This window comes from Ovis aries, chromosome 1 (genome assembly GCF_016772045.2).
Source record: "Ovis aries strain OAR_USU_Benz2616 breed Rambouillet chromosome 1, ARS-UI_Ramb_v3.0, whole genome shotgun sequence".
Taxonomy (NCBI): domain Eukaryota; kingdom Metazoa; phylum Chordata; class Mammalia; order Artiodactyla; family Bovidae; genus Ovis; species Ovis aries.
The window spans coordinates 103,201,707-103,273,795 of NC_056054.1; the positions used below are offsets into that span (position 1 = coordinate 103,201,707).

Sequence of the window (72,089 nt, forward strand, 5' to 3'; positions counted from 1 at the left end):
GCCAAACTATTCATCAAATATGAATAAAATAATATATTTTCCACAAATACAAAAGTCTAATCTTATGTTTTCTGATGTAGCTTCTTGAGGTTTTGCTCCGACAAAAGTAATGACCCAAGATGAGAAAGATCTAAAAGCAAAAGCTTTTGAAGTAATTGATGGTAATTAAGAGAATGAAACCTTAGGGTAGCATGTGAAGATGTACGTGCTTCTGGGAACCCTAGAAAATGTGTGAACATGTTCACTAGCAGGCATGAAGATAATGTCATAGTGTTCCTATATGTCCAATAGGAAACGACTTAAAGCTCAACCAAGAGTACAACAAAGAGAGAAGTTAAGTATTACATAGGATGCAATTATATGCAAAATACACTAATGAAGAAACTAAAACTATAGTGTCGACTTAAAGAAGAGAGACAAGAAGATGGTATGCAGTATAATTCCTTTTATATGAAGCTTAAAAATGAGTAATTTAGCTATAATATTTTGAGATATTTCTTCATATAAAGGGAATTATGCTGCATACCACCTTTTTGTTATGCTATATAACACTTTATTTCTCTCTTTGGTACTCTTGGTTGACCTTTATCATTTCCTATTTGGATATTTAGGAACATATGACATTTTCTTCATGTCTGCTAGTGAACATATTCACATGTTTTCTCTTGTTTCTCCTCTAGCAAATCATTCAGCATCACAGAAATCCAAGTCTATGCCCCAACTACTAATGCTGAAGAAGATGAAGTTGATTCTATGAAGATAGAATGAAGATTCTATGAAGACCTACAAAACCTCCTAGAACGAATACACACACACACACACACACACACACACACACACACACACACAATGTCCTTTCATCATAGGAGATTGGAATGCATAAGTAGGAAGTCAAGAGATACCTGGAGTAAGAGACAAGCTTGGCCTTGAATACAAAATGGAGCAGGGCAAAGGCTAAGAGAACTTCACCAAGAGAACACATTGGTCATCCTAAATACCCTCTTCAAACAACACAAGAGATGACTCTACACATGGACATCACCAGAAGGTCAAAACCGAAATCAGATTGATTATATTCTATACAGTCAAAGATAGAGAAATCTATACAGTCAGAAAAAACAAGACTGGGAGCTCACTGTGGCTCAGCTTCAGTTCAATTCAGTCACTCAGTCATGTCCAACTCTTTGTGACCCCATGAACCGCAGCATGCCAGGCCTCCCTGTCCATCACCAAACTGAAGTTTACTCAAACTCATGTCCATTGAGTTGGTGATGGCATCCAACCATCTTATCCTCTGTCATCCTCTTCTCCTCCTGCCCTCAATCTTTCCCAGCATCAGGGTCTTTTCAAATGAGTCAGTTCTTCGCATCAGGTGTCCAAAGTATTGGAGTTTCAGCTTCAACATCAGTCCTTCCAAATAACACTCAGAACTGATCTCCTTTAGAATGGACTCGTTGGATCTCCTTGCAGTCCAAGGCACTCTCAAGAGTCTTCTCTAACATCACAGTTCAAAAGCATCAATTCTTCAGAGCTCAGCTTTCTTTATAGTTCAACTCTCACATTCATACATGACTACTGGAAAAAGCATAGCCTTGACTAGATGGACCTTTGTTGACAAAATAATATCTGTTTTTTAATATGCTGTCTAGGTTAGTCATAACTTTCTTCTTTTAATTTCATGGCTGCAATCACCATCTGCAGTGATTTTGGAGCCCCCCAAAAATAAAGTCAGCCACTACTTCCACTGTGTCCCCATCTATTTGCCATGAACTGATGGGACTGGATGCCATGATCTTAGTTTTCTAAATGTTGAATTTTAAGCCAGCTTTTTGACTCTGCTCTTTCACTTTCATCAAGAGGCTCTTTAGTTCTTCACTTTTTACCATAAGGGTGGTGTCATCTGCATATCTGAGGTTATTGATATTTCTCCCAGCAGTCTTGGGTTATCAGCTCCTTATTGCAAAATTCAGAATTTAATTGAAGAAAGTAGGGAAACCACTAAGCCATTCAGGTATGACAAATCTAATCTCTTATGATTATACAGTGGAGGTGACAAATAGATTCAAGGGACCAGAACTGGTAAACAGAATGCCTGAAGTACTATGGACGCAGGTACACAACAGTAAATGGTGACCAAAACCAGACCCAAGAAAAAGAAATGCAAGAAAGCAAAGTGATCGTCTGAGGGTGCCTTACAAACAGCTGAGGAAAGAGGAGAAGTGAAAAGCAAAGGAGAAAAGGAACAATACACCCAACTGAATGCAGAGATTCAGAGAATAGCAAGGAGAGATAAGAAAGTCTTCTTATGTGAACAATGCAAAGAAATAGAGGAAAGCAACAGAATAGAAAAGACTAGAGATCTCTTTAAGAAAATTGAGATACCAAGGGAGCACTACATCAAGATAGGCACAATAAAGGACAAAAATGGCAGGGAACTAATGGAAAAAGAAGAGATTTAGGAGAGATGATAAAAATACACAGAAGAGCTGTACAGTAAAGCCCTTCTGGCCCAGATAACTTCAATGGTGTGATCACACACCTAGAGCCACATCCTGAAATATGTAGTCAAGTGGGCCTTAGGAAGCATTGCTATGAACAAAACTAATGGAGGTGATGGAATTCCAGCAGAGCTATTTCAAATCCTAAAAGATGATGCTGTTAAAGTACTGCAATCAATATGCCAGCAAAATACAGCAGTGGCCACAGAACTGGAATAAAAACTGACTTTTTTATTCCAATCTCAAAGAAAGGAAATGCCAAATGACGGTCAAATTACTGTACAATTGCACTCATTTCACATGCTAGCAACATCATACATACATTCAAGCTAGGCTTCAGCAGTACATGAACTGAGAACTTCCAGATGTACAAGCTGGATTTAGAAAGGGCAGAGACACCAGAGATCAAATTGCCAACATCCAATGGATCATCAAAAAGCAAGAGACTTCCAGAAAAAACATCTACTTCTGCTTCATTGACTATGCTAAAGCTTTAGACTGTGTGGATCACAACAAACTGTGGACTATTCTTGAAGAGATGGGAATACCAGAGCACCTTACCTGCCTCCTGAGGAACCTCTGTGCAGGACAAGAAGTAACAGTTAGAACAGCACATGGAACAACAGATTGATTCAAAATTGTATATCAAGGCTGTATATTGTCACTCTGCTTATTTAACGTATATGCAGAGTGTGTGTTAGTTGCTCAGTCGTGCCCGACTCTGCGACCCCATGGACTGCAATCCACCAGGTTCCTCTGGCCATGAGATTTTCCAGGCAAGGATAAACTGGAGTGGGTTGCCATTTCCTTCTCCAGGGGATCTTCCCAACCCAGGGATCGAACCCAGGTCTCCTGCACTGCAGGCAGATTCTTTACCAACTGAGCTACAAGGGAAGCCCCATATGCAGAGTACATCATATGAAATGCTGGCCTGGATGACTCACAGGCTGGAATCAAGATTGCCAGGAGAAATATCAACAACTGCAGATATACAAATGTTACCACTTTAAAGGCAGAAAGTGAAGAGGAACTAAATAACCTCTTGATGAAGGTGAAAGAAGAGAGTGGAAAAGCTGGCTTAAAACTCAAATTTCAAAAAAGAAAAATCATGGCATATGGCCCCATCACTTCATGGCAAATAGATAGAGAAAAAATGAAAACAGTGTCAGATTTCATTTTCTTGAGCTCCAAAATCACTGCAGACAGTAACTGCAGTCACAAAATTAAAAGACCACTGCTTCTTGGAAGAAAAGCTATGACAAACCTAGACAGTATGTGGAAAAGCAGAGACATCACTTTGCCAACAATGGGCCATCTAGCCAAAGCTATAGTTTTTCCAGTAGTCAAGTACAGATGTGAGAGTTGGATCATAAAGAAGGCTGAGTGCTGATGAAATGATGCTTTCAATCAAACAATTGTGGTGTTGGAGAAGACTCTTGAGAATCCCTTGGACAGCAAGGAGATCAAACCAATCAATCCTAAAGGAAATCAATCCTGAATATTCATTGGAAGGACTGATGCTAAAGTCAAAGCTCCAATCTTTTGACTGCTTGATGTGAATTTTTGACTCATTGGAAAATATCCTGATTTTGGGAAAGATTGAAGGCAGGAGGAGAAGTGGCAATAGAGGATGAGATAGGTGGATGACATCACTGGCTCAATGGATGTGAATTTGAACAAACTTTGGTAGATGGCAAAGGGCAGGGAAGCCTAGGGTGCTACAGGTCATGGGGTCAAAGAGTCAGACATGACTTAACGACTGAACAACAATAACAACGGGTGATGGAAATTAATATAGTTTGTGGGGCCCTAAATGGGAAACCTTAAAAAGAAGGGCTAGCTTTGTGGTTTAGAGCTAAGATGGCGCCTGGTGGAAGAGATGAGGGCGCGGCCTAAGTTGTTTGTCAAAACTTTTGATTGGCTCTCTTAATTTCCGTGCATGTGGACAGCGCATGATCACCGTAGACTCCTGTTATAATGATGGCACATGACGATTTGACCCTTAATGTAATTGGTGCAACTATGGAAAGTCCCTTGCAACCCCACCCCCACCCCTGCACTTGCCTTTATAAGTTGGGAGCTTGCGGCAATAAAGCGGAACTGCTTAGACGGAACCCCTGTAGCGTCTGATTGTCTCTTGCTCGCCGAGGGGCTGGGTTGGCGGACAGCAGGCTCACCTCTCCTTGGGACCCCTCGGCTTTGCTGAAGGAAGTTCCACTGCCTCTCTCTTTCTGCGGAGCAGCCCCCGCAGTAGTTGAAGATTTCAAAATCTTCCTTTTCCTGAAGGTGGAAAAACTGTTAATAATAGGCCCTATTTTCATATAGTCACTCCCACAAAATAAATTTTCATTATGCAAAGGAGTTTTAATTTATTCTTCAGTTCTTTTCAACTTTATTTGAATATCCTTATAAAAAGACATATGTACTCCAAATTAAAAGGAATTATATGTGATAGTTGAGAATTACATAGATATAAAATTTGAAGCCTTTGATCTCCAGCACAGTATGACCATCAAACTGTGTATAAATTATCAAAATTTTTACTAAACCTTTGAGATCTAACTTCTGTGACCCCATTGGAGACAGTGTCTCCTTGATTACTGTTCTCTCTGCGGTTACTTTCCTCTGCCTTAGCACTCGCCATCTCCTCTCATCATCAGTGTACCACAGACACACTCAAAGCTCACTCTTCTCTTCACCGAGGTCTTTGCCCCAAAAACCACTTCAAAAGAGCTTTTCTACATAATTGTCTCTAACTTATAGCCATTCTTGACTATTATTTGTCTTATGTGTAAGTGTGTGTGTGCAAAATCCCCTCAAGAATTTAGATGAAAGAGGATTTGGTCACCCTCCTCATGCCCCTAGTACACAAGAGACTGCCTAGAATCTGTTCATAATTAGGAAACATTCATGAATAAACTGAGTTGAATGTGTTTGTTCTAATTTTTTACAGATAAGGAAACTGAGGCTGAGAGAATTTAATTCTTTTCAGGGTCTTCAAGGTAAACAAAGATAGAAATGAGTTTGAAATAAATAAAAGAATTCTTTGATGAACCCAGTCCAAAATACATATTTCAGGCAAAATTGAACTCAGTGATGGAAAAGTCTAACTCTGATAAGCCAATGGGAATAAAAAGGAACTCTCAGAAGAATACTTGTAGTTGACAGAAGAGATTAAAAACAAAAATATGCAAAAAAGAGAAAGAAAGAAGTATGGGCTCAAGTATGGATGTGCTTTATTGGAGAAGCAAAGGAATAGACACACTAAGTGCTCATGGGGTGGAGATCACAACGCAGATTACAGACCGGCGCATGCCAAGAGCGATCAGGCGATGATCCTGCTGCCCTTCTTCCAACAGCATGGTGTCAGCGTCAGCAACCAAGCCTTTTCTCTGTCAGCTGTGAGTCCAGGAGGGAGGTTAAGGAAGATGCAATCCATCACATGGCTTGAAGCGAGGAAAATAGAAGAGCCTGGATCTTATTGTCCCAAAGTCCAGATGAAATCTGGTCTGTTACTTGCATTTGGATGGACTCATGATCGCCGGGTGGGCATGGTGACCCATGGGGGCATTTCTGCTGGCTCACTGGAGGTGGGCCATACACAGGTGGACATGGATGAGGTGGACATGGCTCCACACCTTTTGGAGGTGGGCAAGGCTCATGGCACTTCAGTGGGCACACTATTGGAGGTGGATGGCAGGGCTTTCACTGATGGTTTTATTGATATGATGTGGATGTGGATGCTGATGGGGGTGAGGATGCAGATGGTAAGACATCCTTCCTGGGTCTCAAGGAATCTGAAATACAAACAGACAACATTCCTCATAACAGAGTCCTATTGTTAGAATAAGTAGTCGTGCCAACAATTGTCCCATATCTAAGGACTCCTATTGATCCCTAATATAGTCTTTATGGATTTTTGTAGGTGCTTCACCCTTTTTCTTTGGCATCTCTTACTCTCAGACCTTCAATCTTTTCTTGTTAATCTCTCATTCTATCACTTTCTAAAGACAAAATTACTTACACAGTTGTTGTGTGAGTACAAACATACACTAAAGAAGAAGAATCTAGATAATAAGATTATAACAAATCCTCATACAAATCTCTACTTGTTTTTCCCATGGGTTCCTAGTTTCTGGTCTAACTGATATAACTGCTGTCTTGCAAGGAGAAATGCAAAGGCCCAAACTCAGCACTCAGTGGGGCTGACTGCTGAGAAGAGTGTGTTTGCAACTAATGTGGGGTGTGTTATAGCACAGCGTCTCCTCTCCTTTACTCTCCCTGAATTCTCTCATCACATTAAAAGTCACAATCAAGACTTCAAGACCAAGTATCCAAATTTACCCCTAAATCTTATTGTCTTCTCTTCCCCATAGAGAGCACTAATTGGTTAAAATACAGTCACTTCTACCCTCAGATGAAACTCTGCCAGCCACGTGCCTAAAAGGCCTCTAAGTGTTGTACTCACCAGAGGCTCCAAAGAAGACCTACGACTGAGTGTCACGAAGATAACAGCACTGTGATGGAGATTCCTTTTATTTTTTTTATTTTTTATTTTTGTTTTTACTTTATTTTACTTTACAATACTGTATTGGTTTTGCCATACGTTGACATGAATCCACCATGGGTGTATACAAGCTCCCAATCCTGAATCCCCCTCCCACCTCCCACCCCATATCATCTCTCTGGATCATCCCCATGCACCAGCCCCAAGCATCCTGTATCCTGTATCGAACATAGATAGACTGGCACTTCGTTTCTTACATGATAGTATACATGTTTTAAGGACCAAGCAGCTCCACCTAGGGGAACAGCCCAGGACAGGCAGGGTGCACTTTTTTCCCCACCCCAAATATCATGTGCTTCCAACTCAAAAGTAACTGGCTACACTCATGCTGATATCACATAGCTCCCTTGTCCATGATCTTCCTCACCCTTCACTGAGGAAGTATAGTTATTCACACAATACTTTGTCTCACACTCCCCTGCCATGTCATGCACCACTTAGGAAATTGAGGAATTCTTTGAGAATGGTGTTGCTCCTCTAATGAGAGGTGGTGCTTCCCTCACTGCCCAGCTCCCCAAGCATCTGGCATGTACGTTATACTACCCCATTCTGTTTCACCTGCCAGTACCCAGCTTGTTTCCACTGATGACAGAGACTAGGATTTACTAACCACACATATCTTAATATAGTTTCATAAGTCCTACTTTTGTCTGGCTTTTCTTGAAAATTAAATGACTTAAACACAGCCATAAAGTCTATCTTGATTTTCCAGTGCTACCAATCCCACGCTGAGTGTGTTTTGACCTGAATCCATACATGGGCTTGAGCCGGACAACACGATCCTTCAGTTTTCTAGGTCATAAATCTCAGGCTCTGGCCCCTTGGTGAAGCTCTAAGTTTTCAGATTTATACACTGATCTAGGCTCTGTAGCCCTATGACCATGATTCACAGTGGTCTACTAGAAACTCAAATTCTTCTCCTTTCATTATCTTTAAAATTGCGTCCATCATAAAAATTTGAAAGTTACTCAAAAATTAAACTATCATATATGTCAACCATTCCACATTTGCAACATAGTTCCCCAAGAAAACTTAAATCAAGATCTGAAAGAGATATTAACATTTTCAAGTTCACTTCAGCAGTACCCACAGTATTCAAAATATGGAAACAACCTCAACGTTCATTAGAGATGAACATATAAATAAATGCAGTATATATGATCACTGGATTATTGCTCCACATTAAAAAGAAGGAAATCCTGCCATATGAGAAACATGGGACAATCTGAAAGATGTTATGCCAAGAGAAATAAGCCACATAGACAGATAAATACTGCAAGAATCCCCTTATATGAGGTGTCAAAAACAAGCTCATGGAAGTAAAGAATAGAATAGTAGTTGCCAGTAACTAGGAGGAAAGGAAAACAGGGTTTTGCTAATCAATAGGTATAAGATTTCAGCCCTGCATGGTGATCAGTTCTATAGATCTGCTTACAACATCATGCTTGTATATAACAACACTGCATTATATACTTAAAATACTGTTAAGAAAATACACCTCACGTTGTGTTCTTAATACAATAAAATTTTAAAAAGATAAACTGATAGCCACTATGGAGAACAGTATGGAGGTTCCTTAAAACACTAAGAATAAAACTACCATATGACCCAGCAATCCCACTACTGAGCATATGCCCTGAAAAAGCCATAATTCAAAAAACACATGTATCCCAGTGTTCATTGCAGCACTATTTACAGTAGGCAAGACATGGAAGCTACCTAAATGTCCATTGACAGATGAAAGAATAAAAAACTAGTGGTACATGTATGTAGTGGAATATTACTCAGCCATAAAAAGAAGCAAATCTGAGTCACTTGAACTGAAATGGACAACCCTAGAGCCTATTACACAGAGTGAAGTAAGACAGAAAAAAACAAGTATCACATATTAACACACATATATGGAATCTAGAAAAAATAGTACCGATGGACAGTATTTGCATGGCAAGAATAAAAATGCAGACATAGAAAATAATATGTGAACCAGAAGGGGAAGGAGAGGCTGGGATGAACTGAGAGTGCCTTGCCCTGTATGGAAGGCTGATCGGGAGTTCCTATAGAGCACAGGGAGCTCAGGCTGGTGCTCTGTGATAACCTAGAGTGGTGCAGTGGAAGATGGGGGTGGGGGCAGGGCTCTAGGAAGAGGGCTCAAATGTGCACTTAAAGCTGATCCATGTTGTTGTAGGGCAGAAACCAACAGAATGTTGTGAAACAATTAGCCTCCAATTATAAATAAATTCTTCAAAAGTAAAGAAATGTGAGCTCTAAAGGTAAAGAAATAAGAATTATGAATAACTACTCACAATAGCTAGTCAATAATGTGAAATGTGCCCCAAAATGTGATAAAGACTATCATTATGTGGAGTAAGGACTCCTTCACTAACATCCTTGCCCTGCTCCACTTTCTTCTAACTGGCATCACTGTTAACTAGAGTGTGTCATCTGAAGGCACCACCAGAGTTCACATCATTTTACTGGTAAGAAAGGCCCTCCCCACTGCCTGAGGGAGGAGCTCATGACTTGTGCTCTTTCTTGGAATATACTGTGTAGCGTCTATAGTCTTTTTTATCTTCATTGGTTTGTTGTGGTACAGAAAAAAATCAGAGGCATAACCTGGGGATTTAAACAGTTGGAAATTCTTTAGATTGAACCCTGGTCCTGATCTCTTTCTCAGTATCTCAGAGAACCAAAATGAGGATAGCTGTGGGTTGTCACTTACATTTGACAAATTAAAGGAGGATTGGGCTTTCTTAAGAAAACAGTTCTAATGAGGTTGCTGACATAGAAAGAGGGATAATTACTTCCTGATAAACAGAAAAAATGATTAGAGGATAGGTGGTCCTCACATTTTTCAAATAATGGATAACTGAAGCATTGTGGCAAATTGAATCTATGATAATCATGTAATATCTACTTGAGAATTTGCTAGATTTTATTAGAAACTGGAAATAGTGTTTAATTAGGAGAGAAACTGACTGTCTGGGGGATGAGTAGAAGAGAGACTAAGTAAGCCATGAGGCAAAGAAGAAATCATCAGCAAATATCCATGCTTGAAGAGTAAAGAACAATGCCTTTAAAATTCCAAGGGAAAATTTTTTTCAATCTACAATTTTACATGGAGACAAACTATTCATCAAATATGAATAATTCCCACAAATACAAAATTCTAACTTTATATTTCTGATGTATCTTCCCGAGCTTTTGCTACCACAAAACAAAGGTAAAAACCCAAAATGGAAAAGACCCAAAAGACAAAAAATTACAGAAATAATTGAGAGTAATTAAGAGAATGAGAGCCCTAGGGTGACACCTGTTTGGGCTTCCCTGATAGTTCAGTTGGTAAAGAATCTGCCCGCAAAGCAGAAGATCCCAGTTCAATTTCTGAGTTAGGAAGATCCGCTGGAGAAGGGATAGGCTACCCACTCCAGTATTCTTAGGCTTCCCTTATGGATCAGCTGGTAAAGAATCCACCTGCAGTGTGGCAAACCTGGGTTAGATTCCTGGGTTGGGAAGATCCCCTGGAGAAGGGACAGCTATCCACTGCAGTATTCTGGCTTGGAGGATTCCATGGACTATGTAGTCCATGGGGGTCACAAAGAGTCAGACACAACTGAGTGACTTTCACTTTCACTTTTTTTAATTGAAGGAAAATTGTTTAACATTGTTGTGTTGTTTTCTGCCATATATCAACATGAATCAGAGGTAGGCATACATATGTTCCCTCCCTCTTGAGCCTGTCTCCCAATCCCCACCCCATCTCACCCCCTAGATGGTCACAGAGCATTGGGTTGAGCTTCCTGCCTTCAAACAGTGAAGTCCAGCTGGCTTTCTGTTTTACATATGCCAGTGTATAGGTTTCTAGGCGTTTCTAGGCTATTTCTCAATCTGTTCTGCCCTCTCCTTCTCACGCTGTCCACAAATCTGTCCTCTCTGTCTGCATCTCAGTTTTCACCATGCTATAGGTTCATCAGTGCCACTTTCCTAGACACCCTATATATGCATTAATACGATATTTGTTTCTCTCTTTCTGACTTACTTCAGTCTGTATAACAGACTCTAGGTTCATCCAACTCCCCAGGACTAACTCACATTTATTCCTTTTTATGTCTGAATAACATTTCATTGTGTATATGTACCACAACTTCTTCACCCATTATCTGTAAATTGACATCTAGCTTGCTTCCATGTCCAGGCTATTTTCAGCATTGCTGCAATGAACACTGGGGTACATGTGTCTTTTTCAATTATGGTTTCTTCAGGGGATATGCCCTGTAGTGGAATTCCTGGGTCATATGATAGTTTTAATCCTAATTTGTGTTTTTGTTTGTTTGTATGTTTTTTAAGAAATCTCCATATAGTTCTCCACAGTGGCTGCATCAATTTACATCCCCACCAACAATCCAAGAGGCTTCACTCTTCTCCACAACCTCTCCAGTATTTATTGTTTGTAGATATTTTGATAGTGGTCATTCTTACCAATGGGAGGTGATATCTCATTGTGGTTTTGATTTGCATTTGTCTAATGATAAGTGATGGTGAACATTTTTTCATGTGCTAATCATCTGTAGATCTTCTTTGGGAAAATGTATTCCAGTCTTCTGCCCACTTTTTTATTGCCTTGTTTGTTTTTCTAATATTGAGCTGTATGAGATGCTTGTATATTTTGGAGTATAATTCTTTGTCAGTTGCTTCATTTGCAATTAGTTTCTTTTATTCTCAGGGTTGTCTTTTCATCCTGTAACAGTTTCCTTTGCTGTGCCAAAGTTTTTAATTTTAATTAGGTCCCATTTCTTAATTTTTTTTTAATTTTAAAATCTTTAATTCTTACATGCGTTCCCAAGCATGAACCCCCCTCCCACCTCCCTCCCCATAACATCTCTCTGGGTCATCCCCATGCACCAGCCCCAAGCATGCTGCATCCTGCGTCAGACATAGACTGGCGATTCAATTCTTACATGATAGCATACATGTTAGAATGTCATTCTCCCAAATCATCCCACCCTCTCCCTCTCCCTCTGAGTCCAAAAGTCCGTTATACACATCTGTGTCTCTTTCCCTGTCTTGCATACAGGGTCGTCATTGCCATCTTCCTAAATTCCATATATATGTGTTAGTATACTGTATTGGTGTTTTTCTTTCTGGCTTACTTCACTCTGTATAATCGGCTCCAGTTTCATCCATCTCATCAGAACTGATTCAAATGAATTCTTTTTTATGGCTGAGTAATACTCCATTGTGTATATGTACCACAGCTTTCTTATCCATTCATCTGCTGATGGACATCTAGGTTGTTTCCATGTCCTGGCTATTATAAACAGTGCTGCGATGAACATTGGGGTACATGTGTCTCTTTCAATTCTGGTTTCCTCGGTGTGTATGCCCAGCAGTGGGATTGCTGGGTCATAAGGTAGTTCTATTTGCAATGTTTTAAGGAATCTCCACGCTGTTCTCCATAGTGGCTGTACTAGTTTGCATTCCCACCAACAATGTAGAAGGGTTCCCTTTTCTCCACACCCTCTCCAGCATTTATTGCTTGCAGATTTTTGGATCGCAGCCATTCTGACTGGTGTGAAGTGGTACCTCATTGTGGTTTTGATTTGCATTTCTCTAATAATGAGTGATGTTGAGCATCTTTTCATGTGTTTGTTAGCCATCCGTATGTCTCCTTTGGAGAAATGTCTATTTAGTTCTTTGGCCCATTTTTCGATTGGGTCGTTTATTTTTCTGGAATTGAGCTGCAGAAGTTGCTTGTATATTTTTGAGATTAGTTGTTTGTCAGTTGCTTCATTTGCTATTATTTTCTCCCATTCAGAAGGCTGTCTTTTCACCTTGCTTATATTTTCCTTTGTTGTGCAGAAGCTTTTAATTTTAATTAGATCCCATTTGTTTATTTTTGCTTTTATTTCCAGAATTCTGGGAGGTGGATCATAGAGGATCCTGCTGTGATTTACCAGAAAATTGCAGAGGAAGGTAAACTTCCAAACTCATTCTATGAGGCCACCATCACCCTAATACCAAAACCTGACAAAGATGTCACAAAAAAAGAAAACTACAGGCCAATATCACTGATGAACATAGATGCAAAAATCCTCAACAAAATTCTAGCAATCAGAATCCAACAACACATTAAAAAGATCATACACCATGACCAAGTGGGCTTTATCCCAGGGATGCAAGGATTCTTCAATATCCGCAAATCAATCAATGTAATTCACCACATTAACAAATTGAAAAATAAAAACCATATGATTATCTCAATAGATGCAGAGAAGGCCTTTGACAAAATTCAACATCCATTTATGATAAAAACTCTCCAGAAAGCAGGAATAGAAGGAACATACCTCAACATAATAAAAGCTATCTATGACAAACCCACAGCAAACATTATCCTCAATGGTGAAAAATTGAAAGCATTTCCCCTAAAGTCAGGAACAAGACAAGGGTGTCCACTTTCACCGCTACTATTCAACATAGTTCTGGAAGTTTTGGCCACAGCAATCAGAGCAGAAAAAGAAATAAAAGGAATCCAAATTGGAAAAGAAGAAGTAAAACTCTCACTGTTTGCAGATGACATGATCCTCTACATAGAAAACCCTAAAGACTCCACCAGAAAATTACTAGAGCTCATCAATGAATATAGTAAAGTTGCAGGATATAAAATCAACACACAGAAATCCCTTGCATTCCTATACACGAATAATGAGAAAGTAGAAAAAGAAATTAAGGAATCAATTCCATTCACCATTGCAACGAAAAGAATAAAATACTTAGGAATATATCTACGTAAAGAAACTAAAGACCTATATATAGAAAACTATAAAACACTGATGAAAGAAATCAAAGAGGACACTAATAGATGGAGAAATATACCATGTTCATGGATCGGAAGAATCAATATAGTGAAAATGAGTATACTACCCAAAGCAATTTACAAATTCAATGCAATCCCTATCAAGCTACCAGCCACATTTTTCACAGAACTAGAACAAATAATTTCAAGATTTGTATGGAAATACAAAAACCTCGAATAGCCAAAGCAATCTTGAGAAAGAAGAATGGAACTGGAGGAATCAACTTTCCTGACTTCAGGCTCTACTACAAAGCCACAGTCATCAAGACAGTATGGTACTGGCACAAAGACAGACATATAGATCAATGGAACAAAATAGAAAGCCCAGAGATAAATCCACACACATATGGACACCTTATCTTTGACAAAGGGGGCAAGAATATACAATGGAGTAAAGACAATCTCTTTAACAAGTGGTGCTGGGAAAACTGGGCAACCACTTGTAAAAGAATGAAACTAGATCACTTTCTAACACCGCACACAAAAATAAACTCAAAATGGATTAAAGATCTAAATGTAAGATCAGAAACTATAAAACTCCTAGAGGAGAACATAGGCAAAACACTCTCAGACATAAATCACAGGTCCCATTTCTTTAATTTTGGTTTATTTTCATTACTCTAGGAGGTGGGTCACAGAGGATCTTGCTATGTTTAATGTCAGAGTGTTCAGCCTAAGTTTTCCTTTAAAAGTTTTATACTTTCTTATCTTATGTTTAAGTCATTAATCCGTTTTGAATTTATCTTTCTGTATTGTGTTAGGAAGTGTTCCAGTCTCTTTCTTTTACCCATAGCTGTCCAGTTTACCCAGCACCACTTATTGAAGAGACTGTCTTCTGTACTCTATATTCTCACCTCCTTTGCCTATAGGGTGTCTATAGGTGCATGGGTTTATCTCCGGGCTTTCTATCCTATTCCATCAGTCTATATTTCTGTTTTTGTGCCAGTACCATACTGTCTTGATGAATGTAACTTTGTAGTAAGTCTGAAGTCAGGAAAGTGGATTCTTCCAACTCCTTTTTTCACTCTCAAAATTGCTTTGGCTATTCAGGTTCATTCACATTTTTATACAAATCATGAAATTATTTGTTATAGTTCTGTGAAAAATACAATTGGAAATTTGATAAGGATGTATTGAATCTATAGATTACTTTGGTTAGTATAGTCATTTTCACAATATTGATTCTTCAATCCAAAAAAATGGTATATCTCTCCATCTGTTTGTGTCATCTTTGACATCTTTCATCAGCATCTTGCAGTTTTTTACACACAGCTCTTTTGTCTCTTTAGGTGATTTTATTCCTAAGTATATTATTGCTCTTGTGGCATTGGTGAATTGGATTGTTTATTTAATTTCTCTTTATGATTTTTCATTGTTAATTTACAGGAGTGGGAAAGACTTCTGTGACTTAATTTTATAACCTGAAAATTTACTAAAATCATTGATTAGCCATAGCAACATTCTGATGGCTACTTTAGGGTTTTCTAAATAAGAATCAAGTCATCTGAAAACAGTGATAGGTTTTTTTGTGTTTTTTTTTTTGTGTTTTTTTTTTTTTTACACTGTAAGCTTTCATTTATCATCAGTAGGTCCAATCCCACTCAGATATCAACTCCACAAAGCATTCACTTATCTCTATAGTTTCAGTCAATATGATCTTCCTTTGTTTTTTGTTTTTTGTTTTTGTTTTTGTTTTTGTTTTTGTTTTTGTTTTTGTTTTTGTTTTGGATCTTGTCCATTGCTGGGATCTATTCTTTCTTTCTTTCTTTCTTTTTTTTTTTTTTTAGTTTTTTTATTTTTTAAATTTTAAAATCTTTAATTCTTACATGCGTTCCCAAGCATGAACCCCCCTCCCACCTCCCTCCCCATAACATCTCTCTGGGTCATCCCCATGCACCAGCCCCAAGCATGCTGTATCCTGCGTCAGACATAGACTGGCAATTCAATTCTTGCATGATAGTATACATGTTAGAATGCCATTCTCCCAAATCATCCCACCCTCTCCCTCTCCCTCTGAGTCCAAAAGTCCATTATACACATCTGTGTCTTTTTTCCTGTCTTGCATACAGGGTCGTCATTGCCATCTTTCTAAATTCCATATATATGTGTTAGTATACTGTATTGGTGTTTTTCTTTCTGGCTTACTTCACTCTGTATAATCGGCTCCAGTTTCATCCATCTCATCAGAACTGATTCAAATGAATTCTTTTTTATGGCTGAGTAATACTCCATTGTATATGTACCACAGCTTTCTTATCCATTCATCTGCTGATGGACATCTAGGTTGTTTCCATGTCCTGGCTATTATAAACAGTGCTGCGATGAACATTAGGGTACATGTGTCTCTTTCAATTCTGGTTTCCTCGGTGTGTATGCCCAGCAGTGGGATTGCTGGGTCATAAGGTAGTTTTATTTGCAATTTTTTAAGGAATCTCCACGCTGTTCTCCATAGTGGCTGTACTAGTTTGCATTCCCACCAACAATGTAGGACGGTATAGTTTTAAGTCTTCTTTCTAACTAGGATTCTTTTTATTTCTTTTTTAAATTTCCTGTATTAAAGAATATTTCTCTCCCTGGGATAAAGACCACTTGGTTATGACATATGATCTTTTTAATGTGCAGTTGATTTCTGCTTGCTACAATTTTATTCAGGATCTTTGCATCTATATTCATCAGTGATATTACTGTGCAATTTTCTTTTTCATGGTATTCTTGTCAGGTTTTGGTATCAGGGTAATGGTTGCCTCATAAAATGAGTTTGGGACCACAACCCAATCAAAAGTTGGTCAGAAGACCTAAACAGACATCTCTCCAAAGAAGACGTGCCATTTCCTCCTCCAAATAAACACCTAAAAAGATGCTGAACATTGCTCATTATTAAATAGATGCAAATCAAAACTGCAGTAAGGTCTCATATCGCACCAGTCAGAATGACCATTATTAAAATGTTTATAAACAATAAGTACTGGAGAGGATGTGGAGAAAGGGGAACCCTCTTGCACTGTTGGTAGGAATTTAAATTGATACAACCACTATGGAAAAAAAGTATGGTAATTCCTTAAAAAACTAGTAATAAAACTACCATATGACCCAGGAATCCCACTATCCTGAGGAAATCATAATTGGAAAAGACACAAGTGTCTCAATGTTCATTGCAGCAATATTTACAATAGCTAGGACATGCAAGCAACCTAGATGTCCATCCAAAGATGAAAAGATACACAGTCAAATATTACTCAGCTATAAAAAGTAATGTACTTGAGTCAGTTCTGATGAGGTGGATAAACCTAGAGCTTATTACACAAAGTGAAGTAAGTCAGAAAGAGGAAGATATACATGGAATATTAATGCATGTATATGGAATCTAGAAAGATGATACTCATAAACCTGTCTGGAGCAGCAATGGAGATGCAGATCTACAGAACAGAAGTTTGGACACAGTGAAGGAGAAAGACGGGTGGTAAGACCTGGGGGAGTGGCACTGAAGCAGGTACATTACCATATGTAAAGTAGGTGACCAGTGGGCATTTGCTCTATGAAACAGGAAATCCTAAGCCAGTGCTCTGTGAAAACCTAGAGGTAGGATTAAGAGGGAGAGGGAGGGGAGGTTAAGAGGGAGGGGACATATGTATACCTATGATTCATGCTGAAATATGCAGAAATCATCAAAATATTGAATAGTAATTATCCTCCAAATAAAAATAAAATAAAATTTTAAAAAAGTATTTAAACATTCAAATAAATGACTATAAATACTTTAAAATTTTACTTCTAATTTAACTGTGCATTGATTATCAACATGCTTTGCATGACATTATTCTTTGAAATTTATTGATATTTTATTTTTCCCAGTATGTCAGAAGATCTTCTGAGAATTCCATACTTGCTTGATTAAAATATTTACACTATAACTTGGAGTCTTTTTGGTTTTTTATTATTTTAAAAAACACCTTTATGAAATGCCAGCTATAAAATGTAGGGCATTTAGGAAATGGTTTTCAGAAGTGGTAATCTACCATCTTACAAGGTTTCTGAATAAGCATCTTACATTTTCCACCAAAAAACATACAGCATAATCATAAGTGCATAATATAAGGAGTAATATTTGGAAATACTTTTCTCTTAGAAATGATAACATATACCACTTAGATGCTTTTCTTCTTTGACAACTCACTGAATCAAGCTGGAAAGATATTTGCATCTGTGAAAGACTGACTCTTTTGTCAGAAATCTTTAATTCACAAAATTTCTTTGACATTTTTCCTTCATGTCAACATGTTTATGCTTTAATTTTCAAATGCACAATTTAATACATGCCCCAAAGATTGAAGTTTTTAAAACTGTTCATATTTATTTTTGTTTGTTACATTCCTTTTCTACCAAAATTAAGAAATTGGAAGTGAGATCTCTTATTAGAGTGGTAAATTAATATATTTCTTAAATATTAGATCAATCTTTCATGTTTCCTAAGTTAGAGCAATTTCTAGTTGTAAAGATAAAAAATCTGTACCAAATTCCTACCCAGAGGTATGGAAGGTTTCCCAAAACGACCAAACAATTCTTGAACACTAATTGGGTATCCTACAATTCAATTTAATTCTGCCACTGTTTATTTGCAGATAGCCTCAAATTCCATAGATTAAGTGTTCAATCCTTCAAGACTAACCTCCTATCCCACTTCAGACACCCGTACAAAGTCCAGGTCGTCTCCTGTGCTTCCAACCAACTAATTACAGACCAGAGGTTCACTGACCCCTTCCCTGGATACAGACGAGCATCCAAACAGAAGACATGCACAGAGGAAATATGTGGCTGGGCACCGAGCTCCCACGCCCTCTCCGGGTGTGCCACTCTCACTGCAGCTCCAGCTGCTTGGATTCTCATCTGCATCTGTTATCCTGTCATTTTATAATAAAGCAGTGAGTGTATGCAAACTATTTCCATGGGTTCTCTGAGCTGCTCATGGTAAGTAATTTAGCCCAAGGAGGGGGTCATTGAAAATCCCAGAATTTGTATGATGGTTTCATTTTCAGCCCATTTCCCTTCTCAATAAAATTAGAGGCAGGGGATAAAATTCTAAGTTTCTTATTAGATGCTATAAATACTGCATAAGAATCTGGACTGTTAGGTCCATAAATCAAGGAAAATTGGAAGTGGTCAAGGCAGAGATAGGAAGATTGAGCATCAACATCTTAGGAATTAGTGAACTAAAATGGAGGGGAAGTGGTGAATATCATTCAGATGACCATTATATCTACTACTGTGGGCAAGAACCCATAGAAGAAATGGAGTAGCCCTCATAAGTTAACAAGAGTCCAAAAGTAGTACTTGGATGCAACCTCAAAAACAACATTATGATCTCAGTTCATTCCCAAGGAAAACAATTCAACATCACAGTAATCCAAGTATGTGCCCCAACCACTGATGCAGGCAGGGAATGAAGTTGAGCAGCTTGATAAAGACATACTCTACTCCTTCTGGAACTAGCACCAATGAAAGATATTATTTTCATCATAGGGGATTGGAATGCAAAAGTAGGAAGTCAAGAGATACCCAGAATAACAAGCAAGTTTGGCCTTGGGGTACAAAATGAAGCAGGGCTATGGCTAATAGAATTTTGTCAGGAGAATATGTTGATCATTGTAAACACCCTTCTTCAATGAACAATGTAAAAAAAAAAAAAAATAGAGGTAAACAATAGAATTGGAAAGACCAGAGATTCCTTGAAGAAAATTGGTGATACTAAGGGAATATTTCCTGCAAGGATGCACACAGTTAAGAACAGAAACGAAAAAGACCTAACAGAAGCAGAAGAAATTAAGGAGAGGTGACAAGAAGAACTATACACAAAAGGTCATAATAGTGCAGATAACCACAATGGTGTGATCGTTCACATAGCACCAGACATCACAGAGTGTGAAGTCAAGTGGAACTTCAGTTTGGTTCAGTTCAGTTGCTCAGTCGTATCCGACTTTTTGCGACCCATGAATCGCAGCACACCAGGCTTCCCTGTCCATCACCAACTCCCAGAGTTCAGTCAAACTCACGTTCGTCGAGTCAGTGATGCCATCCAGCCATCTCATCCTCTGTCGTCCCCTTCTACTCCTGCCTTTAATCCCTCCCAGCATTAGAGTCTTTTCCAATGAGTCAACTCTTCTCATGAGGTGGCCAAAGTATTAGAGTTTCACCTTCAGTATCATTCCTTCCAAAGAACACAAACAAAGCTACTGGAGGTGATGAAGTTCCAGCTGAGCTATTTAAAACCCTAATGCTGTTAAACTGCTGCACTCAATATGTCAGCAAATTCGGAAAGCACAGCAGTGGACATCAGACTAGAAAAGTTTAGTTTTCATTCCAATCCCAAAGAATGTTCAAACTACCGTACAATTGCACTCATTTCACATGCTAGCAAGATTATGCTCAAAATCCTTCAAGCTAGGCCTCAGTAGTATGTGAACCAAAATCTTCAAAATATATAAGCTGAGTTGAAAAAGGCAGAGGAACCAGATATCAAATTGCCAACCATTGTTGAATGGATAGATGAAGGGAATTACAGAAATATATCTACTTCTGCTTCATTCATTATGCTAATGCCTTTGAATGTGTGGATCACAACAAACTGGAAAATTCTTCATGAGACTGGAGTACCAGACAACCTTACCTGTCTCCTGAGAAACTTGTTTGCAAGTCAAGAACAACAATTAGAACAGGACATGAAACAAAGGACTGGTTCAAAATTGGGAAAGGAGTATGACAAGGCTGTATATTTAACTTACATGCAGAGTACATCATGGAAAATGCCAGGCTGGAAGAATCACAAGTTGGACCAAGATTCCTGGGAAAAATAACAACCTTGGATATGGAGCTGATACCACTATAATGGCAGAAATTGAAGTAGAAGTAATTTTGATGAAGGTGATAGAGGAGAGTGGCTTGGAAATCAACATAAAAAAAAAAGATCACAGCATCTAATGACAACATATCATGGTAAATAGGAGAAAAATTTGAAGCAGGAACAGATTTTATTTTCTTGTGCTCCAAAACCACTGCAGACTGTCACTGTAGTCATGAAATTAAAAGATGCGTGCTCCTTGAAAGGAAAGCAATGACAAACCTAGACAATGTTATTAAATACCAGACATATCACTTTGCCCACAAAGATTTTTATAGTCAAAGCTATGTCAAAGAATGCTCAAACTACTGCACAATTGCACTGATCTCACATGCTAATAAAGTAATGCTCAAAATTCTCCAAGCCAGGCTTCAGCCATATGTGAACCATGAACTTCCTGATGTTCAAGCTGGTTTTAGAAAAGGCAGAGGAACCAGGGATCAAATTGCCAACATCCGCTGGATCATGGAAAAAGCAAGAGGGTTCCAGAAAAACATCTATTTCTGCTTTATTGACTTTGCCAAAGCCTTTGACTGTGTGGATCACAATAAACTGTGAAAAATTCTGAGAGAGATGGGAATATCAGACCACCTGACCTGCCTCTTGAGAAATCTGTATGCAGGTCAGGAAGCAACAGTTAGAACTGGACATGCAACAACAGACTGGTTCCAAATAGGAAAAGGAGTATGTCAAGGCTGTATACTGTCACCCTGCTTACTTAACTTCTATGCAGAGTACATCATGAGAAACGCTGGACTGGATGAAACACAAGCTGAAATCAAGAATGCTGGGAGAAATATCAATAACCTCAGATATGCAGATGACAGCACCCTTATGGCAGAAAGTGAAGAGGAACTAAAAGCCTCTTGATGAAAGTGAAAGAGGAGAGTGAAAAGTTGGCTTAAAGTTCAACATTCAGAAAATGAAGATCATGGCATCTGGTCCCATCACTTCATGCGAAATAGATGGGGAAACAGTGGAATCAGTGTCAGACTATTTTTCTGGGCTCCAAAATCATTGTAGATGGTGACTGCAGCCATGAAATTAAAAGACGCTTACTCCTTGGAAGAAAAGTTATGACCAACATAGATAGTATATTCAAAAGCAGAGTCATTACTTTGCCGACTAAGGTCCGTCTAGTCAAGGCTATGGTTTTCCAGTAGTCATGTATGGATGTGAGATTTGGACTGTGAAGAAGGCTGAGTGCCAAAGAATTGATGCTTTTGAACTGTTGTGTTGGAGAAGACCCTTGAGAGTCCCTTCGACTGCAAGGAGATCCAACCAGTCCATTCTGAAGGAGGTCAACCCGGGGATTTCTTTGAAAGGAATGATGCTGAAGCTGAAACTCCAGTACTTTGGCCACCTCATGCAAAGAGTTGACTCATTGGAAAAGAGTCTGATGCTGGGAGGGACTGGGGGCAGGAGAAGAAGGGGACGACAGAGGACGAGATGGCTGGATGGCATCACTGACTCGATGGATGTGAATCTGAGTGAACTCCTGGAGTTGGTGATGGACAGGGAGGCCTGGCATGCTGCGATTCATGGGGTCGCAAAAAGTCGGACAAAACTGAGCGACAGAACTGAACTGAAATGGACTGAACAGATGTGAGAATTGTTCCAAAAAGAAGGCTGAGCACTGAAGAATTGATGGTTTTGAATTGTGGTGCGGGAGAAAACTCTTGAGAGTCTCTGGGACTGCAAGAAGGTCAAACCCTCAATCCTAAGGGAATCAACCTGAGTAGTCACTGGAAAGACTGTTGCTGAAGCTGAAGCTCCAATACTTTGGCTGCCTAATGCGAAGAACTGACTCATTAGAAAAGGCCCTGAAGCTGGGAAAGCTGGAAAGCAAAAGGAAAAGGGGGTGGGAAAGGATGAGATTGTTAGGTAGCATCACCAAATCAATGGACATGGTTTTCAGCAAACTCTGGGAGAGAGTGGAAGACAGAGGAGTTTTGGGGGGACCTTATTCTAAATAATACTATTGTAATCACATTTTGAGGTACATTTAACATTATGTAGTTATTGTGAGTAGTTATTCATAATTCTTATTAGTTTTTCTACCTTTTCAAGCTCGCATTTCTTTTCTTAAAATTTATTTTTAATTGGAGGGTAATTGCTATATGATATTCTGTTGGTTTCTACCATACAACGATGTGGATCAGCTTTAAGTACACCTATAACCCCTCCTCCTTGTGCCTCACTTCCACCACACTGCCCCCCACTTCTTTAGATGGTCACAGAGCACAACGCTGAGCCCCATATGCTTTACATCATTTTCCCATCAGTCATGTATTCCATATATGGCAATGCATGTATTTTAATCCTACCTTCTCAATTTGCCCCATAAATTGTTTCTCCTGCTGTGTTCACAAGTCCATTCCATAAGTCTGCATTTCTATTCCTGCCCTGAAAAGAGGTTCATCAGTACCATTCTTCTAGATTCCATGTATATGCGTTAATACAGGCTATTTGTTTTTCTGACTTACTTCACCCTGTACAACAGGCTCTAGATTTGTCAACTTAGGTTCAACTGACTCAGATTTATTCCTTTTTATGGCTGAATAATATTGCATTGTAAATATATGTAACTTCTTTATCCATCAATGTGTTAATGGATATCTAGGTTGCAATTGGAAATAGTTCTGCAATGAACACTGGGTACATTTTTTTTTTTGAATTATGGTTTTCTCAGAGCCTATGCCCAAAAGTGGAATTTCTGGGTCATATGTTAGTTTTAGTCCTAGTTTTCTAGAGAATCTTCATACTGTTCTCCATAGAGGCTTTATCAATTTCCTTTTTAAAATTTTTTTTTGTGTTAAGAAATATCAATAACCTCAGATATGCAAATGATACCACCCTTAAGGCAGAAAGAGAAGAACTAAAGAGCCTCTTGATGAAAGTGAAAGAGGAGAGTGAAAAAGTTGGCTTAAAGCTCAACATTCAGAAAACTAAGATCATGTCATCTGGTCCCATCACTTCATGGCAGATAGATGGGGAAACAGTGGAAACAGTGAGAGACTGTATTTTCTTGGGCTCCAAAATCACTGCAGATGGTGACTGCAGCCATGAAACTGAAAGACGCTTGCTCCTTGGAAGAAAAGTTATGACCAAACTAGGCAGCATATTAAAAGCAGAGGCATTACTTTGCCAACAAAGGTCTGTCTAGTCAAAGCTATGGTTTTTCCAGTCGTCATGTATGAGTGTGAGAGTTGGACTATAAAGAAAGCTGAGTGCTGAAGAACTGATGCTTTTGAACTGTGGTGTTGGAGAAGACTCTTGAGAGTCCCTTGGACTGCAAGGAGATCCAACCAGTCCATCCTAAAGGAGATCAGTCCTGAATATTCTTTGGAAGGACTGATGTTGAAGCTGAAACTCCAATACTTTGGCCACCTGATGCGAAGAACTGACTCATTGGAAAAGACCCTGATGCTGGGAAAGATTGAAGGCAGGAGGATAAGGGGATGACAGAGGATGGTATGGTTGGATGGCACCACCAACTCAATGGACAAGAGTTTGAGTAAACTCCGGAAGTTGGTGATGGACAGGAGGCCTGGCATGCTGCAGTCCATGGGGCTGCAAAGAGTCGAAAACAATTGAGCAACTGAACTGAACTGAACTGATTGTATTAAGAACATTTAACATGAGATGTATTCTCTTAATATTTTAAGTGTATATAGTGTTTTTCTATACAAGCTTTATATAGTAAGCAGATCTCTCAAACTGGTTCACCTTGCAGGACTGAAATATTATATCTATTGATTAGCAAAACCCTGTTTTCCTTTCCTCAGAATTTCTGGCAACTACTATTCTGTTCTTTACTTCAATGAGTTTGACTGGTTATGATACCTCATATAAGGGGATTCACGCAGTATTTGTCTTTCTTTGTCAAGCTTATCTCCCTTGGCAGGTTGCTTCATGTTGTCTCATATGGCAGAGTTTCTCTCTTTTTAAGGAAGGATAATAATCCATTGTGTGTGTGTGTGTGTGTGTGTGTGTGTTGTGTGTGTGTGTATATATATATACACACACTACATTTTATTTATCATCTCATCTGCTGATGGACACTTGGGTTGTTAGCTCATCATGGCTACTGTGAGTACTGCTGAAATGCAGTTGGAAGTGCTGATGTTTTCAAGATCCTGATTTAGAGTATGTTGGATAAATACAAAATATGAAATGGGTAAATCATATGATAATTCAATGTTTTCTATTTTCAATTTTTGAGTAGCCTTCATATTTTTCATAATAGTTGAACCATTTTGCCATCCCACTAGCAGGTACAAGGGTTCTTTATATCTTCACAACCTCACCAAAGTTTGTTAGTATTTTTTTTAATAGTCATTCTAATAGGTGTGAAGTGATATGTCATTGTGTTTTTGATTAGCATTTTCCTGTTGATCAGTAGTGATATTAAACTCCTTTTCATGTACCTGTGGTTATTTATATGTTTTCTTTAAAGAGAACTTTACTCACATCCCTTGCCTATCTAAAACTAAGGTTGTTAAAAATACTTGCTATTATGTTGTAGAAGTTTCTTATATATTTTGGAAATTAACATCTTTCAGATACATGCGCACTCATATGTCCTTAAGACAGGCTGTGTAATGTGCCTCTTATTAGGCATCTTATTGCTTTTGTATCCAAATTTTGGTGCATGTATAGTTTTTATCTCTAATTACAAGTGTGAAAGTGAGCTGATCTTCATGGAGGTTGGAAAATGTTTAATGTCATAAAGTGCAGGCACCTATAGATGTACAAAATGAAGCAGGGCAAAGGCTAACAGAGTTTTGCCAAGATAATGCACTGGTCATAGCAAACACCCTTTTCCAACAACACAACAGACAACTCTACACAAGGACATCACCAATTGGTCAATACAAAAAATCAGATTGATTATATTCTTTGCAGCTGAAGATGGAGAAGCTCTGTACAGTCAGCAAAAACAAGACTGGGAGCTGACTGTGGCTCAGATCATTAACACTTTATTGCCATATTCAGACTTAAATTGAAGAAAGTAGGGAAAACCACTAGGCCATTCAGTATGACCTAAATCAAATCCCTTATGATTTCCCTTTCAGTGAAAGTGACAAAAAGATTCAAGGGATTAGATCTGATAGAGTACCTGAAGAACCATGGAAGGGGGTTTGTAACATTGTACAGGAGGTAATGATCAAGACCATTCCCAAGAAAAAGAAATGCAAAAAGGAAAAATGGTTATCTGAGGAGGCCTTACAAATAGCTGAGAAAAGAGAAGTGAAAGGCAAAGGAGAAAAGGAAAGATACACCCATCTGAATGCAGAGTTCCAACGAATAGCAAGGAGAGATAAGAAAGCCCTCCTCAGTGATCAATGCAAAGAAATAGAGAAAAAAAAAATAGAATGTGTAAGACTAGAGATATCTTCAAGAAAATTAAAGACACCAAGGGAACATTTCATGTAAAGATGGACACAATAAAGGAGAGAAATTGTACGGACCTAATATAAGCAGAAAATATTAAGAAGAGGTGGCAAGAATACACAGAAGAACTATACAAAAAAGATATTCATGACCCAGACAATCACGATGGTATGATCACTTACCTAGAGCCAGACAGCTGGAATGTGAAGTCAAGTGGGCCTTAGGAAGCATCACTATGAACAAAGCTAGTGGAGGTGATGGAATTCTAGCTGAGCTATTCCAAATCCTGAAAAATGATGCTTTGAAATTGCTGTATTCAATATGCCAGCAAATTTGGAAAAGTCACCAGTGGCCACAGGACTGGTAAAGGTCAGTTTTCATTCCAATCCCAAAGAAAGGCAATGCTAAACAATGTTCAAACTACCACACAATTGCACTCATCTCACATGCTAGCAAAGTAATACTGAAAATTCTCCAAACTGGGCTTCAACAGTGCATGAACCAAGAACTTCCAGATGTTCAGGCTGGATTTAGAAAAGGCAGAGAGGGAAGGTGGTCCCAAGATGGTGGAGGAATAGGATGGGAAGACCACTTTCTCCCCCACAAATTCATCAAAAGATCTTTTGAATGTTGAGCAACTTTCACAAAACAACTTCTGAACACTGGTGGAGGACACCAGGCACCCAGAAAGGCAGCCCAATCTCTTCAAAAGGAGGTAGGACAGATTATAAAAGATGAAAACAGAGATAAGGGATTTAGGGATGGAGACCCATCCTGGGGAGGGAGTCATGGAGGAGAAGTTTCCATACAATAGGAAACCCTCTCACAAGTGTGTCTGTGGGGTACTTTGAAATCTCAGAGGGCAGCATAATGAGAAAAAAATGCGCAGAATATGTGCCAGCTGCAACTATTAGCAGAGAAGTGGCTCAGCCACTCACATCTACCAGCAGCAACTGGGGGCTGGGCAGGGAGGTGTGAGGTGCATTGTTGGTCCTTAGGGTAAGGACTGGCCTTGAGTGCCCTGAGGAAAATCTGAGGGGGCTAAGGTGACATAGCAACCCAAATCATGGGATGGCCAGAGAGACAAAAAAAATTTTTTTTGACAAACACACAAACAAGTCCCTTTCCATTGAAAGAGTCTAAGGCTGCATGGTGACCCCTGGTGTGCTCATAGAACAAAGGATTGTGCCCTGGCGAATACTAAAGGAGAGTAGCTGTATGCCATTTAGGGCCCTCTTGTCGCTGGAGGCAGAGAGGCAGGTGTGCCATAGACAGAGCCAAAAGGCAAGTGGCCACTACTATCTCGGCCCTAGAGACCACAGTTTCCACCAAACTGTGAGAAGGCTGCCAGTTGCTAATCACATCTTCCTGGGATCCTGAATGGTTCACATCTGCCAGGAGTGTCACAGCCTGAGATCAGCTCCTCAGAGGAGACACATGGTACACCTGGGATGGTGCCTTTGCAGCACACTCAGGAAACTGAGTGGCCGGGACTAGGGTGGTACATAAGATGCGTGGCCCACCTGGGACGGTGTAATGGCCAAGCACCCAGCCACCTGAGTGGCTTGGACCTGGGAAGAGCACAAAACACACAGTCCATCTGGGTCTATGCCCTTGCAGTGCACCCAAGAACCTGAGAGGTTTAGACCTGGGAAGTACATAAAAAGCAGGGCCCACTTGGGACAGTCCTCTTTCAGAGCACCCTGGAGCCTGAGCAGTGTGGACCCAGAAAGTACATGCTGCCTTGGGCTGTGGCAAACCCAACATGGTCCATGCACTGCAAACACTTCCCAACATGCCAGTGATATTTGTTTGCAGGTTTCCTCTCTCTCCCCAGCACAACTGAACAGTGAGCCTAAACAAGTGGCCACCTTTGCCACCTAGTGTCAGGGCAGAAATTAGACACTGAAGAGACTTGCAAACAGAGGAAACCAAAATAAACAAAGAAGGAGGAAACCACCCTGGAAGTGACAGGTGCAACAGATTAAAACCCTGAAGTTAATGCTGAGACTGTGCATTTGAGGAGCCTTGAGAAGAAAATGCAAGCTGGAACAAAGGACTATCTGATACTGAAATGACCCCACACTGCTCACATCAGCTCCAGAGAAATTCCTAGATATATTTTAACTATTACCGCTTCTTACTTTTTAAAGATTTTAAAATTTTAGTTGTTTATTACTCCATTAACTTTCATTTCTTTTTTGTTTGTTTGTTTGTTTGTACTGTTATTCTTTTAATGATGAAAATGTCACAGAGTAATAAGGGGTTTTTATTTCAGTATAGGGTACAAGAAACATTTGTCAACTGAATATATTTTTACAGCCTCCAAATAGATTACTTACAAATATTTGCAAAGTTTATTCTTATGGGATTCATGTAGTTTTGTACTTGATGTAACAGTTTACAGAGATGAAAAATTAAAATAGAGCTTCTTATTAGAAAGACAACAGTATATAATTTAGCCCTTGCTACTGGTATTCAAGAAAAAAGTGGAGATATTTTTATTTGCAGTTTACTGTCGCAGGTAAGTCTCTCTTTGTTCTCTACTTCTGCTCCAGTCTTCTGGTGTCACTCCAGTATGCTTATCTCCCGATAATGCTCTCTATGCACCTGCCCTCCTCTGTATGCATCCGTGCCACGGCGTCTGGGGTCGCTGCTTCTGTCCCGCTCTTCACCTGGACTGCGCCGCGGCCGCTTCCTTCCTTCTCTCGGCTGGTAACTGCCGGGGCTTCTGCTTCGGCTTCTCCGGCTCCTCTCCTCTCTCCCAGATCCTCTCGTCCCTGGACTCTGGTCATGGCTTCTGGGCTTTCTGTCAGAATCAGGATGGCTCCGTTTGCTGTTCTCCCCAGAACTCTCTTGCTTTAAAAACTTAGGCTTTTCCTTGTGACTGTGACTGCAAGAACGTTCCTCATCCCGTTTTCTCTGCTGAGACTCGCCCGTCGCTTCAGGATCACTGTTGTGATTCCCTGAATGCTTGCTTTTCTTTCTTTTCTTCTCCTGCATTTTTGTCCCTTTGCTGTCACTCTCACTGCTGCTTTCTGAACTGTCACTAGAGGAGGAGGAGGAGGACAGTGGGGACGGGGAGGAGGAGAAGGAGGAGGAGGGCTTGTTTTTATGTTTTTTGTGTTTACTTCTGCTCTTCTGAAGCTTTTTCTTTTTTCTATCTTTTTTCTTTTTCTTTTTTTTTCTTCTCAAGTCGATCTAATTTCCTGAGGAGTTTCTGTTTTTGTTTGGTTGTTAGTGACTTTAAAAATTCAACTTCTGGATCTCCTCGCTTGCAGCATATTCCTGTGATGGATCTTTTGCGGTCAAGTTTCTCCCCAGTACATTTCGTTTCAGTGCAAACCCACTGTTTCTCATCTCCACTATTAGCTCCGAGGGGTGCATCGATGGCCCTGAGCCATCAGTGGAAACTGAACTTGCATTAATTCCAGAAAGACCAAACAAAGGACATTCTCGATCTGTGTTGACATGACCCCATTTGTGACATTTAATGCATCTCACATTTCGAACCTGAATACCAAAGGGCTGATCTCTGATGTTCATGTCATATTTGGCATATTTTTCTCTTGGGGCCCCTTTCTGCCATTCAAATTTGTATTCGGTCTCTCCTTCTGTTTCTTCTTTCTCTTTGTTTTCTTTTTTAGCCCCTGGTGGAGCCTCATACATGAAATTAAGGCCATTCTTTACACGTTCATCTCCCATTAGCAATCTATTATCATATGATTCTTGTTCTTTTAGATATTGTTGCATTAACTCTTCTTGTTTCTTCTTATCATATGATATTTTCTGTTCTGTCATCCAAACTTTTTTGATGTTGGATTTGGAAGCAGGATGAAAGTCCTTTTTGCACATGAAATTGGCGAAGGATTTCCCCATTTTGGAGGCTGAGTTGGGGTATGCAACAGCTAGGTCTGAGAGCAACGTAAACAAACTCCCATTAACTTTCATTTCTATAGCCTACTATCACCTTTCTAAAATTTTTAAAAACCTTACGTTTTAAAAACAAATTCCATATATATTTTTAATTTTAGTGACCAATTTTGTTTTGTATTTTTAATATAATATATTTGAGATTCTAAACTCTATTTTAGGTTTTTAATTTTGCTTTTTGATATTTGCTATCAACTGTGTACCTTTAAGAATCTAATCTTCAGTATACATTGTCACTTGGGATTCAGTTATTGGCTTGATCGTTTTCTCCCCTTTTGACTCTCCCCTTTCTCCTCTGGGTCACTTCTATCTCTTTCCTCCCTATTCTCTTCTCTTCTCTATATAACTCTGTGAATCTCTCTGGGTGTTCCTGGATGTGGAGAGTTATTTCACCATTAACCTAGGGGTTTTACTTTCTATCCTGTATGGATGGAGAAGTCTTGAGGCTACTGTAAGAGAAGGACCAAAACCCAGAGGCAAGAGGCTCAAATCCAGAACTTTAGAACATCAGAGAAATTCGGACTCCAGGGAAACATAAGTCAAGAGCTTACGCAAAAGTCCCCATCAGTTCAGTTCAGTCGCTCAGTTGTGTCCAACTCTTTGTGACCCCATGAATTGCAGCACTCTAGGCTTCTCTGTCCATCACCAACTCCTGGAGTCACCCAACTCATGTCCATCGAGTCAGTGATGCCATCCAGCCATCTCATCCTCTGTCGTCCCCTTCTCCTCCTGCCCCCAATCCCTCCCAGCATCAGAGTCTTTTCCAATAAGTCAACTCTTCGCATGAGATGGCCAAAGAACTAGAGTTTCAGCTTTAGCATCAGTCCTTCCAAAGAACACCCAGGACTGATCTCTTTTAGAATGGACTAGTTGGATCTCCTTGCAGTCCAAGGGACTCTCAAGAGTCTTCTCCAACACCACAGATCAAAAGCATCAATTCTTCGCCACTCAGCTTTCTTCATCGTCCAACTGTCACATCCATACATGACCACAGGAAAAACCATAGCCTTGACTAGATGGACCTTTGTTGGCAAAGTAATGTCTCTGCTTTTGAATATCCTCCATACCTACACTGAAACCAAGCTTCACCCAAGAGCCAAAGAGTTCCAGTGCAAGACATACCATGCTAATTCTCCAGCAACAGGAACAAAACCCTGAACATTAAAAAACAGGCTGCTCAAAGCCATACCAAACCCATAGACACCCCCAAAACTCACTACTAGACACTTCTTTGCACTCCACAGAGAAGAGATCCAGCTCCACTCAGCAGAACACAGATGCAAGCTCCCCCAACCAGGAAACCGTGACGGGGCACTAATCAAACACTACCCACAGGGAGCAGACTCCACAATTCAGAGGAACCATGAACTTCCAGCCTGCAGAAGGGCCACCACAAACATAGCAATCTAAACAAAATGAAAAGCAGAAGAATATTCAGCAGGTGGAGTAACATGACAAAAACCCACCAAATCTAATAAAAGAGGAGATATGAAGTCTACCCAAAAAAGAATTCAGAATAATGGTAGTAAAGATGATCCAAAGTCTTGAAAACAAAATCGAGGTACAAATAAATAGACTAGAGACAGGATTGAGAAGATGCAAGAAATGTTTAACAAGGAACTATAATAAATAAAGAAGAGATGATCAATGAGCACCGAAGAATTAATGCTTTTGAACTGTTGTGTTGGAGAAGACTCTTGAGAGTCCCTTGGACTGCAAGGAGATCCAACCAGTCCATTCTAAAGGAGTTCAACCCCAGGATTTCATTGGAAGAAATGATGCTAAAGCTGAAACTCCAGTACTTTGGCCACCTCATGCGAAGAGCTGACTCATTGGAAAAGACTCTGATGCTGGGAGGGATTGGGGGCAGGAGGAGAAGAGGACGTCAGAGGATGAGATGGCTGGATGGCATCGCTGACTCGATGGACATGAATCTAAGTGAACTCCGGGAGTTGGTGATGGACAGGGAGGCCTGGTGAGCTGCGATTCATGGGGTCGCAAAGAGTCAGACATGACTGAGCATGAACTGAACAGAACTGATCAATAAAGAACAATGCTATAACTGAGATTAAAAACACTCTGGAGGGAACCAACAGCAGAATAGCTGAGGCAGAAGAGAGGATAAGTGAGGTGGAAAATAGAATGGTGGAAATAAATGAAGCAGAGAGGAAAAAAGGAAAAAGAATTAAAAGAAATGAGGACAACCTCAGAGACCTCTGGGACAATGTTAAATGCCCAACATTCAAATCATTGGAGTCCCAGAAGAAGAAGACACAAAGAACGGGCATGAGAAAATACTTGAGGAGATAATAGTCAAAAGCTTCCCTAAAATTGGGAACACCCCAAGACACATATTAATCAAACTAACAAAGATCAAACACAAATAGCAAACATTAAAAGCAGCAAGAGAAAAGCAATAAATAACACATAAGGGGATCTCCATAAAGATAACAGCTTATTTTTTCAACAGAAACTCTTCAGGTCAGAAGGGAGTGGCAGGGCATACTTAAAGTGATGAAAGAGAAAAAACTACAACCAAGATTACTCTACCCAGCACGGATCTCATTGAAATATGAAGGAGAAATCAAAAGCTTTACAGACAAGCAAAAGCTGAGAGAATTCAACACCATCAAACCAGTTCTTCAACAAATGCTAAAGAATCTTCTCTAGACAGGAAACACAGAAAGGATGTATAAACTCAAACCCAAAACACCAAAGTAAATGGTAATGGGATCATACTTATCACTGATTACCTTAAATATAAATGGGTTAAATGCTCCAGCCAGAAGACAAAGACTGGTCAAATGTATACAAAAACAAGACCCTTCTATATGCTGTCTAAAAGAGGCCCTCCTCAAACCCAGGGACACATACAGACCGAAAGTGAGGGGCTGGAAAAAGATATTTCATGCAAATAGACACCAAAAGAAAGCAAGAGTAGCAATACTCACATCAGATAAAACAGACTTTAAAACAAACACCATGATAAGAGACAAAGAAAAATATTACATAATGATGAAAGGATCAATCCAAGAAGAAGAGATAACAATTATAAATATATATATATATGCACCAACATACAAGCACCTCAATACATAAGGCAAATACTAACAAGTATGAAAAGGAAATCAGCAGTAACACAAAAATAGTGGGGAATTTTAACACCGTACTCACATCTATGGATAGATCAACCAAACAGAAAATTAGCAAGGAACACAAGATTTAAATGATACAATGGACCAGTTAGACCTAATTGATATCTACAGGGCATTTCACCCCCCAAAAATGGATTTCACCTTTTTCTCAAGTGCACATGGAATATTTTTCAGGATAGATCACAACTGGGCCATAAATCTAGTCTTGGTAAACTTTTTTAAAATTAAATTATTTCAAGCATCTCTTCTGATGACAATGTGATAGAAGGAACATCAGTTCAGTTCAGTCACTCAGTCTTATCTGACTCTTTGTGACCCCATGAATCGCAGCAGGCCAGACCTCCCTGTCCATCACCAACTTCCAGAGTTCACCCAAACTCTCATCCATCGAGTTGGTGATGCCATCCAGCCATCTCATCCGTCCACTTCTCCTCCTGCTCCCAAACCCTCCCAGCATCAGAGTCTATTCCAATGAGTCAACTTTTCACATGAAGTGGCCAAAGTATTGGAGTTTCAGCTTTAGCATCAGTCCTTCCAAAGAAATCCCAGGACTGATCTCCTTCAGAATGGACTGGTTGGATCTCCTTGCAGTCCAAGGGACTCTCAAGAGTCTTCTCCAACACAACATTTCAAAAGTATCAATTCTTCAGCTCTCAGCTTTCTTCACAGTCCAACTTTCACATCTGTACATGACCACAGGAAAAACCATAGCCTTGACTAGATGGACCTTTGTTGGTAAAGCAATGTTTCTGCTTTTGAATATGCTATCTAGGTTGGTCATAACTTTTCTTCCAAAGAGTAAGCATTGTTTAATTTCATGGCTGCAGTCACCATCTGCAGTGATTTTGGAGCCCCAAAAAATAAAGTCTGACACTGTTTCCACTGTTTCCCCATCTATTTCCCATGAAGTGATGGGACCAGGTGCCATGATCTTCGTTTTCTGAATGTTGAGCTTTAAACCAACTTTTTCACTCTCCTCTTTCACTTTCATCAAGAGGCTTTTTAGTTCCTCTTCACTTTCTGCCATAAAGGTGGTGTCATCTGCATATCTGAGGTTATGATATTTCTCCCGGCAATCTTGATTCCAGCTTGTGCTTCTTCCAGCCCAGCGTTTCTCATGATGTACTCTGCATATAAGTTAAATAAGCAGGGTGACAATATACAGCCATGATGTACCCCTTTTCCTATTTGGAACCAGTCTGTTGTTCCATGTCCAGTTCTAACTGTTGCTTCCTGATCTGCATATAGGTTTCCTCAACATAATAAAAGCCATATATGACAAACCCAGAGCAAACATTATCTCAATGGCAAAAAAACTGAAAGCATTTCCTCTAAAATAACGAATAAGACATCAGTGCCCACTATCACCACTATTCAATATAGTTTTGGAAGTCCTAGCACAGCAGTCAGAGATGAAAAAGAAATAAAAGAAATCCAGACTGGGAAAGAAGAAGTAAAAGTCACTGTTTGCAGACAACATGATCCTTTACATAGAAAACCCTAAAGATACTGCCAGATATTTGCTAGAGCTAATCAATTAATATGGTAAAGTGGCAGCATATAAAATTAATACACAGAACTCCCTTGCATTCCTAAACACTAATGATGAAGGAACAGAAAGAGAAATTAAGGATTCAATTCCACTAACCATTGCAACAAAAAGAATAAAATACTTAGGAATAAATTTACCTAAAGAAACAAAAGACCTAAATAAATAAAATTCTAAAGCACTGATGAAGGATATGAAAGAGGACACAATTAGATGGAGAAATATACCATGGTTATAGGTTGGAAGAATCAATAAAATGAAAATAAGCATACTACCCAAAATAATCTAAAGATTCAGTGCAATCCTTCTCAAGTTACCAATGGTATTTTTCACAGAACTAGAACAAATAAGTTCACATTTTGTATGGAAACACAAAAACCTCAAATAGCCAAAGCAATATTGAGAAAGAAAAATGGAACTGGAGGAATCAATCTTCCTGATTTCAGACTATACTACAAAGCTACAGTCATCAGGACAATATGGTACTGGCACAAAGACAGAAATACAGATCAATGGAACAAAATAGAAAGACCAGAGATAAATCCACACACCAGACACCTTATCTTGGCAGAGGAGGCAAAAATTTACAATGGAAAAAAGACAATCTCTTTAACAACTGGTGCTGGGAAAACTGGTCAACCATGTGTAAAAGAATGAAAGTGTAACATTTTCTGACATCATACACAAAAATAAACTCAAAATGGATTAAAGATCCAAATGTAAGACCAGACCAGGAACTATAAGACTCTTACAAGAAAACATAAGCAGAATACTCTCTGATGTAAATCACAGCAAGATCCTCTATGACCCACCTCCCAGAGACAGAGAAATAAAAAATAATAATAAACACATGGGATCTAAGTAAATTTAAAAGCTTTTTCACAATGAAGAAAATGATAAGCAAGGTGAAAAGGCAGCCTTCAAAATAGAAGAAAATAATAGCAAATGAAAAAACTGACAAAGAATTAATCTCCAAAATATACAAACAGCTCATGCAGTTCAGTACCAGAATAACAAAAAACCCATTCAAAAAGTGGGCAAAAAGACTAAACAGACATTTCCTCAAAGAAGACATGCAGATGGCTAACAAACACATGAAAAGATACTCAACATCACTCATTACTAGAGAAATGCAAATCAAAACCACAATGAGGTATCATCTCATGTGAGTCAGAATGGCCATCATCAAAAAATCTATAAACAATACATGCTGGAGAGGGTGTGGAGAAAAGGGGACCCTCTTACACTGCTGATGGGAATGCAAACTGGTACAGCAAATTTGGAGAGCCGTGTGGAGATCTTTAAAACTGGAAATAGAACTGCCATATGACTGAGCAATCCCACTGCTGGCCATACACATCGAGGAAACTAGAATTGAAAGAGACATACTTGTCCAATGTTCATGGCAGCACTCTTTACAATAGGTGGGTATGAAGCAACCTAGATGTCCATCAGCAGACAAATGGATAAGGAAGTTGTGTTACACATATACAATGGAATGTAATCAACTTTAAAAAATAACACATTTGAGTCAGTTCTAATGAGGTGGATGAAACTGGATTCTATTATGCAGAGTGAAGTAAGTCAGAAAAACACCAATACAGTATATTAAGGCATAAATATGGAATTTAGAAATACAATAACGATGATCCTATATGCAAGGCAGCAAAAGAAACACAGATGTAAAGAATAGACTTTTGGAGTATGTGGGAGAAGGCAAGGGTGGGAGGATTTGAGAGAACAGCACTGAAACATGTATATTACCATATGCAAAATAGATGACCAGTGCAAGTTGAATGCATGAAGCAGGGCACTCAAGGCTGGTACTCTGTGACAACTGAGACAGATGGGGTGGGGAGGGAGGTGAAAGGGGAGTTCAGGATAGGTGGACACATGTGCATCCTGGCTGATTCATGTCGATTCAGTGTATGGCAAAAACACCACGATGTTGTAAGGTTAGCATCCAATTAAAATAAAGTAATCAATTTTTAAAAAGAAATGAAAAGGCAGAAGAACCAGAGATCAAATTAACAAAATCTGTTGGATCATATAAAAGCCAAGAGAATTCCAAAAATATCTACTTCTGCTTCATTTACTGTGCTAACGATTTTGACTGTGTAAAAGAGAACAAATTGTGGAAAATTCTTAAAAAGATGGGAATACCAGACCACTCTACCTGCCTCCTGAGAAATGTGTATGCAAGTCAAGAAACAAAAGTTAGAACCAGACATGGAACAATGGACTGGTTCAAAATTGGGAAAGAAATGCATCAAGCCTGTATATTGTCACAAGGCTTATATAACATATGCAGAGTACCTCATGAGAAATGCTGGGCTGGATGAAGCACAAGCTGGAATCAAGACTGCCAGAAGAAATACGAATAACTTCAGATATGCAGATGACACCACCCTTATGGCAGAAAGTGAAGAAGAACTAAAGAGCCTCTTGATAAAAGTGAAAGAGGAGAGTGAAAAGTTGGCTTAAAATTCAATATTCAGAAAACTAAGATCATGGTATCTGGTCCCATCACTTCATGGCAAAAAAGATGGGGAAACAATGGAAACAGTAAGAGACTAAATTATTTTGCTCTCCAAATCACTGCAGATGGTGACTGCACCCATGAAATTAAAAGACACTTGCTCCTCGGAAGAAAAGCTATGACCAACCTAGACAGCATATTAAAAAGTGGAGACATTGCTTTGCAACAAAGGCTATCTAGTCAAAACTATGTTTTTTCCAGTAGTCATTCATGTATGGGTGTGTGAGTTGGACCATAAAGAAAGCTGAGCACCAGATAATTGATGCTTTTGAACTGTGGTGTTGGAGAATACTCTTGAGAATCCCTTGGACTGCAAGAAGATCTAACCAGTCAATAGTAAAGATAATCAGTCCTGAATATTCATTGGAAGGACTGCTGCTGAGGCTGAAGCACCAACAATTAGGCCACTTGATGCAAAGAACTGACTCACTGGAGAAGATCCTGATGATGGGAAAGATTGAAGGCAGGAGGAAAAGAGGATGACAGAGGATGTGATGTTTGGATGGCATCACCAACTCAGTGGACATGAGTTTGAGCAAGTTCAGAGAGCTGGTGACAGACAGGGAAGCCTGGGGTAGTGCAGATTCATGGAGTCGCATAGTCAGACATGACTGAGTGACTGGATGGTACTGAACTGAACTGATAGCCAAGGTACTCAAGTTTTCCCCTGAAAGGCAAAGTAAATATTATTAGCTGAAGTGTTACTGTAGGTTGCCAAATTATACTAATAAGTTATCAATGGGTTCTATGTCACCCATATTTAACTTTTTAAAGGACAAATACCCATAGATTGAATGGCTGAATCAATGATTCATGGAGGTTCATCCCTGAGTGTACTAAGAATGTCTGAAAACACACTAAGTGTCATTTAAAATAAAGGACCTGAGAGAGTCAATTGAATTAATTGTTGGAGGGGAAAGAAGTGAAAGATATTTAGGGAGTATTAGTGGAAAAGCTTCTAAATGGATATAGCCCAACACTGAGTTCATTTTGAAGATAATGAGAGGAGAGGAATTTGGGTTTCTAGTAGACCACAAATGACTCAGATCATGGGTCTGCAGAGTTCAGATCAGTGTATGAACCTGCAAAAGCAGAGCTTCAGGAAGGGGCCAGAGCTTGTGATTTATGGCCGAAAAACTTGAGGGATAATGTTGTCCTGTTCAAGTCCGTGTATGGAGCCATGTGAAAGCACATCTGACATGAGACTGCTTGCACTAAAAAATCAAGGTAGACTTTGTGGTCAGGTTTAAGTCACTTAATTGTCAAGAAGTAGTACATGGTACAAGGTGAGTTTAGAAAAACTGTAGGTAGGAGTTACAATATGTGCAGTGGGTAAACCCTGGTCTCTGTCATCAATGGACAAAAAGCTGGGTGCTGACAGATGAAATGGAATGGGGTAGTAAGTTTTATGTACCAGATGCTTGGGGAGCTGGCAAGAGGGGGAAGCAACATCTCTATCTATGGAAGAATAGCACCATTCTCAAGCATCCTCATATTCCCTACATGGTGCACAACACTGGTAGAGGAAGTATGAGACAAAGTCTCAAATGAATCACTCTGTAATTACTCACTAAAGGGTGAGCAAGTCCATGGACAAGGGAACTGTGTGATATCAGTATGACTGGGGCATTGATTTTTGAGACTGCAAACACGTGGTATTTGGGGGTAGGAAACAAGTGCATCATGTCAGTCCTGGGATGTTCCCCCTGGGTGGAGCTGTCTGGTCCTTATAAAAGGAGTCTCCATCACAGTGCTGTCATTGTCGTGACGGATATAGATCTTCCTTGGAGCCCCTGGTAGGCACAACTCTTAAATATCTTTTTGGAACTTGGGTGGTAGGGTTTAATCAGGCGTAGAAGTGGCTTTAATTGAAGCAATTAGTGCTCTGTCCGGGAAAAAGAACTTAATGAGGATTTAAGGGTATATTGTTGGATTTGGTCATGAATGCGATCTTAAATGTGAGGTAAAAATGGACAGAGGCACAGGCTTAACCTGAGAGAGAGTAAAGGGGATGAGAGACTGTGCTATCACAGCACACATTAGTTCCAAATGCCCCCTTCTCACCATGCAATCCCACTGAGTGCCAGGTTTGGTCCTTTGCATTTCTCCTCAGAAGCCCACAATCAGGTCAGCTGGGCCAGCAACCAAGACCTTATGGGAGAAATAAGTAGAGATTAGTTTGGAGATTGGCTACAAGTTTATTACCCAGATTCTTCTTCATAGTATATTTGTATTCGTACAACACCTTGTAGGTAATTTTGTTTTAGAAAATGGTAGGAGAGACTAACCAGAAAAGACTGAAGATCTGAGGGCAAGAGATACTAAAAAACAAGGGTGAAGAAGCTATTAAAAAAAAAAACATAAAGACTGTATAAGGAATCAAGAAGAGTCCTTAGTGATGGGAGGGTTGTTGGCACAGCTAAAAGTTCTACCAATCGGACTCACAGTTATGAAGAATGTTGTCTGTTTGTATTTCAGATTCCTTGAGACCCAAAAAGGATGTCTCACCACCAGCATCCGCATCCGCATCCGCATCCACATCCACATCCGCATCAACATCACCATCAACATCACCATCAGTGCAAGGAGCCCTGCCATCCACCTCCAATAGTGTGCCCACCGAAGTGCCATAAGCCTTGCCCACCTCACCCATGCCCACCTCCAGTGAGCCAGCAGAAATGCCCTCCTGGACCACCATGCCCACCATGGGAGCAGAAATGTCCACCCAAGTGGAAGTAACAGCACCATGATTTCATCTGCACCAAGAAACAAGATCCATGAAGCTACCATTGTCTTCCCTTCGACCATGGTGACGGACTGCATCTTCCTTAACCTCCCTCCCGGACTGACAGCTGAGAGAGAAAAGGCTTGCTTCCTGAAGCTGATACCACGTTGTTGGAAAAAGAGCAGCAGAATCATTGTTTGATCTTCTTTACCATGTGCCTGTATGAAATCTGTGTTGTGATCTCTACCCCATGAGCAATTAGTGTGTTTGTTCTTTTACTTCTCCAATAAAGCATATTCATAGCCCATTATGTATTTCTTTCTTTCCTTTTATTTTTTGCATATAGTGTTTTTCATCTTTTCTATCAACTGCAAGTATTCTTCTGAGTGTTCCCTTTCATTCCCTTTGGATTATCAGAATTAGACTTTTCCATCATTGAGTTCAGTTTTGCTTGAAATATGTCTTATGGACTGGATCCATCGAAGAATTCCTTCATTGGTTTCAATCTTCTTTCTATCTTTGTCTACCTTGAAGACCCTGAATAGAATTGAATTCTCTCAGTCTCAGGTTCCTTATTTGTAAAACCACTAGGCAAGAATCTATTCAACTCAGTGTACTCATAGAAATTAATTTATTCACAAATGTTTCCCAATTATTAACACATGCCAGGCAGTCTCTTATGGACTAGGGATATGAGGATGGCAAATAAGTCCTTTTTCCATCTAAACTCTTGAAGGCATTTTGCACATACACACACGTGTACATAGAAGGCAAATAATAGTGATGCACAGGGGTATGTTAGAGACAACTGTGTAGAAAAGCTCTTCCAAAGTAGCTTTTAGGGCAAAGATTTGAGTGAAGAGAAGAGTGAGCCTTGAGTATCTGGGGTACACTGTATCAGTGAGAGGCGATGGCAAGTGCTGAGGCAGGGCAGAGTAACTGCAGGGAGAACAGTCACCCAAGAGACAATGTCTCCAAATGGGGTTGAAGACACTGGATCTGAAAGATGTAGCAAAGATTTTGATAATTTATTCACAGTTTTCCAACCACACTATGCTGAAGTTCAGAGTCTCAAGTTCCTTTGTAATTCCCTACTATCACATCTCCTTTCTTTTAACTGAAAGTACATATGATCTTTTAGAGACATTTTTTGAAAATGGTTAAAAGGGCTGAGGAATATATTAATTATTTTGCAAAACAAAAATTTATTTCATGAGAGTGACTATATGAAAAGCAGGTCTATTATTAACAATGTTCTCATATTATAGGGAAATTGACTTCATTAATTTCCATCACTTTATAGGTAACAAAATGCATAAAGAATTTTACTGTTGTGCTTCTAACACTAAGAAGAAGTGTATTTATTTTTAGGAGGGTTGACTTTGTACTCTTGGACAGGGTTCTAGCCTAATATTATTGATATGATTTCCTCCCCAATTTTGTCTTGAAGAAAAACAAGAAAAAAGAAGACAAAAAATTAAATTTTGTTTGATTTTAGGAAAACATGATCAATACATTCAGAAAGTTCATAAACCTCTGCTGTATGAAGTGGATAATTATAGGTTGATCTCTTTATTGTCAAGAAGAAAAGAAAAAAGAACATTACCAACCCTTCAAAAGACCCAAGTATCCTAATTAATTTGCATCCCATAAGTTATCCACTAGAAGTAACCACAGTCATGTTTCAGAAATCACAGATCCTATAGCCAGCCTTCCAGAGTTCACTTCATGGTTCTGCTGCTTAACAACTGTATAATCTTGGGTAATTTGCTTAAGGTCTCCGTGTCTCATGTTAAGGTCCATTGTCTTCACTTTAAAAGTGTGAATAATAATAGTACCCATTTTATAGGAGAGGTTGTGACCCTTACATTTATACGTATATATAAAGCACTTAGAACTGTGTCAGCTCACAGAAAGCACAATGAGGATCAGATGTTACTGTGAGTGCATCAGAACTGCTCAGCCCATAAGCATACCTTGTCAGTGTTGTTACTTTTTAATCTATGAATTTCATGCCTTGGTCCCTATGCCACTTAAAGAAGCAGTACTTTTCCCATTAAGGTTGTGATAATCTTACAGTTTGCACCATATTTAGCCTATATATTTCCTGTATTTGATTTTTGCTTTGGCATCTTAAGTTGTCTCCTCTTCCCACTCCTCACCCCCTCCTTGTTCTGTTCCTCTATCTTCTTTTTCTCTTCTTCCTGTTCCTCTTTTCCTCATTCTTTTGGGAATTTAAAGTCCACTGGCACTACAAGTTGTGTGTTCTTTCAAGCTTATGAGGTACAATTGTTGGATAATGCTACAAATCAGGACTTGATTAATTGTTGGTGGATTATGTGGACTTAAGAAAGTGATTTAAAATGTTAACAACAAAGATTAATTTCAAAAAAAGAAAACTACAGGCCAATATCACTGATGAATATAGATGCAAAAAATCCTTAAAAAACTCTCGCAATCAGAATCCAACAACACATTAAAAAGATCATACATCATAACTAAGTGGGCTTTATCCCAGGGATGCAAGGATTCTTCAATACCCGCAAATCAATCAATGTAATACACCACATTAACAAATTGAAAAATAAAAGCTATATGATTATCTCGCTAGATGCAGAGAAAGCCTTTGACAAAATTCAACATCCATTTATGATTTTAAAAAACAAACCTCTCCAGAAAGCAGGAATAGAAGGACATACCTCAACATGATAAAAGCTATATATGACAAACCCACAGCAAACATTATCCTCAACGGTGAAAAATTGAAAGCATTTCCCCTAAAGTCAGGAACAAGACAAGGGTGCCCACTTTCACCACTACTATTCAACATAGTTTTGAAAGTTTTGGCCACAGCAATCAGAGCAAAAAAGAAATAAAAGGAATCCAAATTGGAAAAGAAGAAGTAAAACTCTCACTGTTTGCAGATGACATGATTCTCTATTTAGAAAACCCTAAAGACTCCACCAGAAATTTACTAGAGCTAATCAATGAATATAGTAAAGTTGCAGGATACAAAGTCAACACACAGAAATCCCTTGCATTCCTATACACTAATAATGAGAAAATAGAAAGAGAAATTAAGGAAACAATTCCATTCACCATTGCAACAAAAAGAATAAAATACTTAGGAATATATCTACCTAAAGAAACTAAAGACCTATATATAGAAACTATAAAACACTGATGAAAGAAATCAAAGAGGATACTAATAGATGGAGAAAAATACCGTGTTTGTGGATTGGAAGACTCAATATAGTGAAAATGGGATACTACCCAAAGCAATATATAGATCCAATGCAATCCGTATCAAGCTACCAATGCTGTTTTTCACAGAGCTAGAACAAATAATTTCACAATTTGTATGGAAATACATAAACCTCAAGAGCCTAAGCAATCTTGAGAAAGAAGAATGGAACTGGAGGAATCAACCTGCTTGACTTCAGGCTCTACACAAAGCCATAGTCTTCAAGACAGTATGGTACTGGCACAAAGACAGAAATATAGATCAATGGAACAAAATAGAAAGCCCAGAGATAAATCCACACACATATGGACACCTTATCTTTGACAAAGGAGGCAAGAACATACAATGGAGAAAAGACAATCTCTTTAACAAGTGGTGCTGGGAAAACTGGTCAACCACTTGTAAAAGAATGAAACTAGAACACTTTCTAACACCATACACAAAAATAAACTCAAAATGGATGAAAGATCTAAATGTAAGACCAGAAACTATAAAACTCCTAGAGGAGAACATAGGCAAAACACTCTGACACAAATCACAGCAGAATCCTCTATGACTCACCTCCCAGAATATTGGAAATGAAAATTAAAAGCTTCTGCACAACAAAGGAAAATATAAGCAAGGTGAAAAGACAGCTTTCAGAATGGGAGAAAATAATAGCAAATGAAACAACTGACAAAGAGTTAATCTCAAAAATATACAAGCAACTTATGCAGCTCAATTCCAGAAAAATAAATGACTCAATCAAAAAATGGGCCAAAGAACTAAACAGCCATTTTTCCAAAGAAGACATACAGATAGCTAACAAACACATGAAAAGATGCTCAACATCACTCATTATCAGAGAAATGCAAATCAAAGCCACAATGAGGTATCATTTCACATCAGTCAGAATGGCTGTTATCCAAAAGTCTACAAGCAATAAATGCTGGAGAGGGTGTGGAGAAAAGGGAACCCTCTTGCACTTTTGGTGTGAATGCAAACTAGTACAGCCACTATGGAGAATAGTGTGGAGATTCCTTAAAAAAACTGGAAATAGAACTGCCTTATGACACTGCAATCCCACTGCTGGGCATACACACCAAGGAAACCAGAATTGAAAGGGACACGTGTACCCCAATGCTCATCACAGCACTGTTTATAATAGCCAGGATATGGAAACAACCTAGATGTCCATCACCAGACGCATGGATAAGAAAGCTGTGGTACATATACACAATGGAGTATTACAGAGCCATTAAAAAGAATACAGTGGAAACCATTCTAATGAGGTGGATGAAACTGCCACCTATTATACAGTGTGAAGCAAGCCAGAAAGAAAACCACCAATACAGTATACAAATTCATATATATGGAATTTAGAAAGATGGTAACGATAACCCTGTATGTGAGAAGGCAAAAGAGACACAGATGTATAGAACAGACTTTTGGACTCTGGGAGAGGGAGAGGGTGGGATGATTTAGGAGAATGGCATTGAAACATGTATAATATCATATGTGAAACGAATCACCAGTCCAGGCTCGATGCATGATACAGGATCCTTGGGGCTGGTGCACTGGGATGGCCCAGAGGGATGGTATTGGGAGGGAGGAAGGAGGGGAGTTCAGGATGGGGAACACGTGTATACCTGTGGCGGATTCATGTTGATGTACGGCAAAAACAATACAATATTGTAAAGCAATTAGCCTTCAATTAAAATAAATAAATTTATATTTTAAAAAATGTGTAGTATTGCAAAGCTACAGTCATCAAGCCAATATGGTACTGGTACAAAACGGGAAATATAGACCAATGGAACAAGACAGAAAGCCCAGATAAACCCATGCACCTATGGACACCTTATGTTTGACAAAGGAGGCAAGAATATACAATGGAGAAAAGATAGGCTCTTCCATAAGTGGTGCTGGGAAAACTGGTCAGCTATTTGTAAAAAAAATGAAATTAGAAAACTCCCTAGCATCATACAAAGTGAAGTTGTTCAGTTGTTTCTGACTCTGTGCGATGCCATAGATAGCAGCACACCAGCTCCCCCATCCCTGAGATTCTCCAGGCAAGAAAAGTGGAGTGGGTAGCCATTTCCTTTTCCATTGCATGAGTGTGAAAAGTGAAAGTGATATCTGTCACTGTTTCCCAACTCCTTGTGATCCCATGGACTGTAGCCAACCAGGTTCCTCCATCCATGGAATTTTCCAGGCAAGAGTACTGGAGTGGGCTACCATTTCCTTCTCCAGAGGATCTTCCCAACCCAGGGATTGAACCTGGGTCTCCCACATTGCAGGCAGGCAGGTTACTGTCTGAGCAACCAGGGAAGCCTGTTCACAAAGATAACACCATACACAAAGATAAACTCAACATGGATTAAAGATCTAAATGTAAGACCATAAACCCTAAAACTCTTAGAGGAAAACATAGAAAGAACATTCTTTGACACTGTTGCTGTGCTTCAGTCATTAAGCAATGTCCGACACTGTGCAACTCAGTGGAATGCAGCAGGTCAGGATTCTCAGGCCTTCACTATTGTCTGGAGTTTGCAAAACCTCATGTCCATTGTATTGGTGATGCTATCCAACCATCTCATCTTCTGTTGCCCTCTTCTCCTCCTGCCTGCAATCTTTCCTAGCATCAGGGTCTTTTCCATTCAGTTGACTCTTTGCCTCAGGTGGCCAAAGTCTTGGAGTTTCAGCTTCAGCATCAGCCCTTCCAGCAAATATTCAGGATTGATTTCCTTTGGGATTTACTGGTTGGGTCTTCTTGCAGTCCACGGGACTCTCAAGAGTCTTCTCCAACACCAGTTTAAAAGCATCAGTTCTTCAGAGCTCAGCCTTCAAAGAGAAAAGGGACTAGGGAAACTTCTTGCACTATTGGTGGGAATGTAAACTGATACAGTCATTATGGAGAACAGTATTGAGATTCCTTTAGAAACTAGGGAATAAAACTACCAAATGACCCAGCAATCCCACTACTGGGCGCATACACTGAGGAAACCATAACTGAAAAGGACACATGTATCCCAATATTCATCACAGCAATATTGACAATAGTCAGGACATAGAAGCAACCTAGATGAATGGATAAAGAAATTGAGGTCAGTTCAGTCGCTCAGTCGTGTCCGACTCTGCGACCTCATGAATCGCAGCACCCCGGGCCTCCCTGTTCATCATCATCTCCCGGAGTTCACTGAGACTCACGTCCATCATGTCCGTGATGCCATCCAGCCATCTCATCCTCGGTCGTCCCCTTCTCCTCCTGCCCCCAATCCCTCCCAGCATCAGAGTCTTTTCCAATGAGTCAACTCTTCGCATGAGGTGGCCAAAGTACTAGAGTTTCAGCTTTAGCATCATTCCTTCCAAAGAAATCCCAGGGTTGCTCTCCTTCAGAATGGACTAGTTGGATCTCCTTGCAGTCCAAGGGACTCTCAAGAGTCTTCTCCAACACCACAGTTCAAAAGCATCAATTCTTTGGTGCTCAGCCTTCTTCACAGTCCAACTCTCACATCTATACATGACCACAGGAAAAACCATAGCCTTGACTAGACGGACCTTAGTCAGCAAAGTAATGACTCTGCTTTTGAATATGCTATCTATGTTGGTCATAACTTTCCTACCAGAGAGTAAGCATCTTTTAATTTCATGGCTGCAGTCACCATATGCAGTGATTTTGGAGCCCCCCAAAACAAAGTCTGACGCTGTTTCCACTGTTTCCCCATCTATTTCCCATGAAGTGATGGGACTGGATACCATGATCTTCGTTTTCTGAATGTTGAGCTTTACGCCAACTTTTTCACTCTCCTCTTTCACTTTCATCAAGAGGCTTTTCTGCTCCTCTTCACTTTCTGCCATAAGGCTGGTTGCATCTGCATATCTGAGGTTATTGATATTTCTCCCGGCACTCTTGATTTCAGCTTGTGTTTCTTCCAGTCCAGCGTTTCTCATGATGTACTCTGCATAGAAGTTAAACAAGCAGGGTGACAATATAGAGCCTTGATGTACTCCTTTTCCTAGTTGTTCCACGTCCAGTTCTAACTGTTGCTTCCTGACCTGCATACAGATTTCTCAAGAGGCAGGTCAGGTGGTCTGGTATTCCCATCTCTTTCAGAACTTTGAGGTACATGTATACAATGAAACATTACTCAACATTAAAAGGAACAAATTTAAGACAATGCCATGAGGTGGATGAACCTAGAGCCTGTTTTACAGAGTGAAGTAAGTCTGAAAGAGAAAAACAAATATCATATATTGATGCATATATATGGAATCTAGAAAAACGACATTGATGAACCTATTTGCAAGATAGCAAAAGAGATGCAGACATAGAGAACAGACTTGTCACAGTGGGGAAAGGAGAGGATGGGCTGAATTGAGAGAGGAACATGGAAACATACATTGCCATACCTAAAATAGAAAGAGAGTGGGAATTTGCTGTATGACGCAAGGAACTCAACCTGGTGCTCATGACAACCCAGAGAGATGGGATGGCGTGGGAGGCGGCAGGGAGGTTAAAGAGGGAGGAGACTTATGGATACCTGTGGCTGATTGATGTTACTGTATGAAGCCAGCACAATGTTGTAAAGCAATTACCCTCCAATTAAAAGTAAATAAATTTTTTAAAAGTTCAATGTAATGAGTGTGTAGTATGTGTAGTTGTTATGCTGTGAATAGCAATGTCTACACATACATTTTTTTCATTTCCAGAGAGTAAAGTGATAATCAATTCCCACCGCAGTATTGACTACTGTATAATTTTGAATTAACTGGCCCATCATTCTTTCTGTCTTTATATTCATTACAGTTTCCAATTGGAAATATAATTTCCGGTAACCTTGAAAACTCTCTCAGTAGAATCTTGATGATCTGTAGGTTTCCCCAACACTTGTCACGCTAGGGGTTTCATTTTCCTTGTACTCTCAATTTTGTCCATAGGTTGATTGTTTTGTTTTGTTTTTGTTTTTGTTTTTGTTTGCATTTTGAGTCTTTCTCAATTGGGGTTTTTAACATTTATTTTATTTGTGCAAAACCTCAGGAAGCTATCAGAAAATATATTTGTGGAAATTATATTATTTTATTCATATTTGACTAATAGTTTGGCTACATGTAACATTGTAGTTTCAAAAAACATTTTCCTTTGGAATTTTAGAGGCACTGACCTTTACCTCTTCAAGTATGCATATTTGCTGATGATTTCTTTTCTGCCTCATGGCTTACTTAGCCTCTTTTCTACTCAGTCCCAGACAGTCAATTCTCTCCTAGATAACCACTATTACTAGGTTCTAAGTAAAATCTAGCAAACTCTCATGTAGATATTACACGATTTTCAGAGAGATTCAGAGATTCAGTTTGCTACAAATGCTTCCATGTGTAAAAGGGAAACTATTCATTTTATGAAAAAATATCCATTATTTCAAAAAACTGAGGACCATTTGTCCTTGAATCACTTTCTCTGTTATCAAGAACTAATTATCCCTCTTTCTAAGTCAGCAACCTCATTAGGCACCTTTTCCTTAAGAAAAACTAATCCTCCTTCAAATTACCAAACATAAGTGACAACCTATAGAATTTATTGGTAAAAATATCTTGGAATCCATTAGTAATTCACCCAGAAAGAAAAGCAAGTATAACTTTATGTTGGCAGAACTGTTCTATGTCACGTATTCCTTAGATAATTCTCTTACTCCAGCAGGTACCACCTAGTTCCTAAGACTTCTCATGAGAAGAATGCTTGATCCCCAGACATTGCTGTTCCTTCCAGGATTCCTGAAGGGCATCTGTTTCCTAATGGTGATCCTGGTTACTCCATTGTGGAATCTCAGAGGACTAGGCAGGAACAGCGGTCCTCATTGGTTCTCTGAGAGACTGAGAAAGAGATCAGGAGCAGGACTCAGTCTAAAGAAGTTCCTACCTCTTCAAATACCCAGGTTATGCCCCTGATCTTTTTCTGAACCACATCAGCCCAGTCAAGACAGAAACACAGCAGATGCTACACGGTCTTCTTTTAGGAAAGACCACACACTGTGAAATCTTTCTTCAGGCAGTGGTGAAGGCAGACCTCTGTTACTAGTAAAAAGATGTGGATTCTTCAAGTGCCTTCAAACTGGCTGCTTCTAACTAGCAGAGATAACAGCTAGAAGAAAGAAAGGAGCAGGGCAGGGGTCTAAGTGAGGGAGACCTTAGTCTACACACTGCCATTATTTATGAGATCTGCAGCATTTTTGACATTATTGATCAGTTATTTTGAGTAGTTATTCATAATTATTAGTTTTTTTTACCTTTAGAGCTGACATATGTAATTTTTAAATTTATTTTTAAATGGAAGATAATTGCTTTACTATATTCTGTTGGTTTCTACCATGCAACAATGTGGATCAGCTCTAAGTACACATAGATCTCCTCCACCGTGAGCCTCACGACAACCCACTGCTCCCCATCCCTCCCCCCAGGCTGTCACAGAGCACGAGGCTGAACCCCCTGAGCTATGAAACAGCTTTCCCTCAGTCATCTATTCTACACACGGCAAAGCCTGTATTTCAGGGCTACTCTCTCAATCTGTTCCACCCTTTCCGTCCCTCAGTGTGCTCCCAAGTGTGTTTTCACATCTGCATTTCTCATCTGCATTTCACCTTGAAAGAGGTTCATCAGGGCTATTTTTCTAGATTCCATGCATATGTGTTAATATACAATATTTGTTTTTCTTTTCCTGATTTACCTCACTCTGTGTAAAAGGCTCTAGATTTGTCCACCTCAGTTCAACTGACTCAGATTTGTTCCTTTTCATTGGCTGAGTAACATTTCATTGTATGTATGTGCCACAACAACTTTATCCACGCATCTGTCAATTGACATCTAGGTTGCTTCCATGTCCTGGCCATTGTAAATAGTGCTGCAATGAACACTAGGATACACGTGCCTTTTTTAAATCACGATTTTCTCAGGGCATCTGCTGGGCCATTTGGTAGATTTAGTTTTTTAATGAATCTCCATATTGTTCTCCATAATGGCTGTATCAATTTACTGTTTTTAAAAAGTTTTATTGTGTTAGGAACACTTAACATGAGGTGTATTCTCTTAAGAGTATTTTAAGTATATAATACAGTGTTGTTATACACAGGTTTGATGTTGCAGGCAGATCTTTAGAACTGATATACCTTTCAGGACTGAAATTGTATACTGTCAACTAAAAAGTATAGTCACAACCTGAAAGGAGACTTTTATTTTATTTGGTGGGAAGTTTAGGACTCCAAACCCAGGAGACAGCATCTCAGTAGCTCTGAGGAAAGTGTTCCCCTTGGAAGATGGGAGTCGGAGTGAGGCTACATCCAAATAAACAGCAAAACGAGCAGGTGGGCTGAACATCAAAGATCAGATATCAAATTAAGGACTTTAGCATTGGATGTATGGGAAGATTCAAGCCTCTGGGCTCACGGAATTCATTGCTTTCATATGTACCTCAGCTATCTGGGCCAAATCCTGTTTCCTTGCTCACCTTAAGTAGTGGCAGCTGTGGCCGATGGCTGCTCCTTGTGTTCCCCCAGGGCCTCAGCAGTCACCATGGCGGGTGGCGGCACCTGCTGGATTGAGCTTTGGGAGCCCGCATTCACATTTGGAGGCCAGAAATCGCTGATGGCTGTGACATTTCTTGTTTATTGAGTTGGCAGTAGAGAGTTTCATTTCACAATACCTATTGATTCAGTTCAGTTCAGTCACTCAGTCATGTCCAATTCTTTGTAACCCCATGAATTGCAGCACACCAGGCCTCCCTACCATCACCAACTCCCGGAGTGTACCCAAACTCATGTGCATCTAATCAGTGATGCCATCCAGCCATCTCATCCTCTGTCGTCCCCTTCTCCTCCTGCCCCCAATCCCTCGCAGCATCAGAGTCTTTTCCAGCGATAAGCAACACCCTTTAACTCCATGCCCATCCTCCCCTGGTTCCTGGCAACTGCTATTCTATTCTTTATTCCATGAGCTTCACTGTTTTCGATACCTCATGTAAGGGGATTCATGTGGTACTGGTCCGTCTCTTCCTGGCTTATTTCTCTTGACGTAATGTCTTCCAGGTTAGATCATGTTGTCTCATAGGACAGGATTTCCTTCTTTTCAAGGAGGAATAATAATCCTTTGTATGTATATACAACAGTTTACTTATGCACTCATCTGTTGATGGACATTTATGTTGTTACCACACTTTGGCTACCGTGAGTACTGCTGCAGTGAACTTGGGCATGCTAACATGTCTTTGAGACTTTGATTTAAATTATTTTGAGTAAATAATTTAGATGTAGAATGGGTAAAACATATGATAGTTCTATTTTTTTCATTTTTAAATTTTTGAGTAACCTTTATATTCTTCACAATGTTTATACCATTTTGCCTTCCCACTACCAGGTACAAGGGTTCTTTTTCTCTCCATAATCTCACCAACATTTGCTATTTTGCTTTTTGATTATAGTCATTCTTCACGTGTGAAGTTTTACATCATTGTGGTTTTGATTTGCATTTCCCTGATGATTAGTAGTGATATTAAACTCCTTTTCATGTCCCTGTGGTTATGTATATACATATATATATATATATATATGTCTTCTTTAAAGAAACCTCTATTCAAGTCCCTTACCTATTTAAAATTAAGGTTGTTAAATTTTTTTCTATTATGTTGCAAGAGCTTCTTACATACTTTGGAAATTAACCCCTTATCATAAATATAGGGCTCATATTTCCTTAAGCCTTGTAACCAGGAAGAGATAATTTTGAATTTATTCTGGATCAGCTTCTTTGATTTTAACCCTCATTTTGCCACTTTTGTTATTGTAATCATACCTAATGGACTGCTTTGGGAAGATAACCTGAGCTGCCCACCTGTGAGGGACTGCTGCTGCTGCTGCTGCTGCTGCTGCTGCTGCTAAGTCACTTCAGTCGTGTCCAGCTCTGTGTGACCCCACAGATGGCAGCCCACCAGGCTCCCCCATCCCTGGGATTCTCTAGGCAGGAACACTGGAATTGGGTTGCCATTTCTTTCTCCAATGCATGAAAGTGAAAAGTGAAGTCGCTCAGTCATGTACGACTCTTCGCGACCCCATGGATTGCAGCCTAGCAGGCTCCTCTGCCCATGGGATTTTCCAGGCAAGAGTATTGGAGTGGGGTGCCATTGCCTTCTCTGGTGAGGGACTGTAAGGAAGCAAGTCTAACATATTCCCCTGCCTGAGGCCTTCCATACTAGGGGAAATTTGCAAGGACTGAGTAGTCTTTTACTTTGTTTCCCTACCTCCACCCCATTTCTGACCCATAAAAGAACCTGGCAACCAGGCCCCAGCAAGATGATTATTTGGAGGCACTAGCTTGTCATTCTCTCAGTCAGCGGGTTCCTGAATAAAGTCCCTTCCTAGTCTAGACGGGCTTCCCTCATAGCTCAGTCAGTAAAGAATCTGCCTGCAATGCAGGAGACTCGGGTTTGATTCTTGGGTGAAACATGAAATTTTTCTTTTCATTTTTTCCTTTTGCTAGTCTAGACACATCATCTCAGATTCACTGCAGCGAGCGGAGCAAGCTTGGACTTGGTAACAGATTACTTCACATGCCTTATATTAGACATTTTGTTGTTTCCATAGCACAATTTTGGGGCAAGTATAGTTTTTGTGTCTAATTTACAGCAGTGTTAATAAGCTGATCTTCAGGGCAGTTGGTAAATATTTAATGTCCTAAAGTACTGGTGCCTATAAATGTCTGCTAGCCCGGGCGCTCAAGGACCCCCATGGAAGGCTTTGTGCTTAGTATTAGCTCTAGGTCTCCTGGGTTTCAACAAATTATACTAATAAATTCCTGATGGGGTCTATGTAACCCTTAGTTTATTTGTGAAGAGAAAAATATCCATGGATTGAATGGTGGGGTCAATGACTCGTGGTGCTTCATTCCCTGAGTATACTAAGAATGTCTGAAAACACACAAAATGTCATTTCCAAAAAAAAAAAAAAGAATGGCAGGATAGAGTCAGTTGAATTAACTGTTGTAGGGGAAAGTGGCAGAGGATATTTGGGGAGTAGTACTGGAAAAGATTAATGGATACAGCCTAGACATTGAGTCAATTTAAAAGATAATGAGAAGAGAGGAATTTAGGTTTCTAGTAGACTACAAGTTGCTCATGATCATGTTGCTACAGAGACCAGATCAGTGTATAAATCTGCAAAAGTAGAGCTTCAGCAAAATATCTCAACTTGTGATCTTATGGCCTGGAAAACTGAAGGATCAAGCTTTCCTATCAAAGTCCATGAATGGAGCTGTGTGAAAAATCTTCTGGCATGAGACCGCCAACACCAGAAACTGGAAAATTAGAGAAAGAAGATACAACTTTGTGGTCTCTAGTCATTTAATTGTCAAGAAGAGGCTAGAGACCAGTGGGGCATGGTGTAAGGAATGTGAGTTTAAAAAAACTGTGGGTAGGGATTAAGATATGTGAGGTTAGTAAATTCTAGTCTTGATGATCAAGGGAAACAAAGCTGGGTGCTGGCAGGTGAAATGGAATAGGAAGGAAGTTTTAATAGCAGATTCTTGGGGGCTGGGAGTGGAAGAATCACCAAGTCTGACAATGCAGGAGCAACAATATTGTCAAAGAATTCCTCATATTTCCTAACCAGTGCATAACAATGGCACAGGGAGTATGTGACAAGGTCTCTAGTGAATCACTCTGCACTTCCTGAGTGAAGGATAAAGAAGTCCGTGGACAAGAGAGATTTGTGATATCAGCATGAGTGTGGCAATTTACTTTTGAGATTGCAAGCCCATGGATTTGGGTGGGAAACAAGTGCATCAGCCAGTCCTGGGATATTCCCCCTGGGTGGAGCTGCCTGGTCCTTATAAAAGGAGTCTCCATCACAGCGCTGTCATTGTCGTGACCATCATAGATCTTCTCTGGAGCCTCAGGTGAGCACTCTTAGAGATCCTTATGGAATATGGGTGGTAGGGTATAATTTGGGGGTTTAAATGGCTTTAATTGAAGCAATTAGTGCTCTGTGTGGGAAAAAGAAGATAATGAGGATTTAGGGGTGAGTTTTTGGTATTTGGTCACGTATGGAATCTTAACTGTGAGGAGAAAATGGAGTCAGAGGCACAGTGTTAACCTGAGAGAGAGTAAGGGGGATGAGATACTGTGCTGCAGCACAGCACACATTAGTTCCAAATGCCCCTTTCTCAGCATTCAGTCCCACCGAGTGCCTGGTTTGGGCCTTTGCATTTCTCAGAAGCCCACAGTCAGGTCAGCTTGGCCAGCAACCAAGACCTCATGGGAGAAATAAGTAGAGATTTGTTTGGGGATCAGCTACAAGTTTATTATCCTGATTCTTCTTCAGAGAATATTCATATTCGTACAACACCTTGTAGGTAATTTTGTTTTAGAAAGTGGTGGGTGAAGGACAGACTAACTGGAAAAGATTGAAGATCTGAGGGCAAGAGATATTAAAAAGGAAGGGTGAAGAAGCTATAAAAAACCATAAATACTGTATTAGGAATCAAGAGTCCTTAGTGATGGGAGGGTTGTTGGCACAGCTAAATGTTCTACCAGTCGGACTCTAGTTATTTAGAATGTTGTCTGTTTGTATTTCAGATTCCTTGAGATCCAGGAAAGATGTCTCACCACCAGCATCCACATCCGTATCCACATCCACATCCGCACCAGCATCCGCATCAGCATCACCATCAGTGCAAGGAGCCCTGCCATCCACCTCCAATAGTGTACCCACTGAAGTGCCATGAGCCTTGCCCACCCCATCCATGCCCACCTCCAGTGAGCCAGCAGAAATGCCCTCCTGGGCCACCATGCCCACCATGGGAGCAGAAGTGTCCACCCAAGTGGAAGTAACAGCACCATGTTCCAGGCTCTTCCATTGTCCTTCTTTCGGCCATGGTGATGGATTGCATCTTCCTTAATCTCCCTCCTGGACTGCCAGCTGACAGAGAAAAGCCTTGGTTACTGAAGCTGACACCATGTTGGTGGAAGTGCAGTAGGATCATCGCTTGATCTCTCTTTGCCATCTGTGTGTCTGTATCCATGTTGCGATCTCTACCCCATGAGGAAATGGTGTGTTTATTCCTTTGCTTCTTCAATAAAGCATATTCATAGCCCATTAGTATGTCTTTCTTTTGTTTTCATTTTGTTGTTGTTGTTGTTGCATATAGTGTTTTTCATCTCTTCTGTCAGCTACAGGTATTCTGAGTGTTCCTTTTCACTCCCATTGGATTATCAGAATTAGACTTTTCCATCATTGAGTTCAGCTTTACCTGAAGTATGTATGTTTGGACTGGATCCATCAAAGAATTCCTTCAGTGGTTTCAGTCTTGTTTCTATCTTTGTCTACCTTGAAGACCCTGAAAAGAATTCAATTCTCTCAGTCTCAGATTCCTTATTTATAAAACCAGCAGGCAGACTCTATTCAACTCAGTGTACTCATAGAAATTAATTTATTCACAAATGTTTCCCAATTATTAACACGTGTCAGGCAGTCTCATATGTGCTAGGGACATGAGGATGGTGACTAAAGTCCTTTTTCCGTCTAAACTCTTGAAGGGAGTTTGCACAAACACACACACACACACACAGATACAAGGCAAATAATAGTGATGCATGGGGATATTTTAGAAACAACTGTGTAGAAAAGGTTTTCCAAAGTGACTTTTAGGGCAAAGACTTGAATGAAGAGAAGAGTGAGCCTTGAGTATCTGGGGTACACTGTACCAGTGAGAGGCAGTGGCGAGTGCTGAGGCAGGGCAGAGGAACTGCAGGGGGGACAGTCACCCAAGAGACAGTGTCTCCAAATGGGGTTGAAGACACTGGATCTGAAACATGTAGCAAAGATTTTGATAATCTATTCACAGTTTTCCAGCCATACTATGCTGAAGTTCAAAGTCTCAACTTCATGTAATTCTCTACTATCACATCTATTTTCTTTTAACTGAAAGTACATATGATCTTTTAAAGACAGTTTTTAAAAATGATTAAAAGGACTAAGGAATATATGTATACCTATGGCAGGATGGCATCACTGACTCGATGGACGTGAGTTTGAGTCAACTCCAGGAGATGGTGATGGACAGGGAGGCCTGGCGTGCTGCAATTCATGGGGTCACATAGAGTCGGACATGACTGATCAACTGAACTGAATTCAAATGATGACTGATTCATGTTGAGGGTTGTCAGAAAACAGCAAAATCCTGTAAAGCAAGTCTTCTTCAATAAAAATTAAATGAATTTTAAAAATTAATCTTTTCCAAAGGAAAGATTTATTTTATGAGAGTGATGATAGGAAAGGTAGCTTTGTTATTAAGAGTGTTCCCATCTTATAGGGAAGTAGACTCCATTAAATTCCATCACCTTATAGGCAACAAAATGCATAGAGAATTTTATTGTTGTTGTGCTTCCAACACTAAAAAGATCTAATTTTATTTTTAGGGATGTTGACTTTGTACTCATGAATAGGGCTCTGGCCTAATATTATTGGCACAATTCCCTCCCCAGTTTTGTCTTGAAGAAAAACAAGAAAAGGAAAACAAAAAATAATTTTTTTTAATTTTAGGGGAACATGATCAACACATTCAGAAAGTTCATAAAGCTTTGCTGTATGAAGCGGGTAATCATAGACTGATCACTTCATTGTCAAAAAAACATGAAGTTAAGAAAAAGAACACTACCAACCCTTCAAAAGACGCAAGTTTTCTTATTAAATTGCATCCCATACCGTCTCCACTAGAAGTGATCACAATCATGACTCCTAATAATCAGTTTCTTGCTTTTTCTTTATGGTTTTCAAGCATCGGTATAGGAATATCTCTAAGAATTATAGTTAAGTTAGAAGCTTTTGCACTATATAAATGGAATTATACTGTATACCGTGGTTTTGTCTCTCATCTTTCTGTTGACACCATGTAGCTTTGGTTTATCCACTAGTGAATTTCAGTATCTCATCGTATGGCTATACAGCACTTCATTCCTCCCCTTGTACTATTGGTTGACCTCAAAGTTGTTCCCTGTTTGGAGCTGTTAGGAACGCTAGGACATTTTCTTCATGTCTGTTAGTGCACATGTCCACACATTTCTCTAGGGGATGTTCCCAGAAGTATCCCACTTCTACTTTTACAGATAATGCCAAATTATTTTCCAAAGTACTTGCAACAATTCCAGACTCCTCTCAGAGGTGTAGTGTCTTTGCTGCTTGTCCTGTGTCTCAATTAGTTTGTCATTTCCACACTTTTGAAGGCTTTACCCATCAGGTTTACATGTTGAATACTCTTTATTAAATTTTAGTGATTTTCAGAAGCTGTAAAAATAATTTTGTTGGCCATATAAAGGCATTTTCTTTGTAAAGTGACTGTTGTCGAGTTTTCTCTTCAGTGTCTGTTTATGACTGGCTTTATAAGTTATTTATGTATTTTGGATACTGAGTTTTAATAACAGTTAGCCTAACACCTGGCAGCCAAGATTTTCTGTCATGTTTTCCTCCAGAAATTGTAGAGTCTTAGATCTTATGTTTTAGTGTGTGACACAATTTGAGTTAACACTTATATGGCATTAGGTAAAGGCCAAGCTTCAATTACTTCTGTCTCAGTATCCAACAGTTTGAGTACCATTTATTGACAAGGTTATTTTTCATCTGTTGAATTACCTAGACACCGTGTTGAAAATCAATTGACCATGGATGGTGTGGATCTAAGTCTGGATATTCTATTATTGCATTGATCTCTGTGTCTTTTCTTATGGGATAGCATCCTGTCGTAATTAGTGCAGCTCTATAATGCAATCCTGCGATTCATTCAGCAATTTTGATTTATCTTTAATTTATAGTTGAGTAGTGCATAGATATAAATTTTGAGGCCCTTAGTCGATCAGCATAGTATGGCTGTCAAACTATGAATGAATAATGAAAATCATTACTAAATCTTAAGATCCCAACCTCTCTGACCCCATTTGGAGGCAGTGTCTCCTTGATCACTGTCCTTTTGGTGGTTAATTTCCTCTGCTTTAACACTTGCCATCACTTCTCATGGTACAATGTATACCAGATACACTCAAAGCTCACTCATTTCTTCACTCAAGTCATTGCCCCAAAAGCCACTTTGGAAGAGCTTTTCTCCAAATTTTCTCTAACGTATACACATGCAGCACTGTTAGATCTCTTCTGCATATGCGTGTGTATCTCTGTGTGTGTGTGTGTGTGTGTAAAATGTCCTCAAGAATTTAGATGGATAAGGATGTTGGTCACCATTATCATGGCCCTGGCATATAAGAGATGGCCTGGCACGTATCAATAATTAAGAAACTTTTGTCTATATATTAATCTCTATGAGTACACTGAGTTGAATATATTCTCTCCTAATTTTCTCAGGTAAGGAAACTGAGGCTGAGAGAATTCAGTTCTTTTAAGGGTCCTACAAGGTAGAGAGATAGACACGTTTGAAACCAATGAAAGAACTCTTGATGGATCCAATCCAAAAGACATATTTCAGGCAAAGCTGAACTCAGTGAAGGAAAAGTCTAACTCCAAAAATCCAATGGGAGTAAAAGGAACACACAGAAGAATACTTGTAGTTGACAGGAGACATTAAAAACACAAAGTGCAAAAGAAAAACATAAGAAGAAATGTGGACTCAACTATGACACAGGCTTTATTGGAGAAGCAAAGAATAGGCACACTAAGTGGCCACAGGCTAGAGATCAGAACCCGGATTACAGACAGGCACAGGGCAAAGAGCAATCAGGCGGTTGCTCTTTATTCCACAGGGCGGTGTCAGCTTCAGGAAGCAAGCCTTTTCTCTGTCAGCTGTCGGTCCAGGAGGGAGGTTAAGGAAGATGCAGTCCATCACCATGGCCGAAGGGAGGACAATGGAAGAGCCTGGATCTTGTTTCTTGGTGCAGATGAAATCTGGTGCTGTTACTTCCACTTGGGTGGACACTTCTGCTCCCATGGTGGGCATGGTGGCCCAGGAGGGCATTTCTGCTGGCTCACTGGAGGTGGGCATGGATGGGGTGGGCAAGGCTCATGGCACTTCGGTGGGCACACTTTTGGAGGTGGATGGCAGGGCTCCTTGCACTGATGGTGATGGTGATGCTGATGCTGCTGTGGATGTGGATGTGGATGTGGATGCGGATGCGGATGCGGATGGTGAGACATCCTTCCTGGGTCTCAAGGAATCTGAAATTCCAGCACACAGCATTGTACATAACAGAAAGTCTTACTCTTCCATTAACAGGGAGCCCTGTTCTACCACTTTCTAAAGAAAAAATTCCTTACACAAGTGCTGTGTGAATACAAGCACACTCTGAAGAAGAATAATCAGGATGTGAAACTTGTAGCCAATCTCAAAACACATCTCTACTAATTTCTCCCATGAGGTCCTGGTTGCTGGTCTAACTGACTTGACTGTTGGCTTCCAAGGAGAAATGCAAAGGCCCAAACTCAGCACTCAGTGGGACTGAAGGCTGGGAAGGGTGCACTGAAACACGGCATCTCATCTCCCTTAGTCTCCACGGTTAAGACTGTGCCATTGACTGCATTCCTCCCGTCACATTTAAGAGCACAGTTAAGAAGTCAAGAACAAGTACTGAAAACTACCCCTAAATTCTCATTATCTTGTTATCCCCATAGAGAGCACGAATTGGTTAAAATACAGCCACTTCTACGCTAAGATTATATCCTACCACACGAGTGCTAAAAACCTCCAAAATTGTACTCACCAGAGGCTCCAAAGAAGACCTATGACTGAGTATCACAAAGATAGCAGCACGGTGGTAGAGACTCCTTTTATAAGGACCAGGCAGCTCCACCCAGAGGGAACATCCCAGATCTGGCATGATGCACTTGTTTCCCACCCCAAATACCATGTGCTTGCGATCTCAAAAATAAATTGCCACACTCATGCTGATATCACAAAGCTCCGTTGCCCATGGACTTCCTCACCCTTCACTGAGGGAGTGCAGAGTGAGTCACTCCATACATTGTCTCAAAGCCCCAGTGCCAATGTCATGCACCAGTTAGGAAATATGAGGAATTCTTTGACAATGCTACTGCTCCTCCATGGTTAAGACTGTGCTTCCCACATTCCCCAGCTCCCTACGCATCTGGTATGGAAAACTTACTACCCCATTCCATTTCACCTTCAGCACCCAGCTTTGTCTCCCTCAATGGTAATGACTAAGCTTTACTAAATGCACATATCTTAACCCTTACCCACAGTTTTTCTAAATTCCCCTTATACCCTGTTCTACTGATCTCTGGGCTTTTCTTGACACTTAAATGACTTAACCATTAAGATAGACTTAACTTAACAGTCTCGTTTCAGTTGGGTTTTCACATGGCTCCATAATGGACATAACAGGACAACATGATCCCGCAGGTTCCTCAGCCATAAGCTCATAGACTGGGGCCCCTTCATGAAACTCTACTTTTGCAGCCCCACAACTATGAGTCATTTGTGGTCTAGTATTGTTTGTTGCTGTTCAGTTGCTGATTCATGTCCGACTCTTTGTGACCCCATGGACTGCAGCATGCCAGACTTCCTTGTCCTTCCCTATCTCCCAGAGTTTGCTCAAACTCATGTCCATTGACTCAGTGATGGTTGGATGTTTTTATCCAACCATTTCATCCTCTGTCGTCCCCTTCCCCTCCTGCCTTCAATATTTCCCAACATCAATGTGTTTTCCAATGAGTTGGTGCTTCACATCAGGAGGCCAAAATATTGGAGCTCTGGCTTCAATATCAGTCCTTCCAGTGAATATTCAGAGTTGATTTCCTTTAGGAGTGATTGGTTTGATCTCCTTGCTGTCCAAGGGGCTCTCATGTGTCTTCTCCAGCACCACCGTTCAAAAGCATCAGTTCTTCAGTGCTCAGCCTTCTTTATGGTCCAACTCTAACATCCATACATGACTACTAGAAAAACTGTAACTTTGAGTATAGGGACCTTTGTCAACAAAGTGATGTCTCTGCTTTCTGATACACTATCTAGGTTTGGTGTAGTTTTCTTCCCACGAGCAAGTGTCTTTTAATTTCATGAGTGCAGCTCAGTCCTTGGTGATTTTAGAGCTCAAGAAAATAAAATCAGGCACTGTGTCCATTTTTCTCCCATCTATTTCTCATGAAGTGATGGGATCAAATCTATGATCTTAGTTTTTTGAATGTAGAGTTTTAAGCCAACTTTTTCACTCTCCTATTTCACTTTCATCAAGAGGATCTTTAGTTCATCTTTGCTTTCTGCCCTAAGGGAGGTGTCATGTTCATACCTGAGGTTATTGATATTTTTCCTGGCAATCTTGGTTCCAGCTTGTGCTTCATCAAGCCCAGCATTCTGCATGATGTACTCGGCGTATAAGCTAAATAAGCGGGGTGACAATATACTGCCTTTACTTACTCCTTTCCCTATTTTGAACCATTTCATTTTTCCATGTCTAGTTCTTACTATTGTTGCTTGTTGGTTTGCTGCTTCTCCATCTACTAGAAACCCAAATTCCTCTCATCTCATTATCTTCAAAATTATCTCAGTATCTGGACTGTATCCATTTAGAAGCTTTCCACTAGTACCCTCCAGATATCTTGTGCTAATTTATACTACAGCTGTTAATTCAGTAAACTCTATCAGGCCCTTTTTGGAAATGACATTTGGTGTGTTTTCAGACTTTCTTAGTACACCCAGGGAATGAAGCTCCATCAATCATTCATTCCACCAGTCAATCACTGGGTATTTTTCCCTAAATAAATAAATGATGGGTGACATAGAATCCATTGGTAATTTATTAGTATCATTTGTTGAACCACAGTATAATAATGATAAACTAAATAAATCATACACTTACTTGATGTATTAATAATAATAAGTAAGGAAACATTATGATAGTAAGTAAATCACACTTCAGCTAATAATTTGCACTCTGCTTTCTAGAGAAAACTTGAGTGCCTTGGCTATACAGACATTCATGCACACCAGTACTGTGTGACATTAAATATTTCCCAGCCTCCCTGAAGATCAGTTTATTTACATAGTTGTAATTGGAGATAAAAACTGTACCAGCCTCAAAATTTTGCTAAGAAAACAGCAAAATGCCTAATATAAGGCACATTACATGATCGGTCCTATGGAAATATGAGCCCCCATATATCTGATAAGGGGTAAATTTCCAAAATATATAAGAAACTTCTACAACATAATAGCAAAAAATTTAGCAGCCTCTCTTTCAAACATGCAAGGGACTTGAATAGAGTTCCGTTTACATAGACATAATGAAGAGGAGTTTAATATTGCTACTGATCATCAGGGATATGAAAATCAAACACACAATGACGTATCACTTCACACCTGTTAGAATGACTGTAATCAGAAAAATAAGAAATCCTAGCGGAAGTTGGTGAGGTTGTGAAGAAAATAAGGATACTTTTACCTGTTCGTGGGATGGTAAACGGTTCAACCATAATGAAAAGTATGAAGGTTACTCAAAATTTAAAAAATAGAAAACTTAACTACCATATGTATTACCCATTCACATTAGTGTATTTATCCAAGTTAATTTAAATCAGGATCTCCAAGACATATTATCATTTTTTCAAGTTCACTGCAGCAGTACCCACAATAGCCAAGATGTGTTAACAACCTAAATGTCCATCAACAGATGAATGGATACATAAACTGTAGTATATACATACAATGGATTATTATTCATCCTTAAAAAGAAGGAAATCCTGTCATGAGACAACATGGATCAACCTGGGAGACATTATGCCAAGAGAAGTAAGCCAGACACAGGGGGACAAATCCTGCATGAATTCCCTTTTATGAAGTATTGTAAACAGTCAAACTCATGTGAGTAAGAGGGCACATGGGCATATGCCTGGAGTAAATTGTGATTCAAGAGACAAATGTACCCCAGTGTTCATTGCGTACAGCCACTATGGAGAACAGAATGGAGATCCTTAAAAAAATAGGAATAAAACTACCGTACGGCCCAGCAATCCCTAGGGATACTTTGCTGGGCATATGCCCTGAGAAAATTGCAATTCAAAAAGGCTTATGTGCTCCAGTGTTCATTGCATCACTGGTTCCAACAGCCAGGATGTGGAAGCAACCTAGATGTCCGTCAACAAATGAATGGGTAAAGAAGTTGTTGTACATATATACAATGGAATGTCACTCAGCCATAGAAAGGAGCAGATAGGAGTTCAGTTTAATTGAGGTGGACAAATCTAAAGCCTGTTATACAGAGTGAATCATCAGAAAGAAAGAAACAAATATCACATTTTAACACATATATATGAAATCTAAAAAAATGGTGCTAATGAACCTATTTGCAGAGCAGGAATAGAAATGCAGATGTAGAGTACAGGGCTTCTGAACACAGAAAGAGAAAGAGAGGGCAGGATGAATTGAGAGAGTAGCCTCGAAATATATGCATTGCCATATGTGAAAGAGATGGCCAAAGGAAAGTTGCTGAACAGCACAGGGAGCTCAGCCTTGTGCTCTGTGATGATCTAGAGGGATGGGACGGGGGGCCATGGGGTGAAAGTGAGGCTCAAGGTGGAGGGGATATATGTGTACTTAAAGCTGATCCTCATTATTGTACGGCAGAAAGCAGCACAACATTGTGGAGCAGTTATCCTCCAATTAAAAATAAATTTCAAAAGAAGAAATGTGAGCTCTTCAGTTCCTTTCAGTTCAGTCGCTCAGTCGTGTCCGACTGTTTGCAACCCCATGAATCGCAGCACGCCAGGTCTCCCTGTCCATCACCAACTCCCGGAGTTCACTCAGACTCACGTCTAAAAGGCAGCAAAACTAATACGGATTATGAATAACTGCTCACAGTAACTAGATAATGTGAACCGTGCCCCGAAATGTGATTACAATAGGATTGTTTAGAGTGAGGGCCCCCTCCCCAAGACCCTTGCCCAGCTCTCCTCTGTCTTCAAGCTGACATCACTACTAATTCAAACGCTTCAGTCTGAAAGCAATTTCAGAATCCACACCTTCTTACTAGTAAGAAAGGTCCTGCCACTGCCTGAGGGAATATTTCATGCCTTGTGCTCTCTCCTGAAAGAAGGCTGTGTGGTGTCTGCAATGTTTCTTGATTGGGTTGGTGTGGCACAGGGAAAAAATAAAAATCAGTGACATAACGTGGGTTTTTGGAAAGGTAGGAACTTCTTTAGATTGAGCCCTGGTTCTGATCGCTTTGTCAGTATATCAGAGAACCAAAATGAGCTGTTCCTCTGAGAATCCAAAGTAGGGTAACCAAGACACTGTTAGGAAACAGACATCTTTCAGGGATTCCAGAAGGAACAGGGATGTCTTGGGATGGGTCAGGTTTTTTCACTTTTTTTTTTTTTCCACGTTGAAGTGTTAGGAACTAGGTGGGGCCTGCTGGAGCAAGAGAATTATCTAAGGAACATGTGACTTAGAACAGTTCTACCAACTTAATTTTTTTATTGTTACAATATATATTTTTATTTTTTAATAAATTTATTTATTTTAACTGGAGGCTGATTATCTTACAATATTGTATTGGTTTTGCCATACATCAACGTGAATCCACCACGGGTATACACATGTTCCCCATTTGACCCTCCATTCCCCCTCCCTCCCTGTGCCATCCCTCTGGGTCTTCCCAGTGCAGCAGCCCCAGGCATTCTGTATCATGCATTGAGCCTGGACTGGTGATTTATTTCATATATGGTATTATACATGCTTCAATGCCATACTGTCTTGATGACTGTGGCTTTGTAGTAGAGCCTGAAGTCAGGCAGGTTGATTCCTCCAGTTCCATTCTTCTTTCTCAAGATTGCTTTGGCTGTTCGAAGTTTTTTTTTTGTATTTCAATACAGATTGTGAAATTATTCTTCTAGCTCTGTGAAAAATACTGTTGGTAGCTTGATAGGGATTGCATTGAATCTATAGATTGCTTTGGGTAGTATACTCATTTTCACTATATTGATTCTTCCCATCCATGATCATGGTATGTTTCTTCATCTATTAGTGTCCCCTTGATTTCTTTCACCAGTGTTTTATAGTTTTCTATATATAGGTCTTTTGTTTCTTTAGGTAGATATATTCCTAAGTATTTTATTCTTTTTGTTGAAATGGTGAATGGAATTATTTCCTTAATTTCTATTTCTAGTTTCTCAATATTAGTGTACAGGAATGCAAGCCAAATCAATCTTGAGAAAGAAGAATGGAACTGGAGGAATCAACCTGCCTGACTTCAGGCTCTACTACAAAGCCACAGTCATCAAGACAGTATGGTACTAGCACAAAGACAGAAATATAGATATATGGAACAAAATAGAAAGCCCAGGGATAAATCCACACACCTATGGACACCTTATCTTTGACAAAGGAGGCAGGAGTATACAATGGAGAAAAGACAATCTCTTTAACAAGTGGTGCTGGGAACACTGGTCAACCACTTGTAAAGGAATGAAACTAGAACACTTTCTAACAGCATACACAAAAATAAACTCAAAATGGATGAAAGATCTAAACGCAAGAGCAGGGAAAGATGTTAACTGAGTATTTAGAAATGTTACGTGGTTCTCTGGCCCCTCCTCAGGGCTGAGACACAAATACAGTGAGATGGGGTGAAAACTTCAGAAAGCAGAACAGCAAAGGGTGAAGGTGAGGAGAAAATACTAAAGACATGAACCAAAGAAATCCTGCTGTGTCAGTGCCTTTACAACTTCTTCAGACTGTGTTTCTTTATCCATTGGCAAGATACACGGAATTTATGAAATTATTCACCAATCACATATATGGGGAAATTTTCCACAGAGAATTAAATACATGAGCCTCAGACATAGTCAGGGCTCCATCCCTTGTAATTCCAGTTGCTATAAATTGGTGTATTTTTGAGGAAGGCTTGCAAAGAGTCAGACACTACTGAGTGACTGAACTGAATTGAACGGAAGGTAGTGGAAAAGAGCCTGATGCTGGGAGGGATTGGGGGCAGGAGGAGAAGGGGATGATAGAGGATGAGATGGCTGGATAGCATCACCGACTTGATGGATGTGAGTTTGAGTGAACTCCAGGAGTTGGTGATGGACAGGGAAGCCTGGCGTGCTGCAGTCCAAGGGGTCACAAAGAGTTGGACACGACTGAGCGACTGAACTGAACTGAAGGTAGTAGAAGACTATTTGCCTTAGAAATCACATGTCTTTGGCACAGATAGTCTCCTTTTTGAAATGTACAGCCAATTACATTCTCATTTTCTGAATATAACTTCATCCATGAGAAAGACAGTTTGTCCACTAGTCCTTTGGTTACTTTTTCTTCAAATCACATGTGAGCAAAGATGCATTCAACTCTGTGCATTGTTTTTTCCAGGCTTCCATGCCCCTATGTTCTGATCTTCTGCAGGAAAGTCTGTTCTCCCACTAGGTAACATTCTCAAGATCAGGGATAATAGTTTTTTTCATCTCTTGATCCTGAACATTATGTACAATATTTATTACAGTAACTGTTGATTATAATAATCAATAATTACTGATTGAATTGACAATTACAGATGGCTAACAAACGCATGAGAAGATGCTCAACATCATTCATTATCAGAGAAATGCAAATCAAAATCACAATGAGGTACCACTTCACACCGGTCAGAATGTCTGCGATCCAAAAATCTGCAAGCAATAAATGCTGGGGAGGGTGTGGAGAAAAGGGAACCCTCCTACACTGTTGGTGGGAATGCAAACTAGAACAGCCACTATGGAGAACAGTGTGGAGATTCCTTTAAAAATTGCAAATAGAACTGCCATATGACCCAGCAATCCCACGGCTGGGCACACACACTGAGGAAACCAGAATGGAAAGAGACACATGTACCCCAATGTTCATTGCAACACTGTTTATAATAGCCAGGACATGGAAACAACCTAGATGTCCATCAGCAGATGAATGGATAAGAAAGCTTTGGTACATATACACAATGGAGTATTACTCAGCCATTAAAAAGAATACATTTGAATCCGTTCTGTTGAGATGGATGAAATTGGAGCCGATTATACAGAGTGAAGTAAGCCAGAAAGAAAAACACCAATACAGCATACTTACACATATATATATGGAATTTGGAAAGATGGCAATGACGACCCTGTATGCAAGACAGCACAAAAGACACAGATGTGTATAGCGGACTTTTGGACCCAGAGGGAGAGGGAGAGGGTGTGATGATTTGGGAGAATGGCATTGAAACATGTATACTATCATGTAAGAATCGAATCACCAGTCTATGTCCGATGCAGGATTAGCATGCTTGGGGCTGGTGCACGGGGAGGACCCAGAGGGATGTCGTGGGGAGGGAGGTGGGAGGGGGGTTCATGTTTCGGATCGCATGTACACCCGTGGTGGATTCATGTCAATGTATGGCAAAACCAATACAGTATTGTAAAGTAAAAGAGAGTTAAAATAAAAATTTTTTAAAAAGGCAAAAAAAAAAATCCAGTTCTGACTCCCACCAATGTTTATTTACTTATTTCAAATATTTCTTTGATCCTTATTATGTTCCAAGCTCTGTTGTAGATAGTGGAAGTACAAGGTTGAAATAAGACACAATCCTTGCACTAAGGAGCTTATAGTATTTGATGTCAAAGACACATAGAAAATTAACATGTAAGATTGGTAAGTACAAGGGTACAGTTATCAGGACAGTATGGTCCTGGCACAAAGACAGAAATACAGATCAATGGAACAAAATAGAAAGGCCAGAGATAAATCCAGGAAACTATAGACACCTTATCTTTGGCAGAGGAGGCAAAAATTTTCAATAGAAAAAAGACAATCTCTTTAACAACTGGTGTTGGGTAAACTGGTCAACCATGTGTAAAAGAATGAAAGTGGAACATTTTCTGACACCATACACACAAAAAAAAACTCAAAATGGATTAAAGATCTAAATGTAAGACCAGGAACTATAGACTCTTAAAGAAAATATAGGTAGGACACTCTCTGACGTAAGTAACAGCAAGATCCTCTATGACCCCTCCCTCCAAGATATATAGAAATAAAAACAAAAATAAATAAATGGGACCTAATTAAACTTAGAAATCTTTTCACAATGAAAGAAACTATAAGCAGGTGAAAAGGCAGCTTTCAGAATAGGAGACAATGATAGCAAATGAGACAACTGACAAAGAACTAATCTCCAAAATATACAAACAGCTCACGCAGCTCAATACCAGAAAAATAAAAAACTCATCCAAAAAGTGGGCAAAAAGGCTAAGCAGACATTTCCCCAAAGAAGAGATGCAGATGGCTAACAAAGACATGAAAAGATACTCAACATCACTCATTACTAGAGAAATGCAAATCAACAATGTATGGCAAAACCAATACAGTATTGTAAAGTAAAATAAAGTAAAAAGAAAAATTAAAAAAAACACACACTGCAAGCAATAAATGCTGGAGAGGGTGTGGAGAAAAGGGAACCCTCCTACACTGTTGGTGGGAATGCAAACTAGTACAGCCACTATGGAGAACAGCGTGGAGATTCCTTTAAAAATTGCAAATAGAACTACCTTATGACCCAGCAATCCCACTGCTGGGCATACACACCGAGGAAACCAGAATGGAAAGAGTCACATGTACCCCAATGTTCATCGCAGCACTGTTTATAATAGCCAGGACATGGAAACAACCTAGATGTCCATCAGCAGATGAATGGATAAGAAAGCTGTGGTACATATACACAATGGAGTATTACTCAGCCATTAAAAAGAATTCATTTGAATCAGTTCTGATGAGATGGATGAAACTGGAGCCGATTATACAGAGTGAAGTAAGCCAGAAAGAAAAACACCAATACAGTATACTAACACATATATATGGAATTTGGAAAGATGGCAATGACGACCCTGTATGCAAGACAGGAAAAAAGACACAGATGTGTATAACGGACTTTTGGACTCAGAGGGAGAGGGAGAGGGTGGGATGATTTTGGAGAATGGCATTGAAACATGTATACTATCATGTAAGAATTGAATCGTCAGTCTATGTCTGACGCACGATACAACATGCTTGGGGCTGGTGCATGGGGATGACCCAGAGAGATGTTATGGGGAGGGAAGGGGGAGGGGGTTCATGTTTGGGAACACATGTAAGAATTAAAGATTTTAAAATTAAAAAAATAAAAAACTAATTAAAAACACACACACACACACACACACACAATGAGGTATCATCTCATGCGAGTCAGAATGGCCATCATCAAAAAGTCTATAAACAATACATGCTGGAGAGGGTGTGGAAACCTGGGAACCCTCTTACACTGTTGATGGGAATGCAAACTGGTACAGCACCTATGAAGAACAGTGTGGAGATGCCTTCAAAAACTGGAAATAGAACTGCCATATGACTGAGCAATCCCACTGCTGGCCATACACATCGAGGAAACTAGAATTGTAAGAGACTTGCATACCCCAATGTTCATGGCAGCACTGTTTACAATAGGTAGGTATGAAGCAACCTAGATGTCCATCATCAGACAAATGGATAAGGAAGTTGTGTTACACATATGCAATGGAATATTACTCAGCTTTTAAGAAGAACACATTTGAGTCAGTTCTAATGAGGTGGATGAAACTGGATTCTATTATGCAGAGTGAAATAAGTCGGAAAAACACCAATACAGTATATTAAGGCATATATATGGAATTTAGAAAGATAATAACGATGATCCTATATGCAAGGCAGCAAAATAAACACAGATGTAAAGAATGGACTTTTGGAGTATGTGGGAGAAGGTAAGGGTGGGAGGTTTTCAGAGAATAATATTGCAACATGTATATTGCCATATGCAAAATAGAAGACCAGTGCAAATTCAATGCATGATGCAGGGCATTCAAGGCCATTGCTCTGGGACAACCGAAACGGATGGGGTGGTGAGGGAGGTGGAAGGGGAGTTTAGGATAGGTGGACACATGTGTATCCTGGCTGATTCATGACGGTTCAGTGTATGGCAAAAATCACCACAATGTTGTAAAGTTACTGTCCAATTAAAATTAAGTAATTAATTTAAAAAAAGAAATGAAAAGGCAGAGGAACCAGAGATCAAATTATGATCTGTTGGATCATATAAAAGCCAAGAGAATTCCAAAAATATCTACTCTGCTTCATTGACTATGCTAAAGCTTTTGACTGTGTAAATCAGAACAGACAGTGGAAAATTCTTAAAGAGATGGGAATACCAGACCACCTTATCTGCTTCCTGAGAAACCTGTGTGCAGGACAAGCAGCAACAGTTAGAAACAGACATGGAACAATGGACTGGTTCAAAATTGGGAAAGCAGTGCATCAAGCCTGTATATTGTCACAAGGCTTATTTAATGTATATGCAGATTACATCATGAGAAATGCTGGGCTGGATCAAGCACAAGCTGGTCTCAGGATTGCCAAAAGAAATATCAACTTCAGATATGCAGATGACACCACCCTTATGGCAGAAAGTGAAGAAGAACTAAAGAGCCTCTTGATGAAAGTGAAAGAGGAGAGCGATAAAGTTGGCTTAAAACTCAACATTCAGAAAACTAAGGTCATGGCATCTGGTCCCATCACTTCATGGGAAATAGATGGGGAAACAATAGAAACAGTAAGAGACTTTATTTTCTTGGTCTCCAAATGACTGCAGATGGTGACTGCAGCCATGAAATTAGACATTCTAACATGTATACTATCAGGTAAGAATTGAATCGCCAGTCTATGTCTGACGCAGGATGCAGCATGCTTTGGGCTGGTGCATGGGGATGACCCAGAGAGATGTTATGGGGAGGGTGGTGGGAGGGGGGTTCATGTTTGGGAACGCATGTAAGAATTAAAGATTTTAAAATTTAAAAAATGAAAAACTGAAAAGAAAAAGACACTTTAAAAATAAATAAATAAATAAAAATAAAATAAAAGACACTTGCTGCTCGGAAGAAAAGCTATGACCAGCCTAGACAGCATATTAAAAAGCAGAGACTTTACTTTGCCAACAAAGGCCCATCTAGTCTAAGCTATGGTTTTTCCAATAGTTATTCATGTATGGGTGTGAGAGTTGGACCATAAAGAAAGCTGAGTGCCAGATAATTGATGCTTTTGAACTATGGTGTTGGAGAAGACTCTTGAGAGTCCCTTGGATTGCAGGGAGATCCAGCCTGTCAATAGTAAAGATAATCAGTCCTGAGTATTCATTGGAAGGACTGATGCTGAACCTGAAGTGCCAATAATTTGGCCACTTGTGTGAAGAACTGACTCATTGGAAAAGATCTTGATGCTGGGAAAGATTGAAGCAGGAGGAAAGGGAATGATAGGAGATGATATGTTTGGATGGCATCACTAGCTCGATGGACATGAGTCTGAGCAAGTTCTAGGAGGTGGTGATGGACAGGGAAGTCTGGGGTACTGCAGTTTCATGGGGTCGCAAAGAGTCAGACAGGACTGAGTGACTAGACTGAACTGAACTGAACTGATAGCCAAGGTACTCAAGTTTTCCCCTGAAAGGCATAAGAAATATTATTAGCTGAAGTGTTACTGTCAGTCAACAAATAATACTAATAAATTATGAACGGGTTCTATGTCATCCCTATTTTATTTATTTAAGCAAAAATACCCATGGATTGAACGGCTGCATCAATGATTCATGGAGGTTCATTCCCTGAGTGTACTAAGAATGTCTGAAAACACACTAAGTGTTATGTAAAATAAAAGATCTGACAGAGTCAATTGAATTAACTATTGTGGGGGAAAGAAGTGCAAGATATTAAG

The 72,089-nt window shown here is 39.7% G+C and overlaps 1 protein-coding gene and 3 long non-coding RNA genes across 4 annotated transcripts; 2 read left to right on the forward strand and 2 right to left on the reverse strand.

Annotated features, from left to right (window-relative positions):
• Positions 1–26,009: 26,009 nt before the first annotated feature.
• On the reverse strand, positions 26,010–30,143 carry LOC101121654 (corepressor interacting with RBPJ 1). The gene is given in 3 exon segments (XM_027965140.3): positions 26,010–29,387; positions 29,389–29,474; positions 29,477–30,143. Coding segments are annotated over 3 exon segments (1,308 nt in total). The 5' UTR covers positions 30,084–30,143; the 3' UTR covers positions 26,010–28,772.
• Positions 30,144–39,138: 8,995 nt separating this feature from the next.
• Positions 39,139–40,415, forward strand: LOC114113214 (uncharacterized). The gene is made up of 2 exons (XR_003588258.2): positions 39,139–39,176; positions 39,859–40,415. It is a non-coding gene; the product is annotated as an uncharacterized LOC114113214 (long non-coding RNA).
• A 13,807-nt stretch (positions 40,416–54,222) lies between these two features.
• LOC105615733 (uncharacterized) lies at positions 54,223–55,462 on the forward strand. Its single transcript, XR_001041779.4, has 2 exons — positions 54,223–54,260; positions 54,940–55,462. It is a non-coding gene; the product is annotated as an uncharacterized LOC105615733 (long non-coding RNA).
• A 3,506-nt stretch (positions 55,463–58,968) lies between these two features.
• LOC132658157 (uncharacterized) lies at positions 58,969–60,102 on the reverse strand. Its single transcript, XR_009597327.1, has 2 exons — positions 60,061–60,102; positions 58,969–59,518 (listed from the first exon to the last, which is right to left on the reverse strand). It is a non-coding gene; the product is annotated as an uncharacterized LOC132658157 (long non-coding RNA).
• Between the last annotated feature and the right edge of the window lie 11,987 nt (positions 60,103–72,089).